The 72,089-nt window shown below is 42.7% G+C and overlaps 1 protein-coding gene across 1 annotated transcript; it reads left to right on the top strand.

The window, feature by feature from the left end:
* The first annotated feature begins 17,853 nt into the window (after nucleotides 1-17,853).
* On the top strand, nucleotides 17,854-54,553 carry LOC126474066 (cysteine sulfinic acid decarboxylase). Its single transcript, XM_050101475.1, has 8 exons — nucleotides 17,854-17,939; nucleotides 37,093-37,452; nucleotides 49,671-49,905; nucleotides 50,888-51,107; nucleotides 51,373-51,520; nucleotides 52,007-52,235; nucleotides 52,361-52,555; nucleotides 54,155-54,553. Exons 1-8 carry the CDS (start codon nucleotides 17,869-17,871, stop codon nucleotides 54,326-54,328), a joined length of 1,632 nt encoding a protein of 543 aa, XP_049957432.1. The 5' UTR covers nucleotides 17,854-17,868; the 3' UTR covers nucleotides 54,329-54,553.
* The last annotated feature ends 17,536 nt before the right edge of the window (nucleotides 54,554-72,089 follow it).

Genomic DNA, 72,089 nt, shown 5'->3' with positions numbered 1-72,089 from the left:
CATTTACAACCATTTACACGCTCCCTGCCATCGATATTTCTAAACGCTCTCCATCCTTCACAGACAGTGTTCATGGGGCAGTGATCGACGGTTTGTACTGATCTAACCGCGTAAAGATATGGATATACCAAGCATATAGTGCAATAGTCGAAAGCCAGACGACGAAATTGAAGCTCAGCAAGGATATACAGATGTTGTACAGACAGCCGATTGTGCATGCATATCGTGCAGCGTCCAGCGATGGATGTACCACATCACGAATGCTGCCGCTACGAAATCTCCAGACTACGCATCTCCCTCGATGGAAGCGAGACTATCACTCTGAAGTCACGGGGAGACACATGGCTCCGTCATGCTTCAAAGCCTGACGAACTATGGAATCTACGCACATGCCACAAAGCTATTTCGGATCAACGTAAAACAAGACTTTGTGAATGAGATTCCTTTACTTCCTCAGAATACTAATGTTGAATACTTGGCAGCATAAAAGGAACAATACTACAGCTTCAGTGTACCAGATAAATTTTATATGCCTTTCTAAGTAGGCCTACACACCGCAACCTCTTCGGCACCGAAGGTTCTAAGCAACGGACAGCAGGGTTGCTCAGAGGCTAGCCCTGATCACGTCTTCTAATTCCGTTTACCGAAAAAACTGTGTGTATTTGATATGAAGCATATGTGACCATGTGACCTTGATGGCAATGGATAGAAGAGACGCAGAAGTCCTCATCTGCTCTAATTTTCTGAGTGCAGTGCGAGGAAAATAGGAAAGGAGATCAGCGTTTCATTCCTCACTGATGGAGAGGTCATTAAACAGGAACAAAAGGCTGGGATACGAAGTAAACGGGTTCTATCCAATTTAAAGGAAACCCATGCCAGCATGGCTGCACAGTGATTTAAATTCCAGTGGAATGTGAGTCCACTGCACTCGCCACTGCAGTGGGTCGCTCATTAACCAATTCAAGACATCCACGAAATGTCCCCTATAGAGAAACCTTCGCAGTCCATGTAGAACAGCCTACATCACTTACAACATCTACCTAAGTTCTATTCTGCTGGGTGCCAGGGAATGTAGTCATCGGGGGCAGGCGGTGGCAATAAAAGAATTGAATGCAACGGCCAACGAGGCCTTACAATGTAATCGCAAATTGTAAAGCTTTCCTACCAACCCATCATGGTGCAGAGCCATGGATCAATGGCAGAAGATGTGGTTCCACATTGGACAATGCCCTATTTTGAATTGATTCCTCCTCCACTGATAGGAACCGCTAGTGTATGAACTGTGTGTCACATATTTGAAGAGCGCTCTCAGTTAACAATAAATGACAGCGCAGTCCATGATTTGTACAAATACTGTGACTTGACCTCTATTATAAGCGATGATGGTCAGAAAGTCATTCTCTAAATTATTTGGGACAGAATAATTAGACCCTCATGCTATGTTACAACAGCCAAGATACCAGGTAGTTATAATTAAAGTGCAGAAAAAAAAGAAATATAAAGGTGCTTTATTTATACGCTTTTCTTAGAGCTCGACCAACTTCTGAACATGTAATTCCATTCTCAGGTGAACGCAAGCCAATGTTTACCGTAACCAAAAGAGCACGTCAAACGGTCAATCACAAATCAGCTTGAGTTTCCGATTTCTCTTTTGGCTACAGAAACATACTATGGTGTACACTTGAAAAAGTAATTGTAGTTTTCGGAACTCGTTGTGCTCTAAGAAATTAAGAAATAAAGCAGTCTTCGAAAAGAAAGAAAATTCTAAATATTCAGAAACTTATTAACGAATTCTGTTACCTTACTGCGTGTTATGAATATTTTATTTTATTACGCTATTATTTACTAGGAAGATGAAAACTTTTGTGAGTGGACGCTAATGAGCATACTTTAGTGCCCCCTCTACCCAAAAAAAAAAAAAAAAAACAGATGTAAAATTCACACATACACAAGATAGTGCCACATCAGACGTCCTCACACTCTATCAACAACGGCTAGACTAATATCTGAAAACATTTTTAGATGTGAGGCTGTTCTCAAATGGGACAGCTGTATCCAAAAGGTCACATGTTTGAAAACTGTTGCGGCTCACAGATAATCCGCTTATAATACAAAGACTGGCAACCAAATCTCAGCGTAAACATATGCAACGATCCTAGATGCTACGTGCTCTTTGATCAGGCCCTGGAATCAGTTACAACAGTCTACAGTAGCAGAGAGTATGTACAAGCCGATTTAAGGTAGAATGAAAATGCGAATCTCGACGTGCCGAAGGGAGAGGACAGACAGAAGGTCAAACCGATGTAGTCCATTCACGAAGAACGTAACACAAAACGTTAGTTCGACCATTCTTAAGCATTCGTCTTCGCCTGTCTCGGACCCTTATCGAGATGGATCAGCAGAAGAGGTAGTGACTGAGTGATTTGTCACCAGTTTGTTTATTGTAAAATTACTCTACAAACTCCAATGGGAGACGCCTGTACCAAGGCACCATACTTTGCGACTTACTCTCAAAATTTCAACACCTCTCTTTCCTATAAACGAAACATATTATTTAATTCCAACCCTCATCCCCGTAATGATTGCGACAGTAAAATTAGATAAATTGGATATGTACAGACGGATACCGAAATCATTAGTTCTGTAAAAATCAAAGTTGTATGGCATGAATGGCTGGGAGACTGCGAAGGACAGATTCAGTTGCCTAACTGGGAAGGTTCTCCCTATCCTTTGCGCCCGCTGGCACCTACAGGTTTCCTTCGCGAAGTATTAGGGTCGTGTGGGTAAGAGTATTTGTTCAGTGCAGGTGACTTCATGTGTGTCTGTGTGTCGACAAGTGGACATCCCGTCATTTACAACGTATAAAAGCACAAACGTCCGTTACACACGGTATGATAGCTCACGGAGCGCAAATGCAGATGTTGAAACATAGAGTTTCTTTCTCCCGCGTCTTCTGTGTGAAAGGGTCGCTGTGATATACTGTTGATATACATAAACTAATGACTAGAGCGATAACGCTGTTCACGTCTCAATGCTTTTGTGATAGCAGAACGGGATCATCAGTGGGAGAAGAGGCACTGAATGTGTGATGTGACACGTGAATACCGCATGTCCTGACACTGTTATCATCTGCTCCGCCTCGTTAACAGTGTTTCCAGGATTACGTGGCTCTCCCACCAAGTTAGGTCAGCCAGGTGCCGTTACAACCAAGTTTCGGGACTTACCCCATTGTAATGAGCTCTCGTCAGACACGGAAGACTCACCCGTTTGTTATTATACCGAGGACAGTACCATCTGTGGCTTTGCTTAAGAACTGTTCTGACATTCACCCAGAATTACTTCAGAGAACTATTGAAAATTCATGTGTGGGTCGTCCTATGCTCACTCCCCGTACTAGTCTGCGCATATTCATTTTGCTGACGCGATCGACGCGTTTTGGACCACACTTCGTAAAAATGTCATTTTTACCTTTCTGAATTCTATTCACAGTCAGTAAAATATGTTCAAAATGTTCAAATGTGCGTGAAATCTTATGGGACTTAACTGCTAAGGTCATCAGTCCCTAAGCTTAAACACTACTTAACCTAAATTATCCTAAGGACAAACACACACACCCATGCCCGAGGGAGGACTCGAACCTCCGCCGGGACCAGCAGCACAGTCCATGACTGCAGCGCCCTAGACCGCTTCGCTAATCCCGTGCGGCTGACAGTAAAATAACTAGATAACAATACCTAGCAGTAGCTGCGATTGGACTGAGTGCTTTTTGTGTGGACGGGCAAGACAGGAATCAACAGATACACAACCAATCACAGGTATTACTTATTGGAAGCGCCTGTTCGTGCTGTTTATAAACGGCATATTAACTGGAATTATCTATGGAAAAAATATACGAAGCAAACTGCGAAAAGTGTGTAGTTAGATCTTGACGCGCTTTCAGTTCAGAAAAATACTGAGGGAAGAATACTTCAGATTTGTCAAAATTAGATTTCAGTCACAAACCTATGAATACTGCCTAACCTACCACATACCGTTGCCGGCAGTAGCATTTCGCGAGAAGACTGCAATGTCTCTAGTCGTCTCTCACATACCATACCGGCTAAAATTTTTGATCACAAATACAGAATTTCGTCATTGAATGTATTCGATGTTTCCAGCCTGGGGGAACTTCTTCGGGATAAGGAACGGTGGAACAGCTTTTGTCAAAGAGTCACATTACTTTCGGATATTTTATTTCCTTCGAAGATTCCCTAGAGATTATCAGAACCTGTCCTAGAAGGTGAATTTTCCCCTGCTGATTATTTTAATAACTAAGCCTATTTCCATGACTTCTCACAGAATTACATCAGATTTGTTAATGTGGTTAAGTCCAGTGCCATATCCTAGATGATCTAGCCGAATGTTGTTACGTCCTTACTCCCTTTTGTGGTTTTCATCTAGTAAGGTGTGCCGTCACTTATTTCACTAATAGTCTGAGAAGTCTAAGGATTTTCGCCTGCGTTGCTTTACCGTAAATAATAGCGTTTACAACGAGCAATCTGAGAAGGCCGCTCGCCACGTTTGACAAATCTTTCACGAGGAAGGGGACTTGGTCCATTAGTCAGTGACTTGTTGAAGTTGCTTCGCTCCTGAAGAAGACAGGCCGTGAACAATAACATTACAACAAATCTTTAATTCTTTTACGTGTATATGAAGATGGTCCATATGCTCGTACTTTGCTTTGCAGAATCGAAAAATTTTGAAAATCTCGATACAGAACATTTGCCTTCTTGGTAAGGGGAGACTTCAGTTTGCCAGCTACAGCATGGGAGAGTCACGCGATAGAAACTGATATAAGATCGTTTTGAACGTTTTACCTGAAACTTACGTATTTGGTGCGTCGACAGAGTAATCTGAGTTTCTTTCTAGAGGCGCTTCTAAATCCTAGCTAATCTTTATGTTGAAGGCATTGTGTCCCAGAGAAATTTATTGGAATAAATGACTGTTACAAATCCAGCATCTTTCCGCAGCAAGGTAGCTGGATTATATTTGAAATCGGCTGCACTCTTATCTATGCCAGTATCCGACCTCGTGTAAACATTAGATCATGTGGTTGCTTACATTTGCTCAGACACTGCCAGAATCTCCGACTGGCTGCAGTTGCTCTACCAGAAGAGAGGAAGAAAGGTAACGTGAAATGTTTCAAAAAACTAATAACTGTATCCTATTACAATGCCACAAAATTTTAGTGCCTCGTCAAAAATATCAATCAACACCACATTAGTTTTGATAGTGTTGATGATTTTCCTTATTCCGTATAAGGATGAGCGAGAAATTGCATTCTCGTTACACAGGGTGAATTAAAAGCCATAAGGTAAACCAGAACTTCATCGACAAACTTTCAAAGTTGGTAGTACGGATCAAAACAAGAAACAGCTTAGATATAGTGAAATAAATATCTTCTACTACAAGTTCTTTTCTTTCCTTATTTTGAGAGGCGGTAGTATGGACCATAAAAAGAAGACAATGTCTAATAAACATGGCTTCTAAAATGCATACCTTGCGATCCAAAAGCACTTGCTCATCTTCGCTGCTGTGAAACACATCTCATGTACTGAGCAAGTGCTCATAGCTCTTAAGCTATGCACTTTATAGCCTAAGTTTAATAAACGTTTTTTCTTTTTTGGTCCATACTACCACCTCTCAAAATACGGAACGCAACAAGTTTGTAGTAGAAGAGATCTGTTTTACGATACTGAAGTTGAAGTGTTCATAGCTCGTGAGATACACATTTCAGAAGCCATGTTTACAGACATTTTTTTTCTTGTTTTGGTCCATACTGCCACCTCTGGAACTCTGTCGGTGGAGTTTTGGTTCATCCTATGTTGTCCTATCGAGCATGACTTTTGAATCACCCTGTCTCTATCGCTCCTGCAAAGTAGTGTTTTGATTTCTCCTCCGAACTATTTAACGCCGTTTATCTCACCTAAATTCAACTAGCAGTCATCATAAAAGTCTTACATGAACGGTCTTTTTTGATGTATTCGTTTTGATGCTGTGTCAGTTTTTTATATTAATTATGATTCACCTTGCAGCACATCAAGAAGACTGGGATAGAGCGAACCTCTGGTCTCATGCTTGCAGAAAACATCGAATTTGTATGCTCTGCCTTCTTGCAAAAAGATTACTTTTGTGTGTTTTTTTTATTTTTTTTATTTATTTTTTTTATTTTTAAACTGCCGGAGTGGCCGTGCGGTTCTAGGCGCTACAGTCTGGAACCGAGCGACCGCCGCGGTCGCAGGTTCGAATCCTGCCTCGGGCATGGATGTGTGTGATGTCCTTAGGTCAGTTAGGTTTAATTAGATCTAAGTTCTAGGCGACTGATGACCTCAGAAGTTAAGTCGCATAGTGCTCAGGGCCATTTGAACCATTTGTGTTTTTTTACGCATTAAAAAATGATATTCTTGCAAGAAGGTATTCCCTGTCAATTCATTAGTTTTATATCTGCCTTAGTTATTCTACGTCACAGGAAAGGAGGGACAAAACGCAAATAGACCTGTCAACCTGCTCTACACAATATATGAGACATTCACTACAATCACTAATCGCGTAGGTAATGTTGTAGCGCCTTGTCACACAAAGGAACTGGTTGGTGTTAGAAGTGCGTATAGAACATTTGGCCATTTTCAAGTCGTAATGGAGCCATGATAACGGATTATGATTTTGAGTGGGATCCATACATTCTGAAAAAGCACCATCTCAGCGAAATCTGTACCAACTGCCCCACAGAAGCAAAGCGCTGACTAAAACTACGCGAGTATAATGAGGAATATACGCGTCACGCTGCAGCTAGCTCCCTTCACACTCCTCCGAGTTAGTTGTTGCAGTGGCGAGACACTGGGCCCCATCTCGGGATGACGCTGGTGTACCCCCGTGCAGCTATCCAGATTCAGGTTTTACGTGGTTCCCCCAAAGCGCTTAAGGCAAACGCGGGACTTGTTTCTTTACACGCCAGCGCCAGTTAGCTTACAGTCGTCATGAATGCTACAGTCGCGAAGTATTCGGGCGCCAGGGCAGGCCAGGAAGTCGCCATCGCCCTATAAAGTAAGGAAACGGCTCAGCGTGTGTCCCAGCTGTACTCAAAGTACACATTCGCACTGCCCCCAGTTTTATATTATTATTATATTAAAGGCGCAATTTTCTTAATATTGTTTCAACTATACCCTCCTCCCCCCACCTCCCTACCACCACCAACATCTCCTCATGCCCTGCAATCTCCTACTAGGTCACATTTCGTTTGTTATAGTGAGAAACAAAATGGCGGTTGCAGGTGACTTTCAGCTGTGTGCACATCATATTTCCTAATAAGGTTAATAATAAATGTCCGGCAATATTATTTGCTGCTAGTCGTACTGTTAATGTACCCCCGTCGACGCTCTCTGTTCATTAGGTCAATGAAAATACGATTGGTAAGTAACAAATAGGATGCGTATCTAATCCGAAACACAACATGTACACTACTGGCCATTAAAATTGCTACACTAAGAAGAAATACAGATGATAAACGGGTATTCATTGGACAAATATATTATACTAGAACTGACATGTGATTACATTTTCACGCAATTTCGGTGCATAGATCCTGAGTAATCAGTACCCAGAACAACCACCTCTGGCCGTAATAACGGCCTTAATACGCCTGGGCATTGAGTCAAACAGAGCTTGGATGGCGTGTACAGGTACAGCTGCCCATGCAGCTTCAACACGATACCACAGTTCATCAAGAGTAGTGACTAGCGTATTGTGACGAGCCAGTTGCTCGGCCACCATTGACCAGACGTTTTCAGTTGGAGAGAGATCTGGAGAACGTGCTGGCCAGGGCAGCAGTCGAACATTTCCTCTGTACAGAACGGCCCCTACGGGACCTGCAACATGCAGTCGTGCATTATCCTGCTGGGATCGAATGAAGGGCAGAGCCATGGGTCGTAACACATCTGAAATTTAACGTCCGCTGTTCATAGTGCCGTCAATGCGAACAAGAGGTGACCGAGACGTGTAACCAATGGCACCCCATACCATCACGCCGGGTGATACAACAGTATGGCGCCAACAAATACACGCTTCCAATGTGCGTTCACCGCGATGTCACCAAACACGGATGCGACCATCATGATGTTATAAACAGAACCTGGATTCATCCGAAAAAATGACGTTTTGCCATTCGTGCACCCAGGTTCGTCCTCGAGTATACCATCGCAGGCGCTCCTGTATGTGATGCAGCGTCAAGGGTAACCGCAGCCATGGTCTCCGAGCTGATAGTCCATGCTGCTGCAAACGTCGTCGAACTGTTCGTGCAGATGGTTGTTGTTTCGCAAACGTCCTCATCTGTTGACTCAGGGATCGAGACGTGGCTGCACGATCCTTTACAGCAATGCGGATAAGATGCCTGACATCTCGACTGCTAGTGATACGAGGCCGTTGGGATCCAGCACGGCGTTCCGTATTACCCTCCTGGACCCACTGATTCCATATTTTACTAACAGTCATTGGATCTCGACCAACGCGAGCAGCAATTTCGCGATACGATAAACCGCAATCGCGATAGGCTACAATCCGACCTTTATCAAAGTCGGAAACGTGATGGTACGCATTTCTCCTTCTTACACGAGGCATTACAACAACGTTTCACCAGGCAACGCTGGTCAACTGATATTTGTATATGAGAAATCGGTTGGAAACTTCCCTCATGTCAGCACGTTTTTGGTGTCGCCACCGGCGCCAACCTTGTGTGAATGCTCTGAAAAGCTAATCATTTGCATATCACAGCATCTTCTTCCTGTCGGTTAAATTGCGCGTCTGTAGCACGTCGTCTTCATGGTGTAGCAATTTTAATGGCCAGTAGTGTACAAACAATTAGAAGGCAGGTACATGCAAGTTAAGGGTATTGAGTAACTACACCAACAAGCCTTCGTCTTACATTTTAAGGATTCATTAGTACTCTTAAAAATGTAAAGCATGCAATCCTGTATTGTTCGTGTGTTTTTTTCACATTTGACCCTTTAATGCGCTATTTTTTGTATTAAAGAATTTTATAAATGAGCTTATGAGTCATATATGTTAGGAAGAGTGGTCAGCGTGGGCAGAATGCTGTGCAAAGGGGCCCGGGTTCGATTCCCGACTGGGTCGGAGATTTTCTCGGCTCAGGGACTGGGTGTTGTGTTGTCTTCATCATCATATCATTTGGTATTTATGATTAACAGAACAGAAGAGAACAGTTATACCAGTACACCAATTATGTTCGTAATATGATGCAAGGAAATACTTACTTGATGAGTGAAAATTTACGTAGGTTTCTGTTTGCTTTTTCTATGTATGTCCCGACTTTTGGGCTTTTGCCTCGCCGATTTTTTCAACCACTAGAGCCTGAGTCCCTACTTTCAATAAAATGGATCTGGAAACAATTTTCCTTCCTCAGTCCGAGCTTGCACTCTGTCTTTAATTAAATCTTTGCCGACGGAAATGTGAGCACTCACCTCCCTTTCTTCGTTAGACTTCATCAGTGTAGTTATATGCGTATGGCTGTAGTCAGTCACATAACAACATCATTAATTAAAATGCCCGACCGGCAGCTGCGTGGTAGTCGGCACGATAGCTCAGCGTGTTCGGTGAGAGGGTTCACCGCCTTCTGTAATAAACAGCTGAGTTCATGGAACGACGATGAACTTGAACAAGCGTCTTGGGACGTCAGCCACGAACGGACATCACGAACAAAATGAGATAAAAAACAGTGGTTATCGTGGTAGAATACCGTGCAAAGGAACCCGGGCTCGATTCCCGGCTGGATCGGAGATTTTTCTCGGCTCGAGGACTGGGTATTGTGTTGTCTTCATCATCATATTATCACCATCGACACACAAGTCACCGAAGTCCCGTGCACTAAAAAGACTTGGACCAGACGACTGGTCTGCCCGACAAGAGGCCCTAGCCCCCCGACACTTTTTTTATTGATTAAAATGATTTTACTGCTTACACTAGGTGTTCGAACGTCCGTCTATAAACTGGAGCCTTATTAGAATAAGTGTAACATAAAACACATCTACTGCATATGCTATACAAATAAAATAAAACATCTTCCAGCTTAACTCATTACAGCAGTCTGCTGTTTCTGATGCCTGACCGTGTTCAGCAGCAGCTAGCTAGATGCAGCTGATGCTGTGAATTGATTACAGCGATACTGAAGCCACGTTTTATAGAAATACCTGTAAATGCCGCCAGAAAAGATTTAAACCACCACAGATGGTGAGGAACCAGCACCTGGAGTTGTGCGGTCGCGTTGTTCCTCTTCTTGCCATACGATGATGCAACACTACACCCACTTTTTGGAATTACTCTAGCTGTTTCCACACACTTAGATACTACGTCTCGCATTTAACACAAAAACTTCTCGTTTCCGCATGTTCACACTCTCGGGCGACGTTGTTTTCGACTTGGTCCAAAGATACGTGCAGATCTAAGCTATACTTTTCAAATATTTTGATTATAAATGTTAACGGTCCTTATCGCAATATAAAGTGATAACAAGTAGATGAGACTATTTTTCAGTTTATTAACAACCATCCTCAGATCTATGGAAACAAACAGAAAAAAATGCCCATCAGTTTACCTAAAACTCTTCTAACAATTTCTTTAAAAATGCGTAAATTTTAATAGAAACATTAAAACATTACAAATAGTGGTAAAACCACCTTAGTTACACTACAGTTGGTACCTAAATAGTGTGTTAGCAACCACAACCTTTTCACCAAGCATAACTTGTGAAGATGCAAAGGCTGGCCAAAGCGTGACTGCCAGCGTGTAAAACCAGTAGGAGACTACCCTCCCCGCACGCCCGCTCGCAGTGTCCGTGGTTTGCCAATAACAATTAACAGGTGAAACACTGGCGGCACATTGAGACGTTTAACCCGCACGGTATGGAGGTTATAGTTCAGGCCTAAAGTGCTTCTGTGACGTTTTGAGGGTGTTTTTAGTACCGTGACTTGGGCCCGCTCCCCAGATTCACGTGAACATGAACCAGGATGGTTATTTCAACATTCTCCAAGTGTTGCCCTTCTCCGTCTTGGTGATGAGTATGCTTTGAAGATGAAAGCAGCCATGCTCACAGGACTGCACGAATATGTTTCCAATTGGACGAACACTTAGGCCCCTCTCATATTTCTAATAGCTCTCTAAATTAATTAATCTTAATGCCATAGAAAAGTCTGTGGCTGTCTGGAACAGAAGGTGAAACGTGGCAGTTAACATCCCCGCAGTTTGGTAGTTCTAGTTTACAGTAATAAGTTATGGTTACAAAATATTGACACAAATTATTTCGAGGAGAACGAAAAAACTGGTACAGCTGGCTTCGGGGTTCTGCAGAAATTATGGAACAAGCGAAGCAGTACGGACCCTAAATCTTATTTTAGGAAATAGGTTAAGGAAACGGAAATTGTAAAATGTGAACTTTCACGGCCGCAAGTGTCTCAATAAAATGTTCCGGGCTATTATGCCGTGGTCGAATGGATTTCATATTTAAATCTAACTTTTAGTCCCCATCTGTAGATCGTAGCTTCTTCGAGTGTCCGATTCACACCCCTGCGCTCGGATATTCAAACATATGACGTCACGCCACTGCGCGGAAACACGCGGTGACGGAATTTTGCCGCAGTCAGTAGCGAGCCAGTGCATGACTCGAAAACCCAAAGAAGCTACAATCCCTTGAAAACATCCTCGGCAGATACGGACGAAACGGTGGATTTATATGCGAAATACATTCGACCACAGCATAATAGCCCAAAAGGAAAGGCAAACCTAGGTTTATAGCATTTGTAGATTTATAGAAAGTTTTCCACAGTGTTGACTGGAACAGATTAATATTGTAAAAGTAGCAGACATTAAATACAGAGACCGAAGAGTTACTTATAACCTGTACAGAAACCAGGCTGCAGTTTTAAGAGCTGGAGGACTTGAAAGAGAAGCAGGGGTTAATAATGGTTTGAGACAGTGTTATAGCCTATCCGCCACGACATTCAGTCTGTACACCGAGCAAGCAGTAAAGAAAACCAAGAAAAAACTTGGGAAGGGAGAAGGAATAAAAACTTTGATATTTGCTGATAACACTGGAATTCTGAGACTTTGAAAGACCTGTAAGAGCAGCTGAATGCGGCAAATGTCTCGAAATGAGGTCATAACACGAACAGCTACAAAAGGAAAACACGGGTAATACAATGTAGTCGAGTGAAATCAGGTGATTGTGATAAATTAAGAAATGAGACACTTTGAAAGAATTAAGAAATTAATCAAGAAATGAGACCGTTTGAGCAGCAAAATAATCGACGGTGGCTGAAGTAGAGAGGATATAAAATACTGACTGGCAAAAGCAGGCAAACTGCTTCTGAAAAAGGGAAATATGTTAACATCACATATGCACTGAAGTAACAAAAAGTCATGGATACACATATACAGATGGCGGTAGTATAAAAGGGCAGTGCACTGGCGGAGCTATGATTTGTACTCAGCTGCTTCAAGTGAAAAGGTTTCCGATGTGACTATGGCCGCACGACGGGAATTAACAGACTTTGAACGCGGAATGCTAGTTAGAGCTAGACGCATAGGATATTCCATTTCTGAAATCGTTAGGTAATTCAGTATTCCGAGATCCACGGCGTCAGGAGTGTGCTGAGAAACCAAATTTCAAGCATTACCTGTCACCACGGACAATGCAGTGGCCGACAGCCTTCACTTAATGGCCGAAGGGAGCGGCGTTTACGTACAGTTGTCAGCGCTAACAGACAAGCAAGACTGCGTGAAATAAAGACAGAAATCAATATGAGATGTATGACGAATGTATCCGTTAGAACATTACTGTGAAATTTGGAGTTAATGGGCTATGCCAGCAGAGGACTGACGGCAGTGCGTTTGCTAACAGCACAACATCGTCCACAGCGCCTCTCCTGGGATCGTGCCCGAATAGGTTGGACGCTAGACGACTGGGAAACCGTGGCCTGGTCAGATGTGTCCCGATTTCATTTGGTAAGAATTGATGGTAGGGTTCGAGTGTGGTGCAGATCCCACAAAGCCATAGACCCATGTTGTGAAGGAGGCACTGTGAAAGCTAGTGATGGCTCCATTTTTGTGTAATGGACTGGGTCCTCTGGTCCAACTGAACCGATCATTGACAGGAAATGGTTATGTTCGACTACTTGGAGACCATTTGCAGCCATTCGTGGACTTCATGTTCCCAAACAACGATGTAACTTTTACGGATTAGTGTGCAATGTCAACCTGGCCATAATTATTCGCGATTGATTTGAAGAAAATTCTGCACAGTTTGAGCGAATGATTTTGCCACCCAAATCGCCCAGCATGAAGCCCATCGAACATTTATGGAACATAATCGGGAGGTCAGTTCGTGCACAAAATCCTGCACCGGCGACACTTCCGCAATGATGGACGGCTTTAGAGGTACCGTGGCTCGGTATCTCTGCAGGGGACTTCCAACCATCTGTTGAGTCCATGCCACATCGAGTTGCTGCACTACTCCGGGAAAAAGGAAGACCGACACGATATCAGGAGGTATCCCAAGTCTTTTGTGACCTCAGTGTGAATTTAATTGTTTGGAAGTCATTTCTGAAAGTATTTGTCTGTAGTGTAGCCTGGTACGGAAGTGAAACGTGGACGATAAACAGTTCAGCCAAGAAAAGAAAAGGAGCTATTGAAATTTGGTGCTACAGAAGACTGATGAAGATTAGATGTGTAGATCGCGTAACTAACTTGTTGGGGAAGAAAATGTATGCCACATGTTGACTGCAAGAAGAGAGCGATTGTTAGGACGCATTCTGGGACATCAAGGAATTGTTAATTTGGTAATGGGAGATAGTGTAGGGGATAAAACCTGTGGAGGGAGACTAACACTTTAGAACAGTAGGCAGGTTCAAATGGATGTTGGCTGCAGCAGTTATGTAGAGATGAAGAGGCTTGCACAGGGTAGAGTTGCGTGGAGAGCTGCGTCAAACCAGTCTTTTGACTGAAGACCACAACAACTACGCGAGATCTACTCATCAGTAGATTCAGGTTGATATGGCATAACAAAGGTCGTAGCGAAGGGGTGGCGAGAGTACGTCCCCGCCATGGGAACAGACGTAGACGGGGCGCAAGAACTGACCGGAAAATGAAGGAAAGGCTTTAAAAATTAATCGGCAGAGGTACTGAGTTCTGTGTGTGTGTATGAATTCCTAAGGGACCAAACTGCTGAGGTCGTCGGTAGACTTACACACTACTTAAACTAACTTATGCTAAGAACAACACACACATCCATGCCCGAGGGAGGACTCGAACCTCCGGTGGGAGGGGCCGCGCAATCCGTGTCACGACGCCTCAAATCACGCGGCCACTCCGAGACGCTCGTGAGTTCTCTCACCTCTCGTGTTCCTATCTTCTGCAAGAAGAAGCTTTTCCCCGGAGTGCGACTGTAAACGCACGCTCTTCTGACATTGTAGTGTTTGAACTAGGGTGCTTCAAAGTATCTGATAGAATACTAAATGAATTGGAAAACATATTTCACACATATCACGCCATTTCATCTGACTTTTATTTTTGATCAGGGAAAGCCTTAAATGTATCCTACATTGAAAAAATCCACACCTCTTTTTTGGTGCGAAATATTGCAGAAATGTTTACACGGAGTCCCAAGTTAGCCGATTTCAAGTACCAGGTGAATGAGCTGAGGAATAGCACTGACAGGAGTACTCATCTGGAATATTTTGATTTTTTTTTTCAAAGTAACGGCTAAGATGTGTTGACCCAAACGTCGAAATAGCCTTAATGATATTTATGGCCATGTAAATTACTGCAACATTTTGTGTGTCAGGTCGAGTTTGGGAGATAGCAATCTGTTAAATTCATCTCCATAGAATACTACACAGTTGGTAAACTTCAATTCAGTGGTATAATAAATGAGTTTACTTCACTCAAAGCAAGGATATGCGAAATAAAAGTATAACGAAACAAACCACAGACGTTGGAAAGGAATATTTTCTCAACTCTTCATTATAGCCTCTTTTCTTTTATTTCTAATTCACAATTTATGCACAATTAATAATTTGTGAGGAGCAAATAGAACATGTCCTTATCAAACATCACACTAATGTATAGCAGTTAATAAAAACACAGGATCATGTGGGAATAATTTTTTGTATTATTCGTTAGAATTTATTAATTGCTATTTTAGCAGATTAACGTGTTGGATTAGAATTCATTCAAGTAGATTTTTCCTGCACATAGTATTGATGCCTTAGAATTTGTTTGTATTCATTTTCGATTTTCTTCTATGTCAGAGCGATGGATTTAAACCTTTTAAGTTAAAAAGACATACACTTTGGTTTAATTTCAGTTCTTTTAGGAAATCTATACAATTTGTAATTTGTTGTGTGCGATATTTTTCACGAATGTAGTTCAACTAAGTAATATTTTTTAGTAATGCTTCATTACTATGAAACCTACTTACAGTATTATAAAATTTACTAAATCTTCGTAGCAAAAACTGCAGAAAATTAGTTTTACGGGAAGGAGAGAGAGAGAACGTGGGCGTAGCTTTAACGTTTCCGCCAGAGTCAAAGATCACCTCGATACGGTTCTGGGATTGACCGAAAATCTTTTGGACTCTCTTCGTCGCCGAATTGTGACCATTATCAAGGTTGCTGCTGGTGCTACGGGGTATTAGCATGATGTCTCCAGGGGGGGAGGGGGGGGTACCAATTTATCGACCGATCGACCAATTTCGTGGCAACCTACACACGTCGCGACTGCATTAAGCGATAACAGCACCGCCGAGTTGTGATTTGTTTATCTTAAGTTCATTGTCTGTATGTTCTACGAGGTCCCACTTAGTTTCACACAGAAACAAAAACGTGGTTTACCTTGGCTGTTTTGGAGGTAACAATGCCAAAACAAGACGAGAGAAATCTGTGGGCATAGAAGTAGCTAATTCTAGAAATAAAATTGACCCACATTCTGTAACTTAAGGAAATGGAAGCCGATGATTTTCATAATTGTCGAAGAATGGTGGAATCATACATTTCGGAGCTGCTGAACATCATCAAACCATTCTTAACGAAAAAGAATATAGTCATGAGAGAGGCTGTGAGCTGCGAGGAGCGGCTGTTAGTTACATTACGGTTTGTAGCCAGTGGCAAAAGTTAAGAAGACCTTGAATTCAGTGTTGTGATTCCTGAAATCTGCAACGTGATTAACGGTTGACTGAAGAAATACATCATTGGAAAGCAAAATAAATAAAACAAAAAACGTTCTTCTAAAATTTATTGATTTATTAATGTGTGAAGCATAAAAGATGCCCCTGTAATTTTAAGCAACTCATTTCAGAGGAGAAGAAGAAAGACTGCAAATGGTGGTAGCTGACATCATCTAATAAATACAACAAGAGATATAAAAGAAGTGAAGCGATTAACAACTGTGAGAACTGTAAAAAGACTTTTTAAAAATTATAAGTACGAAGCAAGTAAATTTTAACATTAAACGTCCATTGGCTGTCTACATTTCGGTTTTTAACTTTTATAGAGCTTCCGATACATATCGGAAATGAAATCGAAGATCTAATCTGTCTGCATTTCGGTATTTAGATTTAATTTCCGATAAGTGTCGGAAATGAAACAAAAATACAGAATGTCAATAAACTTCTAGTCATTATATATATATTTGTTTGAGTGGTGACTGTTCTGTCGGACAAGTCCGACAAAACAGACACCACACACACACACACACACACACACACACACACACACGCATACACATCTTTAAGAGCGCAACAGGTGCTTGACGTTTGTTTCAGTGCGGATGCGCTATTGCCGTCCGAACTGCTACGGAAATCAATAATTCGCGAGTAATGGGTTAATGGACGAGGGACGTAGCATTGCAACGTGCGATACGTTGGAAATTTTAGTCGGTCAGACACCGTATCCGAATGACCGAAATGATTGAGGCAGCCGGTCGTGAGTTAGCGGTAAGTCCTGGTTCGAGTATCAGTCCGGTACGAATTTTCAAGTTTCACCATTGCGTTACCACAATGCCCCGTGCGGCTGGAAGTCACGCTATCCCTCTCATCTGTTCCCTTGTTTCTCAATTCTCTATTTCATATAAAACTTTTACTCTCTTTATGTGGCAAATAAAGTGCTTCATTTCTTGCTTCTTTATTGCTATACTTTTCGCACGACGTGTCCCACAAACATCTCCAGTCTTCGAATTTCTTCAGAAACTCTGTCGAGGTTTGGTTCGCCTCGCACTCTGTAGTACAGCATTTAATCCAGCTCGCAGCGATAAAAGACGGACTTTTGGCGGGAGAGAGGCACGACGGCGTTGCGCATGGCACAATTTATAGGGTGAAAGGGGTGGGACGGTGGGGACGGGAGTCGGCTGTCGTCTGGTCCTATCGGCCCGACGTCCCAACATAGTTCGTCGGTCGGTCGGTCGGTCGGTCGGTCAGAACCCCCACACACGTCTAAAATGTCGGTCTGTCGGTTGGTACGTGTGTAGGGTGATTTAGTTGAAGACGGTAGTGCGTGGTAAGTCCAGAAGAGGGCTTTATCCAGCAGCGGTTGTAAGATGGCTTCTTCGGTGACTTTCCCCGACAGCACTTGCCCCAAACGTGGCGGGTAGATCCCAGGGGAGATGTCAGTGCGTACGAATCGGTTTCCGCCTAGGGAAAGAGGCGGGCAGGTCGTTTGCGATGACGGCGCGGGTGACGCGCGCAGACTGCGTGACGGTGGGGGCCGCGGCGTTATAAGCGCGCGTCGGCCGACTCTCGCGTCAGTCGGCAGAGTCCAGCCTCCAGCAGCAGACATGCCGGGCAGCGCGGACCGCGACCTGCCCCTCTCCACGGTGCCAGCCGTCATACAGCCAGCCAGCGCCAAGTACGTCCGCCGCCTCGCACACCCGCTCTCCTTCGACGTGCATAGCGGGGGTCAGCCGCAACCGCCGAGCCTAATTCGTTTGCACTCAACGAAATGCGCATTCTCAATTTAAATTTCATGTCGAGCGACAAGTGTCTTGCCGAACGAGAAAAAAATTCCAATCGGGCCACTTTCGCGTCATCGCAGTAATGTTCAGTGTGACGGTTTTCCGGGTTAATTGCTATACTTCCGAAAGCGAAATCTTGGTTGTGCTGAAACACTGATCTCTAGCATAGTGTGTGGTATAGGTTAAGCCGGAAGATGATTATTTGCTAGCGAATATTCGTTTTATAAATTCGATCCCCTTTTCCTTCCAACAGTGTATAATAAACGCTAAAGCTTCGTTGCACCTCTTTACACGAAAAGCATCTTCAGCGGAATTTTTTCTAGTATGTTTCTAGAAGTGATAGAGGGATTCGAACAGTTAATATGTAAAAGAACACGGTATTATTCGCTCAGAGCCTCCCCCCCCCCCCCCACACACACACACACACACTGTAGATGCGCCTGGAATGTAGATTATAAGAAAAAGCCGTCTGAATTATTTGTTTACTTGCTGCACTAAATAGCCGTACCAGCAAGCTTAATTGGTCGTGAGTTGGCGCTGTCATCAACTATGAACGGACACACAGTTTCTGCTAATGGTGATATGCAGCGTATAATTAGAGGTCCCTGTTCGTCGCTCCTAATGTTTGCACCATATTTAATGCACTTAATTATGCCACGTGAACCTTGTTTTGGTTGTTTCATCCGTTTCTGATTTTTGGCAATGTCTTATCCAACGTTCGCTTCATATTTTACATTTATCTTTGTGAACAAAAAAACACTGAGGTCTAATCTGAGATGCTACGATAGATATCAGAAATTCCGTCAATTATTTTGGTCCAAATACATCGCGCATAAACTACGAAAAATGCAGCGAGCGTCCACTACCTGTCTTAGGGGAGGTCATCAGCCTTCCTGCTGATTTGATATGGCTCTCCTGTGCCAGCTTTTTTTTCATCTCAGCGTAGCAGTTGCAAACTAAGTCTTCTATTACTTGCTGGATGCAGTCCATTCTCAGGTGAGGTACGGTAGCTTATATAAAACAATGACCACCACTGCAGGGGTTAATTCGTACCTCATGTATCATCTCGGTATCGCTCATTGCAAGTGACGTAGTGCATGGTACTTTTTTTCCTCGCGTAAATAACAAATCGTCAGTAGTTTCCTTACATATGTATAGAAGCATACTGTAAATACGTAGGAAACTTTCATTTTTTCCTTTGTGCTCATCTGGCTGTTCCAAAAATACAGCAGGAAGTACGCTTTGAGGTTTATCGTACTTATATATGCTTTGTGTCAAACTTGACTAGCAAACAATTACTTCCAGTGTTTTGTAATCGTCTATTACAGTGAATAAAATCACCATATTCTTTAGATTTTAAAGAAGTATAATATCGTCAGTGATCTCATTTTAGACTTTTCTGCTTACATTCGAAAATGCCTGCACCCTCACACATTTGTCAGGCATTCCTGCCTTTACCACTGATATTTTGGGGCAATTTATGCTTACACTAGCTAATTCCAAATGAAAGAAGCCACTATACATTTTACCAATATTGCACGTCATTTTCATTAACAGGAGCCTAGTACGCAGAGAAACAAATGAACTTAAATTTTCATTGTAAATCAACGTGCAGAATTTAGAGCAAAGAATTGACTGTATACTTTTAGACCGAAACTGATACGTGGTCGAACGAAGACTGTAACTGACGCGTGTACCTCCCTGGTCTAGTTTCACAGTACATGTCACACTACACACACGTGTATACGGCAAAAATAAGTATTTGTGGTTATCGCATCGTTCTAAAACATTTGTTTCCTCTCTGAAACAGATATTTTGTGCTAGCTGTTGCCTGAACCTTAGGGCTGTAGCCATATGAAAAGTTCGTTCTGTTATATGAACCGATAGGGTTGCTGATGTAATGTCGCATTTGTGTTGTTGCCAGACGTGAAAGCACGTAGAGGCGGGCGCCTATAATAAAACATCCCAACGATATGACGTAAGTTTTCAGTAAGTTATTCATGATAATTCTTAAAATAAAAGCTGTTTATTCAAAAAAACTGGGTATTGATGAATGCACCTCATTAAATAGAAAATGTCGCACTGAAATAAAATTCAGTAAAATCGAATTCTCGTCTGTGCCAACAGCTTTGCTGTAGTTATAAAAGTAGTTATCATCCGCTGCATCCGTCAATTATTGCAAATTTTGAAAGCTATTAACAGAAAGTTGTCTCCTTTTTTCAGAGAATAATTTTAGCTAGCAGTTTTTTCGTTACTTCTCTTTAGATGCCCGCTGCTAGACGTAATCAGAATATGTCGAAACGTTTCAGGGGTTCCCATCCTAGCACTCGTGCAACGGATTTCTCTCCAGTTAAACAATCACGTTTTATAGACTGTAGTCTAACTATGGTAAGACTAGAAAACAATTTTGCTTTAGATAAAGTAGGGGTAGTGTATTCTTTTAAGGGACACTAAGTTCATGTCGTTCGCATAAATATATCGCAATGATGGAGAAAAGAGTCAGTTCCTTTTTTTCTTCATGACAGTAAAATGACTTCAGGCAACGCGAGAACAGACCTCATTCAGAAATATTCACATTACGCACGTTGTGGCTAGTATGTACTGTACCTTCATAAGTGTACATAACGTCAGACATGTAAGACATACGATACTAACGTTCTCATTTCTAGTTGTCTGCAGATATGTGAAATTAAAATTGTAAGTTCTTGTTTTAGTGACATTTGTTAATAAAATGCCATTTATGTCGATCCAGTCATATTTCTAATGGAACAAGGCATATACAATGCAAAAGATTATTGTAACTGCGATTTTCGTCATTAACGGGTTTTAAGGTGTTTACTCTGTGCTATGACACTATGCTGCCAATAGATTTTGCAATAGCCTTAAAATTTCAGACCCTCCTTAAATTAGTTACTAGTTTACACCTAGTTTCACAACCTTGGATTCTGTATGAAATTTAGTTGGAGTGATTAATAAAAAAATTAATTTTCTAAAACCTTAAATTACGTTCTCTTGTCAGATTGAAAACTAATTCCCTAGTCTGAACGTTCAAGAAGACTAGTGCAGTGTCCTGTACTCACTGAGCACACTAATGAAGTAGGAGCGCAGTTAGATACGTTCTGCCGCGACCCTGAAGGGACTGCCGTTCGTTTTGGAAGAAGCAATGCGGATTGCTGAAATATTTGAACTTGGCTGTTTCCTAACGTCTGTCTTGTTCATTGATCCACCGGAAAGTTACCCGGGTTTCTAAGCACTATCTGAACATACGCGCGTATAGTTCTTAACGTCGCCGCATTTCGCACCAAGTGAAGGATACGCTGTGAGCTAACGTCCCGTGTGGTGCAAAACGTAAGAAGCAGTGAAAGCGAGGGGTAGGCTCTGCTCCTGCTCTTGGTTGCCACACTGTTTGTGGCAGTAAGCCTTTCCCGCTGTTCACAAACAGTGCTGCAATTTTGTGCTGTCCTCGACGATTAAGGTCGGCCGGAACTTGGCCGTGTTAATACCTGCACCATGCAGAGGCTGCGCAATAATCTACACAAATCATTGAAGTGCGTGGCAGACGGTAGGTTCCGTTGTACCAATTATTAGGGTTTTCACCTTTCCGTTCACGTAAGGATCAGGGGAAAGAGTTGTTTAACTGCCTCTGTTCGTGCTGTAATTAATCACTAGGGGTGATACGTAGGGGCTCTAGTATATTCCCATAGTCGTCACATAAAGTCGGTCCTTGAAACTTCGCAAGCAGGCTTCATCGGGGTAATTTACGTCCATTTTTAAAGAATCTGCTAGTTCAGTTTCTACAGGTTCTGTGACCCTCTCCTAGGTATCAAACATGTGATCATTTGTGCTGCCCTTCTGTTTTCGTTCAGTATCCTCCCTTAGTCCTTAGCGGGACTGATGACCTCACCGTTTGGTCCCATAGCCCGTCTCAATCTATATTAGTCGTATTTGTTACGGCTCCCACACACTGGAACAATATTCTAGGATGGGTTGCTGGAGTAATTTGTAATAAGTCTTCTTCGTAGACTTGTTGAATTCCCCAGTATTCTACCAATAAACCAGTCTAACATCTGCTTTACCCACGACCTGAACTACTTGATCATTCCACTACACAACTCTACAGTGTTACACTTGTTTGTATGATCTGACCGATTCCATTTGACTCTTTGGGACTATGTTCATTAACTATTAAGTTTCTTCCGTTTTGTGAGTACAGTTTTACATCTCTGAACATTTAAAACAAAATGCCAGCCTTGGCATCACTTTGAAACGTTATCAAGCTCTGATTAAATATTTATGCAGCTTCTTTCAGACAGTATTTCGTTGGAGGTAACTGCGTCCTCAGCAAAGAGAGTTAATTAATATTCACTGCAAGATCGTAAATGTACACAAGAACAACAGTAAGGGTATAACGTATGAACTCGGAATATGATTTTACAGCGAATGTCAAGTATACTGGATAGTAGTTTTGTGGATAACTTCTACCACTTTTCTAAGTGGCTTTCTTCAAACTACTGCGTACGGTTCTTGGTCAAAGAATCAGACAAATTGTAGTTACGAGGGGCTAACTCAGCCGGAAATTTAGTACAGAATCTGAGGGTTCCCTCGGGCACTGGAGTTTTGTTCAGTTTTAACGATCTCAGCTGTTTCTCACCACTAACGCTTCTTTCACTCAGCCTTCAGTTTTGTCATTCTAGTCCTGACGACGCTGTAAATAGCGTCGGTAGAAACGCGTCGACTGTATTTCTCACATCCGTCCTAGTACTTCATAATTTGTGGGTTTTACCATTTGGTTAGTGTCCCACATCGAAACTAGACTTAACGCTTAACTGTAGCCTACCCCATGGTTTAGGTTAGTTTGAAAAATGACGATTTGAATTAGCGAAGTAAGGGCGACAGGCTGGTATGGAGCGTAACACATTACGCAATGCGATTTTCGTGTCAAATGACTAAAACCTGAAACGTAAATTCAGAAAAGTACTATTACAAAACGGGCAGATCTGTATATAAATGCATATTATCTAGAGGGCGTACAACACTAGCAGCTCATGGGGAAGGGGAAAAATGTAACTTTCCACCCGGTTAAGAGATTTTAGCTTATGAGAAAGTTTTAATAATATTAAAGTAGTGTTTTCTGAGGGTTATTTTTAACGATAAGGGGTAGAGGATTTTATTGCTATAAGAGACGAGGCAGCTAGGACAGGCTTCTCAGTATACCCGAAACTAGTAAGTATATGGAGGTGCTGTTTTCGTTAAGTTACAGCGGACAATGCGAGGGACTTCCAGACGTACACTAATAATTTTAGCGTTTATTGCTAATTGACACAGCTTTCCTAGAAAAATTGAACTATATACTTGGTAAGGTTTTGTACAGTACGTCCTGAGAGTACTCTTACTTCGACAACGTTAGGGTGCCGTGAACAACTCTTCCTCCGTCAGAAGGTCCTGCAAACGTATAGCCTACTGTGTGAAATGTAATCAAATACGGATCTCAAATAAGGTTCGTATTTGACTCTCCAGTATCGTCGGGCATCTTCAAATTACTGCCGCAATGTGTGTTATGAACTGTACGTAATTGTGCTACTTATTCCATCAATAAAACAGGGAACAATGATACGATTTTTGGAAGCCCGCAGCACATGTTGACAGATTGCTTATCCACTTCTACCTGTACATTTTCGACTGGCCAAAAGCGTATATTGTGAACATTGATTTGTTCATGGCTTGAAAAAAGCTCAGCCTGTAAACAAAACGTTGCACAGAAGAGCGCCATCATCTTAGTTTCCGTATCCGTTATTCGGATAATAATTTGAGTAATTACCATGAAACTGTTGGTGGAGCGAAAAGTGGAAAAGATTAAATTTTTTGGAACGTACTACTAGCAGGACACTGCTTCGGCTCATCCAATTCGCCCATCCATGCCACCTCGTAGTGGCACATGGACTGCGTTGAGTTGCTAAAATTTTAACTGCATTTCTCATGAGTTCCTGATTTTTCGGTGGTGTATTTTATTCTTCACACTTCAAATTCTTGAAATTTTTAGTTACGGTTGCAGAAATGGGTCTTGAGGGTCTGGCACGAACATGACCTCTTTCAGCGTATAACCGCCCCGCTGCTCTAACATTTAAATGGATTTTCCCATAAATGAAAACTATACTCACTTCTCCGACAGTGGTATACTTAGCAAAAGTTACAGCTTCACGAGCAAGTTGCACGGTCCCTAAAACAGTAGACAGATGGGATTAAAGTGCGCGGGACAGTAGTTTTCGGTGCTGTTATCTTGTTACTGTTCGATCAGGTTTGTTTAGAGGTTAGACTATCATAAAATGGGATGTTTTGAAAGAATGTAGAGCCTAGGAAAGCTTACACAATTCATAGCGAATTAAGGTCCACAATATCTACACGGCTCTAAGACAATTGACTCCAGTTGGATTCGAACGCTCGTCCTTCATGTTTGTAAACCGCCAGCCACGACCACTGAAACAGAATTGAATTGCTAATCGTTGTAGTAATTCTACCCTTGTGTTCTTATTTCAACCGTTTCTACGTTTTCGAATAATTTTCAAAAAATGATCCGATGAGGTAAACTAAAATGAATCTCGACATATACAGGGTGCTGCAAAAAGGTACGGCCAAACTTTCAGGAAACATTCCTCACACACAAAGAAAAGATGTTATGTGGATATGTGTCCGGAAACGCTTGATTTTCATGTTAGAGCTCATTTTAGTTTCGTCAGTATGTACTGTACTTCCTCGATTCACCGCCATGATTTCATACGGGATACTCTACCTGTGCTGCTAGAACAAGTGCCTTTACGACACACGTGGTTCATGCACGATGGAGCTCCTGCACATGTCAGTCGAAGTGTTCGTACGCTTTTCAACAGATTCGGTGACCGATGGATTGGTAGAGGCGGACCAATTCCATGGCCTCCGCGCTCTCCTGACCTCAACCCTCTTGACTTTCATTTATGGGGGCATTTGAAAGCTCTTGTCTACGCAACCCCGGTACCAAATGTAGACTCTCTTCGTGCTCGTATTGTGGACAGCTGTGATACGCCATTCTCCAGGACTGCATCAGCGCATCAGGGATTCCATGCGACAGAGGGTGGATGCATGTATCCTCGCTAACGGAGGACATTTTGAACGTTTCCTGTAACACTGTTTGAAGTCACGCTGGTACGTTCTGTTGCTGTGTGTTTCCATTCCATGATTAATGTGATTTTGAAGAGAAGTAATAAAATGAGCTCTAACATGGAAAGTAAGCGTTTCCGGACACATGTCCACATATATTTTCTTTCTTTGTGTGTGAGGAATGTTTCCTGAAAGTTTGGCCGTTCCTTTTTGTAACACCCTGTACTGTCCATTATTATATTGTTCTCTTTGACGATGTCAACACCAAACTGAAGCTCCACAGACAGCTAGAGTTGTGAACACTGGCTCTTTTGAACTCGGGCGTGCGGATATCTGTTCTTAGACTCTCAAGTTATTAGGACTGGGCAATCTCTTTGCTTCTCATTGTACGTGGTTTCATTACGCAAGTGTCATTCGGCAGCTATAAATACAAGTAGGAGGAAGTGTACTTGCAAATAAAGTAAGGCAGCAAAGTGATGAGCTTATCTCTGCATTTTTTATGAGCCGTGTTTTGAAACTGAATTGTTTTCCCCGTTAAGTGCTGTTTCACCTGGTCCTGTGAACGTTTTTCAGTGGGTCCCAACACTTTTCTTCAAATTTTGAAAAAATTTCGACGGTCACTAACAAGTATATTAGGTCTTCTGACGAAATCAAGCCGTTGGACACAGGCCTTACTGAGCTTAATGTGTTCACCGACAACATTCTCATTTGTTCATTGTACAAACCTACTTGAAGACTCTAATAGGACGGAGTGGAGCTTGTCTGGGTAACAAACAATTGAGGCAAACGATGCTAGTTATTTAGAAAAACGTCCGAACAGTCTAAAACGGTTTATATCGCAACTAAAGAACATTGCTACAGTACGAGAAGAAAGGAAGTCCCTCTAATACTGAATTCCTGCTCGGTGAAAGTGGATCCCATTTTACTCAGAGGCTGACAATTTTCTGCCGACGGAAACTTTTGGTCCTACGGCCAAAATACCGAATACTGCTTGCAAATGTTGGTAGGTGTGAGCAACATCAAAAAGTGCTTGAGGTAACAACCGTATGCTATATGCATAAGAACTGATTTTTCTTAGTCGTTTAACTCAATTATCCACTGTATTGTATGGCGGAGGGTGCATGCTGTGGTAGTCCTTCCTTCTATTCCATTTGTAAATGGTGCACGAAAGGAAATGCTAATACATCGTCAGTATGAAACAGAACGTCTTTAATTCTAAGATTGTACGTGTGGCATAGTAGTGACTCCCAGAAGATGAATTCTGAGTTTGCCATAGTGATGACATTCACATCTGGAGCTAACAGTATCTCACAGGCTTTATTTTAATGAATAAGTCTAGGAAATTGATTCTTCGGATATTGTTGTTTCCTATTTAAAGGTGCAGACAGCTGAGGCATGCAAAACAGTTAGGCAGGTTTTTGTAGCAATGTTGCGAATGATTCACAAGACCACAAACCTAACTGTAGAAAAAGCATTATTTTGAGACTAACTATATAGTCATTATACAAAAAGAGATCTGATAGTTGGGGGACTGATGACCTTCGCTGTTTAGTCCCCCTTAAACATCCAACAACAACCACCACCACCACCATCTGATAGTTTATTTGTGAACATTACTTCTCCAGAAGTTGATAAGCTTCCGTCGTCACAACTTTCTAGGGAAACTAACACTTCGTATTACAAGCGAAGTCTGAGAGGTACAACTTTTACGGTGATAAATGGTGTCCGAGTATCATAGTTACTTCCTCGAAACATCCACGATGTCGCTTAAGCATGACATTTGTCGGCTGAAGTTAGTGTTGTGCATAGTAGGATGCACAGATATTAACAAATATATTAAAGTATTCTGTAACATTCTTTTCACTGAGCGAGAAGTTTGGAAAGGTCAGTGGCTATCCGAAAGTCAGGGAATGCTGATGAGCTCCATCTTGTAACCGTATAACACTGAATTTACAAGCATTGTTTTAGTAACTATTACTATTCCAAGATTAAAGTCTTAGAAACACGTCATACGAATATGATGTTCCATTATTAAATAAAATGTAGTGATATTGTTGCTCATAGCCTGTGACTAGTTTGAAGACTACCTTCACTTTCCTTTAGTTACAAGGCATGACCCGTTTTACCAACCACTTTTTATAAAAAGAAACTGCGCATCTGCGCACTGGAAAGTAATCGCAACATAATGCAACGGTTCTCCATATTGATTGCTACATCCAATGCCCTCATTTCAGGAATTCATATTCCCACACATAACTGAACCGATACCCATATGAAGAAATTAAAAACCGTTGCTCCTGAAGTCCTTACACTTCACAAATCACTGACCGCTGAAATAAGCAAATTTGGGAGGGCGAAGACTGACGTCCTGTTTCAGAATATATTGAGCTTACAGAGCTAGACTAGAATTTTCACACTTCTGATTGCTATCATTTGAGCAAAGTGTTCAGTGTTCTGATTATTTCGAATAGTAGTCTAACCTTTTTGCTGTTTGTATTAAGTTATAATGTAATGTAATATAAGACTTTTTGGGTCACCGAGCGAGGTGGCGCAGTGGTTAGACACTGGACTCGCATTCGGGAGGACGACTGTTCAATCCCGCGTCCGGCCATCCTGTTTTAGGTTTTCCGTGATTTCCCTAAATCGCTCCAGGCAAATGCCGGGATGGTTCCTTTGAAAGGGCACGGCCGACTTCCTTCCCTAATCCGATGAGACCGATGACCTCGCTGTCTGGTCTCCTTCCCCAAAACAACCCAACCCACTTTTTGGGTCAGTTTCATTTTGGCTACCACACTATAGTTCCTCTTAGAATTTGTCTCCCTAAACTTCAGGCGTGTTCTACAAAGGTTTGTTTCAGACCATTGCTTTATTCTCACCCACAAAGTGGTTCGGCATCATTGCGTCTGACTCGGTCATTTCTCTACCTTAAGTGTTGGATATGGACAGAAATAACTCACAAAAGGTTTTAAAAGTTGCAAAATCCAATCGTTTAACTGCATACATAATAGTGCGCAACGTCACCAGAACTAAAAGGGGTGGCTTTTGTTTCACCCAGCTTCTGTACGCACCTTCCTGGTGGCTCTATTCCGGAAAAGTCGCCCAAAACTGAAATCTTTCTCATACATGTGACCTTTTGAGACAGTGGACAACTAGTAAAGATGTAATCAAATGGTAGTGAACAAACCATTTGTCGTATCAGTTTGGAAAAATTAAACTGAAATTAAGATTCGGTTGAAGCTGTTTATTACGTGGTCAAATGATGGCATCACACTCGTCTAACGGGGAAAAGCGAAAAGGCTGTATGCGGCTAATACTAGGCTACGAAGAAGCCCGCCATATGCCTGCGCATGGGAAATTACCCAAAATTTCGCACGCTCTCGTGAGGATTCATAGGTCAGAATTGATCAGAACTTTATCGAACAGAAGACTGCAATGACGGACTGAAATGGTGACACCTGCTTCTGCTGTGCTCACCCCGTCAATGAGACGGGAAAAGAAACTAATAGCATCTTCTTCGGTGAACTGCTGCGATTTGCAGTGCCAGTTTTGCCCATATCTGGATTGGTAAACTATATTTTCGTTACGGAAAAACTTTGTGCTCCACCATTAGCAAATATTTTTGGTCCGAAAAACCGCGCTCATGTCACCTTAACACATGAAAGTGGTGGTACCACTTTCTTCCCCAAACGCTTTTTGGATATTAAAAGCTATTACTTGCTGATTATCGTAACTTTGCAGTAAATCAGTGTCACACTAATGGCGTTTTAAACAATTCCCGAAATTCACCATTCGATGGTATAATTGTTAAATACGTTATTTACTCTCTAAATTGTGAAATTAGTAGACAGCTTTCCGTTTGTCACCAGATTACTAGATATCACTATCACAGGTCCCTTGATGTAAAGGCGTGGTGTTCTAGATACATTGTACCAGCGTTTCGTCAGCAGCCTCGCCCGCGTACGTAAGTTTTAAACAGTCACATGCATATAATCAATTTACTTGAGATTAATCCATGAATTCCTGAGTTACTTACTCTTCTCACTCCTTTCCACACCAACCCTCGGCCATAGGAGCGCTGAGATCGCCTGGCATCACAGGAAAGTCATTTTTCCACCAGGCTTTGTAGAAATTGCTTCAGGCATCCCCCTTCCAACCCCCGCTCCCGACGCCACACCTGAGGGTGAAACGTCATCTCTCACCAATGAGCCTAGCTAGTGGTGTAGTGCCTAAAGTTTTTTTGTACAAAAATAATGTACACACAAAATTTGGTAGAAATTGCTTCAGAGGTTTGAGCTAATGTATGTATTTTAACTCCCCCCGCTCGTCCTTCTTTCCAGACAGTGATGTGTACGTAATTTGGCTTAAATCTAGCAAGTAATTTGAGAAATGAGGAACGTCCGTAAGTATATTTTTATAGAATATGGCGAGATGTCATGAAAATAGGACACAACCCGCCCCCGACATAGATTCTGAGCGCGCTGCTGTGTCCAATATCCATAACTGTTAATTGAGATGCCGTAGGTCAGGTTAAAAAAATAGACTGCATCTTGGTTCTAACACTCCAGTGTTCACACAGTGGAAAGCTGAATGACTGAAAGAAAAACCTTTGAGTCTGTAGTATGTGTTCCTACATCGCAACAGTTTTGCGAAACTGGTGTTCGAACCAGATAAGAACATAATTTGCACAATCAAGAATCCTTCGCTCTGGTACACGACTCACCTACAAAGTCTTCTGCGGCATCATCCTCGTAAGAAAAATTGTCGGAGTAGTTTCATTGTTGAATTAACATTCCACATTTCGTGGAACGTGCAGTCTTAAAAGGAACACCTAGAGTGCGAGGTCGCAAAAGACCAATGATGTTTTCGGCATTCGACGCCCCTCATTGTCCACCATGAAATTACAATATTGGCTGCTAATGGCACTGGAGGTGTGAAATGGTGAGCACAGCGGGAGGCTACGGAATGTTATTAAACTGCTCAGTTGATGAGTAACTCAGAACGGTGTCACAGTGCTAGTGGTATTGATAGAGTAATGGCAACGATAAACAGCGCAAACATTGCATTTATATCTAAAACAGTTGCCGAAGTTATTTCCTCAGAAAGCAACCCAATGAAGTTCGCAGATGATAAAGCATTGCCAGATGAAATATTAGCATTTCTGCAACATGCCAGTGGAATGTGTGGTGTCGTGTACGCTAGAATATGCCGACAATGTACGTGAGTATAATCACGATCCGTGCTTGAGTGTGACACTGAGCCGTGTAGTTCATCCTTGCCGAAAAGGGAGCCACAAATCCCGCCTTCAGCGAAAGGTAGTAAGACTTTTTTTGTCAAAGCAGACGCTACTACCCATAATCACATAAAAGGAAAATCATCCACAGCATGGTAAAGAAACTTATGGACACATTCGAATAAGCCCGCAGCAATATGGCTGTAGGGCTTAAAAAAACTACGGATATTAAAGGGAGGACACTTGTTAAAAAAACTGGTGTTTAGCGCCTTTCAAGGAAGCTCGATACAATTTACAGTGCATGACAGTAACCTATGTTATGCACATCAAACTGCGCACAACACAGATCAGTGATTTCAAAGGAAGCAGTGGATGGATGCAGAACTTCAAAGAGTGCTCCAGAACTGGAAGTAGTAAGGTACGAAATTTCAAAGCGTCAACTTGATGACGCATAGCAAATAGTGGAATCGGCCCGAAAATTTCTAGATATAAACTTATCCCATCGTTCAGTAAGGAATTTGTTTTCCGCTCCGTCCAATAGGGATTTGAAGAGTTGACAGACATGAAAGGAACCATGGAAATGAGGTACTAGGAGAGTTGTATCAAGATCAACTAACGTAAATGCTTTAACGCAATTCTACATAATTGTGCTGACTGTTAATCTGCATGGTAAATTGGCTAGAAAGTTATTTGTGCTGTGAGAAGTTGCTCTGCCCCCCCCCCACCACACACACACACACACACACACACACACACACACACACACACACACACACACACACACACTTTTCTCGTGTGCGTTATCTTGCAGGGGCGTTAAGGAATATTTGCGTCACAGCGAGCAACAATGGTAAAACGGACGTAAGAGAACTGCAGCTATGGTATTAGCACTGCTGTTGGTCAATAGCTAGCGAAAGTAACTTGCTTTTGCTTGATTCTTGGTTCACAAATAGTCATGCCATCTTAGAGCAAATTATCCCCCTGAAGTGTGATATTGCAATTCATACCATCTGGAAGCACTGGACAAACTCTGCCTCTGGATATGTTTTTCCGTGCCTATAAATCATACTATGGCACTATCTGTAGCTACGCCTTAGCTAGTTTCACAAAAAGCTGCACGACCGACTATTTCGTATTCGGTTGCGCACCATTGCATTCAGCCATTTCTAATAACCCCGTTACACCAATATCATTATATGCATTCTTGGAGTGGATATCTAGCTGAACGTCTTGCTCAGTTTGCAACGCCCAAGCCGTTCTCCTTCGGTCTTGATGGTGCGAACTGCTATCACTGTGGCACACCATTTCTCATTCGGTGTTAGTGGTGCAAGTTTATGGTTTCTTTTGAACATTTCTATGAATGTCGATAATTTCCATTTTTTGCAATGTAATACATCACATAGGTTGATCTCAGCACCTCCCGGTCACTCATTTTGTCGCTCTCCTGATGCACATGGTGAGCAACTAACACCTAATATATTACCTGTTAATAATTATTAACTTTCGAATGAGCTTCACTAAAAATTGAACCGACGACCTCGCACTCTGAGTTCCTTTTTAATCAGGATTAACTTACAACGAACCTTTACTCCTGACTGAAAACTAGTAATTCAGAAAATACTTTGGGGAGAATGTAAAACACACACATTAGAGTAACTTGCTGCTGGCACACAAGACAATATGTCCTTTCAGGTGAAGTTCAGGAAGGCCATCTGTCTGTATCCAAACTGAGCCTATTTTGGTCATGCGTGACAAAACTGTAAGAGGAAAATACTGACACCGCAATTTGGTATAGGTGATGGAGAGAATTCAGGATGCAGTAACGCTGGTTACGCCTACAATTAGTCAGATCATTAAGACTGTGTCTACAGACTCGTTTCCTTGTCTGCTCGTAATTGTTTCCTATCTGCCTGCTTTGCGCGCTAGATTTCATTGCTTTCTGTTTTCGACTTCAGGGTTTTATTTACTTCTCCCCGTCCCGTTTGTCCAACTAGGGATGTCACATCCTACGTAAAATTCTCGCCGCGTCAATTTACCATTGACGAGGGCCTTTCCTCAAAGCAAAAGGACTTCTCACAAACCAGCTAAATGCGTCGTGATCTTGCATCTGATATGCGCGTATGTATTAGGTTGGTACAAAAGTTCGTAACGTTTTTTTTCATAAGTTAAACAAGATAGACACAACACTTCAGTCATCAACAATATATCATCCATTATTTACAACATTCTGCCAAAGCTGGGGTAACATCCACATTCAGAGACTGTAGAAATCTCGTCGCTTTCAGGCGAAAAACTCAAGCCATGTTCCGAGCGCGTTTTCACCCTGCAAGGAAGTTCATTGAAGGTGGTTAGACAGATCATAAAAAGTGAAAATCTGAAGGTGCCAAGATCAGGTGAATAGTGTGCGGAATGACTTCCCAACCCAACTGTTGTATGGCGTTTCTTGTCAGTCTGAGAATGTGGGCAGGCTTTGTGGAGAAGCATAACTTCACGCAGTCTTCCTGGTTGTTGTGCTTGGACTGCGTCTGCAAGTCGCCTCAGTAGTTAACAAATATCAGCAGTGATGGTTACACCTCGGGAAGCAAGTCGTATTACACATCACCGCCGCTGTTCCACCAGACGCACAATTACTTTTTGTGGATGCGCACAGGGCGTTGTATGGGGAGTTACTGCTTTCAGCTTCTAACAATACCACCACTTGCAAAGTAGGTTAGAAATAAGATTAATAATGTATGCTCACGCAGCATATGTTCGCTTTATCGGGCAACAGCAAAGTTATTGACTGTGTATGGTATCGTCAGAATGGAAATAATGAAGTCACTGTAAAAGTCATTATTTGTGGCACTTATCTTGAATGGATTACCAAGTAGATTTCGTCGAAGTTGTTATGGCTCATCTTGTTGATTCTAGGGTGATTCCACTTTGACTGCTAGAAGGTCCAGGTAGTCTAGTAATATTTGAAGACCTAACAAATGCGTTTTTTCAGGAAATTCTTGATGATCAAACAATCCCAGATCAGAACAGTGGTATGGTAGAAACAATTTTTGACTTGGTGTTCACGATCCACATTTTTATTAAACTTCTTGTAAATTAACATACTTCTTGATTATCACATCAAGAAAACAGTTTTTTATCAATCTTCATATATTTAATTTCCACTTTAACCAAACACAAGACTTGACTGTTCTCTTACAAAGCGGAATAACAACTTAACGTCTGCAAAGTGAAATAAAGACTGCTCTGTGCGCATTCGCGCCAAAACGGTTAAGTCAGTCAAAGATTATGACGGTCCTACAGAAATGAATACACACAAGAACCATATCACTAATATATCGCTACATCGGAGTACCTACACATTAATAAAACCAAATGTGAATGTTGTCACAAAAATGTGTCTGTTACTTCGCAGAAAAGTAGTAAGATATTACTGGTATCGAGAACTGGGGTTGGAGTGCCGTAATGGTCACGTAAATAAAGAACCATTACAAGCTCAACCCTGCCTTTTCCTTCAGTTAGCATAAAGAATGGTCGTGTTAGTCAACTGATGTCTAGTGAGCAGAGTTTTTTAATTTTGGCATAGAGGATGCGGTGGTACACATACGCTCGATTTTTAATGTTCCCCACTGAATGCAAATGTCGTACGCTGGTGTAATCAGTTCAAAAAAATTGCCAGTTCTCGAGTACACAGACATGGAGCATTGTGAAGTAATGCGTTTAAAAACTAATACCGCGAAGGTCTTCCTGAACGTAGTCACTAATGTCAAAACGACCCTCCTTAATCCGAGAAAACAATTTTCTCTCCATGCTCTGTCCAGTGGCATTATCTCCATACACGGCGCAATGACTCTGGCTGCCTCCGCTGTCAACCCTCGTGAAAAATAGAAAAACGTCGGAAACGTTTGGACTTCTCCACTTCGCACACCATTTTCTAGCGTCCATGCTCCACTCACTATCTCAGAATGACCATATGTAAACACAAATGAAAAATGAGTCGCTATACAACCACACAGTAACCGAAATACCAACTTGCAAAACAAAAGCGCTATGAACTCATGCCCCAACGTAATACATATATTCTGTAAACTATGGCAGTCGTAGCGGGCTTAGCACGAGGTGCGGCTGGGGCATGGTAACCGTAATAATCTGATTCTGCTCTTCGACATTTTGGTTCGTGAGTGATGCATCGGCAGACAGCTATAGAAAATATTGACAAACGAAAGTTTTTTGCGCCCTAAAGCACAACAAAACAATTGACAAACGAAGCCAGAAATATAGATTAGGATCATAATGCCTTTGTCATCCCAGCTGAGTTGTAAAATTTCGCCACAATTAGAAATACTACTCATGCTCATAAATTAAGGATAATGCTGATACACGGTGAAACAACGCTCTGGTGGGCGGTTTGCGGCTTTAAATCACCTCGGGGTACGACCGTGCGGTCCATCTGGCCTGCGCTCGTCGCACGGTGCCGCTGTCAGCAGTCCACATACGCAGAAGTGTGTTGGTACATGTCAGAGTACGTGCAGCGAGTAAGTGTGCAGACGTTTTCAGACGTGCTAATGGTGACTGTGTTGAAAATGGCTCAATGAACACATACTGATGACGTTGTGAGGGGCACAATGCCAGCGCGACTGGAGGCTGGTCAAACACAGCAGGTCGTAGCACGGGCCCTCCGTGTGGCATAAAGTGTGATCTCAAGATTATGGCAACGATTCCAGCAGACAGGAAACGTGTGCAGGCGCTACAGTACGGGACGTCCACAGTGTAAAACACCACAAGAAGACCGATATCTGTCAGTGCCCGCAGACGGCCACGGAGTACTGTAGGTAGCCTTGCTTGGGACCTTACCGCAGCCACTTGAACAGTTGACTCCGGATACACAGTCTACAGACGACTGAACAGACATGCTTTATTCGTCCGGAGACCTGCAAGGTGCATTCCACTGACCCCTGGTCGCAGGAGAGCTCGTAAGGCCTGATGTCCAGAACACAGTATATGGTCATTGAACCAGTGGTCCCAGGTTATGTTCACGGACTAGTACAGGTATAGTCTGAACAATGATTCTCGCTGAGTCTTCATCTGGCGTGAACCAGGAACCAGATAACAACCCATTGTCCTCGAAAGGGACCTGTATGGAGGTCGTGGTTTTTATGGTGTGAGGTGTGATTATGATTGGTGCACGTACACACCTGCATGTCTTTGACAGAGGAACTGTAACAGGTCAGGTGTATCAGGACGTCTTTTTGCACCAGTATGTCAGCCTTTTCAGCGGTGCAGTGGGTCCCACCTTCCTCCAGGATGAATGGTAAGGCACGGTCCCACCGAGCTGCCATCGTGTAGGAGTACCTTGAAACAGACGATATCAGGCGAATGGAGTGGCCTACCTGTTCTCCAGATCTAAATCCCATCGAGCACGTCTGTGATGCTCTCGGTCGACGTATCGCTGCACATCTTCAAACCCTTACGACACTTTAGGAGCTCAGACAGGCACTGGTGTAAGAATGGGAGGCTATGCCCCAGCAGTGCTCGACCACCTGATCCAGAGTATGCCAACCCGTTGTGCGGCCTGCGTACGTGTGCATGGTGATCATATCCCATATTAATGTCGGGGTACAAGCGCAGGAAACAGTGGCGTTTTGTAGCATATGTGTTTCGGAACGGTTTTCTCAGCTTATCACTAAAACTGCGAACAGATCTGTGCCTACGCTGTTAGCGCCAGTTTTGTGTAGTTTTGCGTATCTGCTCGACGAGCCTTTTTGAAAACTGAAACTGTGCTCTTTCCAATCATTTGGAACCATCCGTTCCTCTAGAGACTTGTGGTACACGGCTGTTAGAAGGGGGGCAAGTTCTTTCGCGTAATCTGTGTAGAATCGAATTGGTATCCCGTCAGGTCCAGTGGACTTTGCTCTGTTGAGTGATTTCAGTTGCTTTTCTATTCCTTGGACACTTATCTCCATGTCGTTCGTGCGAGAATTTAGAGAAGGAACTGCAGTGTGCGGTCTGACTCAGTGAAACAGCTTTGGAAAAAGGCGTTTAGTATTTCAGCTTTACACGTGTCATCCTGTTTCAATGCCATTATCATCCCAGACTGTCTGGACATGCTGTTTCGATCCACTTGCTGATTTAATGTAAGACCAGAACTTCCTAGGATTTTCTGTCACGTCGGTACATAGAATTTTACTTTCGAATTGACTGAACGCTCCACGCATAGCCCTCCTTACGCTAACTTTGACATCGTTTATCTTCTGTTTGACTGAGAGGTTTTGGCTGCGTTTAAACTTGCAATGAAGCTCTTTGCTTTCGCAGTAGTTTCCTAACTTTGTTGTTGAACCAAAGTGGGTTTTTCCCGTCCTTCAGTTTTACTCGGCACGTACCTGTCTAAAACGCATTTTACGATTGCCTTGAGCTTTTTCCATAAACACTCAAACTTGTCAGTGTCGGAACAGAAATTTTCGTTTTTATTTGTTAGGTAGTCTGAAATCTGCCTCCTATTACTCTTTCTAAACAGATAAACCTTTCTCCCTTTTTTATATTCGTATTTACTTCCACATTGAGGGATGCTGCAACGGCGTTATGATCACTGATTCCCTGTTCTGCGCTTAGTCGAAAAGTATTATGTATTATCGTTACACTGGTATGTTTAGAGTTCATCTTGGAAAGTTAATGAGGTGTTGGGTGTGGAACAGGGCGATGCCGGCGACGTCGGTGCCTGCGGCGGCTCCGGTAGCAGAGCGCGAGTCGCTGGCGGCGGCGGCCGAGGCGGAGGCGGGCTCCCGGTGGTGGGCGAGCGCGCCGGACCGCCGTCGCCACGGGCGCTGGCTGCGGGAGGCCGCCGAGCTGCTGCTAGAGGGCGCAGTGCTGGGAGGCACGCGGCGCGCCAGCCCCGTCTCCACGTGGCGAGAGCCCCGCCAGCTGCGGGAGGCGCTGCCGCTGCAGCTCGCCGACGAGCCGCTGTCGCACGACCAGCTGCTGCAGCTCGTGCGCGACGTCATCCGCTACAGCGTCAAGACCGGACACCCCTACTTCGTCAACCAGCTCTACTCCGGGTAAGTCTCTCCACTAATTCGAAAGAACCACGTATTATACTAGTCTACAATATGTTTAGTTGACTTATAACTGTATCTAGTGAGGGCGTTCAATGACTAAGGCAACACATGCCCTTTTTCTTCTGAAAGCAGGTTGCATTTATTCAGGGATCCAGTACACCATTTTATTCCCCTCTGCCGGCCGGAGTGGCCGAGCGGTTCTAGGCGCTACCGTCTGGAGCCGCGCGACCGCTACGGTCGCAGGTTCGAATCCTGCCTCGGGCATGGCTCTGTGTGGTGTCCTTAGGTTAGTTAGGTTTAAGTAGTTCTAAGTTCTAGGCGACTGATAACCTCAGAAGTTAAGTCCCGTAGTGCTCAGAGCCATTTTATTCCCCTGTCTTCTGGCTACAAAACTATATTTTTCGGTGATGCAACGACCTTACACCACCTTATTAGCAGGGCCTGTATGCCCACATGGTACCACTGTACTGATACATATAATTTTAATTAATATTAAAACTTCCTGGCAGATTAAAACTGTGTGCCGGACCGAGACTCGAACTCGGGACCTTCGCCTTTTGCGGGCAAGTGCTCTACCAACTGAGCTACCCAAACACGACTCCTGCCCCGTCCTCACAGCTTTACTTCTGCCAGTATCTCGTCTCCTACATTCCAAACCTTACAGAAGCTCTCCTGCGAACCCTGCAGAACTAGCACTCCTGAGAGAACACTCCGCTGCAGAGTGAAAATCTCATTCTGGAAACATCCCCCAAGCTGTGGCTGGGCCATGTCTCCGCAATATCCTTTTTCAGGAGTGCTAGTTCTGCAGGGTTCGCAGGAGAGCTTCTGTAAGTTTGGAAGGTAGGAGACGAGATACTGGCAGAAGTAAAGCTGTGAGGACGGGGCAGGAGTCGTGTTTGGGTAGCTCAGTTGGTAGAGCACTTGCCCGCGAAAGGCAATGGTCCCGAGTTCGAGTCTCGGTCCGGTACAGTTTTAATCTGCCAGGAAGTTTCATGTCGGCGCACACTCCGCTGCAGAGTGAAAATCTCATTCTGTTAATTAATATTGTTTATACTGGTTGCTGGTGAGGAGGAAAGTTATTAGTATTTTATTAATGATCTCATTCATAAGCAGCCATATCACAGTCGCTCAAGAAAGTTATAACTAAGCTTTACTTGTTTAATCAGAATCAGACAATGACTCTCCTTGCCCGCAGTCTCGATGATTCGAAGCGATCTGCAATCCTGTGTAAATGAAATGTCTTGATTTTCTTGCGTTGCGTAGTCGGTCGGGAAACCTCAGATCAAGCGGAAAGTTTGCTTTAATTATGCGATGAAATAATGGAGCTCTTGGATCTAATAATTGCAGGTAATCTTCCAATTCATCGGAAGTTCCCTTCTGATTACCAACGAAAAGACACCTCCGTGCAAATTTCCAATTAGAGAATACATATATAATGAAATTCCTTACACACCTTTGATGTAAATGCCCAGTATATATTTTCTTGAGTAGCGTACAATATATTTTCAATCTTTCTTCCAGTAATCTCGATAGCAAAATTACAATTATTCAATGCGGCTATTCGGCACGGAGAAGATCCTAGAATTCCTCTCAACACACCAGAGAGAATATTACAAAGAGTAATTATGCGCTCATGGAATAGTACTGTACTACTTTGCGCATAGATTCTGCGAGTATATAGATGGTAAAGTAGGAAACGTAATTCACTCATAATATTGTGCAAGGATAATTAGTAGAATATAAGATAGATATTACAGACTTCGGCGCCAACGTCTTCCTGCGTCAATAATCTCTCAATCGTCTACTTACTGCTTCCCGTGGAGTGTATCCTTCATTGGGCCAAACGGGGAACTCCAAAGGTGCGAGATCCGGGCTGTGCGGTGAATTAGAGAACAGTAAAATGACGTTTTGTGAGCTTCTCTCGGGTGCATAGACTTGCGTAAAGACTTGTCAAGGAGAAAAAGTTGATTTGTACTTTCTGGTGACGAACAAGCCGAAGTAGTTTCTTTAATAGCACAATATACTTTAGTTGATCGTTGCACTGAGAGGGAAGACATCACACAATCCCAGGGAACAGTCCCCTTGATTTCACTAGCTGAGGGTACAGCTTTCAACTTTTTCTTCAGAGGAGGGATGTTGTGGCACAACTCAGTGAATTTCTATTACGTTTTCAGTTAGAACTGATGAACCCATGTTTCATCGCCTGTGACAATGTTCGACAAAAAATTGTCAAGATGAGCCTTGTAACGCACTAGCAATTCCGCACAATAGCCCTCCGTTGCTCTTTATGGTCCTCCTTCCTCTAAAGCGCCGACGAGCACAGGAGGCACGCGCACATCCAGCTACCTTAGAGTACCCCAGTTGCTGAAAGAGTGTGTTATTACTACAAACACGACTGCACTAGTGCAGCGATGTGATCGTGATCGATCAATCAATCACCTCTAATGGATGTCTACACATTCGAACATTGCACGAGTCACAGCTGTGTGCAATCGGCCGGTACATGGGAGACCGGGCAGGATTGCGTGACGTCGTTTTGAAGATGAGACCCCCTCGCCCAATGACTGTGATTTTGTTCACTGCTTGGTATCCGTATGCATTCCGCGAGCGCATATGAATATCAGCGATGCTCCGGTTTTCCTCCAAAAGAAGCTAAATGATAGCTCTCTGCCTGGATCGCAGCTCTGTTACAGATGCCATTTTGAAGTCCACGTATCGCGCCACCACCTATCAAAATTTCATGAAACTGTAGGGACTAAAACGGGGATATTCAGCACTGACCCACAACCAATTCCACATTTTTAAACCGAAACTTGCCGAGAAAAATGTTGGATTACTTATTGAACGTCCCTCGTACTATGCTTCACTCTTTACTTGCTGATGTTTCCTCTCTGATTAAATTCTGCAGCAAAGTTGCATTCGTAACACACGTAAAAACATTCAAATACCAAACGACACACGAGGAATTTTCATACTTTTAAGCAGTTCTAATAAAATTGATACGCTACAAGTTACTGACTCAAAGTAACGAGTTAAAAGTATTTTCGCCTGCGAGAATGCTCTAAATCATTCACTAAATGAGTCTCCAAACTGTGTTCGTATTTTTGGCTCTTGATTTGTACTCGTGACACTCTTTTTTTCACTTTCGCCGTCCACGTTTCTTGGTGCCCATAAATACAAGCAAATAAGTATCTGTTAATGCTCCATGTATAAAGTCAAGCAACTAAAATGTGTACAGTCCAACTGGCGTTCGGCTGACGTAAACAGATTACATACAGCGCTGACGTAACATGTCCCATGGATCAATGTCACCACAGACTTTGGCATTCACACCCGCTGACCTTGGCAGCTCAAAACCATATTCACCTTTCAACGTAACCTAGACCTTGAGCTAAGTACAGATCAGCCAGTCATGGAGAAATCGACGAATTTGTCAAACGTTAGTTGCACCATACTCACTTCAGTAAAGGCAAGCTGCATGCCCTCGGGAAAAATTACGGCTGTAGTTTCCCCTTGCTTTCAGCCGTTCGCAGCACCAGCACAGCAAGGCCGTTTTGGTTAGTGTTAAAAGGCCAGATCAATCATCCAGACTGTTGCCCCTGCAACTACTGAAAAGGCTGCTGCCCCCCTCTTCAGAACCACACGTTTGTCTGGCCTCTCAACAGATACCCCTCCGTTGTGGTTGCACCTACGGTACGGCTATCTGTGTCGCTGACGCACGCAAGCCTCCCCACCAACGGCAGGGTCAATGGTTCATGGAAGTGTCAGGAAGTCGTTTCTGAAAGTACTTGTATGGAGTGTAGCCATGTATGGAAGTGAAACATGGACGATTAACCGTTTGGACAAGAAGAGAATAGAAAATTTAGAAATGTGGTGCTACAGAACAATGCTGACGATTAGATGGGTAGATCACATAACTAATGAGGTATTGAATAGTATTGGGGAGAAGAGAAATTTGTGGCACAACTTGACTAGAAGAAAAGATCGGTTGGTAGGACATGTTTTAGAGACATCAAGGATCACCAATTTAGTACTGGAGGGCAGCGTGGAGGGTAAAAATCAGAGGGAGACCAAGAGATGAGTACACTAAACAGATTCAGAAGGATGTAGGTTGCAGTAGTTTACTGGGAGATGAAGCAGCTTGCACAGGATAGAGTAGCATGGAGAGCTGCATCAAACCAGTCTCAGGACTGAAGACCGCAACAACTACTCACTTCAGCGACTCATAGCATGAAGTCAGACTTCTGCAATCTGTCTGCTAATTTTGCCTTTCTTGACGTGCGGTATCGCTGACATACGGCCTACACTAAAATAATTGATGTCTCTTGCGAGACGAACTTGATTAAATCAATCAGCTTCTTCAAAAAGTAGAAACTAATTGGAACATCATATGAAAGAATGTACAGGTACGAGTAATGTTTTAAATTTACTCTCAATCACCGGTTTTTTCACTCGTACATAATTCTACGGCAGCGATTCATCATTTAAACGGAAAACACAGTGAACAATTACACTTTAACAGAAGCATCCAGTAACTTCTTCAGTAGTGAACATCTTAGTTACAAAATATAAATTGTTACTGCTCGCACCTGCTCTAGAAGGCATATTTTCCACTATTCTGAAGCACGACCGCCGAAGCCTCCTGCCAATGCGATTCCAATGTGCTTTGCCCACGATCTGTTTGTGCCACGCCACTCCTGTGGGTATCGCGCCTTCCATTTCCCTTGTGACCTTAGCATATGCAGCCTAAGAAGTGCTGTCGCAGTAACCTTCTAATACACTGAGGTAATAAATCCTGGGATAGTGATGTGCACATATGTACATGGCGGTAGTATAGCGTACTCAAGGTATAAAAGGGAAGTGCACTGGCGGAACTGTCATCTGCACCCACGTCATTCATGTGAAAAGATGTTCGACGTGCTTATGGGCGCACGATGGGAGTTAACATATCGAACGTGGAATGGTACGAGGGGGAACCAAAAGAAACAGGACTCAGAGGGCGCTGCCATTCGTAGACGTAGTGCAGGGTTCTCCCGCTAGATGGTGTTAGTAGACACCTTCATGAAACAGCTGCGGAGACGGCGTCAGTTGTTGTTGTTGTTGTTGTGGTCTTCAGTCCTGAGACTGGTTTGATGCAGCTCTCCATGCTACTCTATCCTGTGCAAGCTTCTTCATCTCCCAGTACCTACTGCAACCTACATCCTTCTGAATCTGCTTAGTGTATTCATCTCTTGGTCTCCCTCTGCGATTTTTACCCTCCACGCTACCCTCCAATACTAAATTGGTGATCCCTTGATGCCTCAGAACATGTCCCACCAACCGATCCCTTCTTCTGGTCAAGTTGTGCCACAAACTTCTCTTCTCCCCAATCCTATTCAATACTTCCTCATTAGTTATGTGATCTACCCATCTAATCTTCAGCATTCTTCTGTAGCACCACATTTCGAAAGCTTCTATTCTCTTCTTGTCCAAACTATTTATCGTCCATGTTTCACTTCCATACATGGCTACACTCCAAACGAATACTTTCAGAAATGATTTCCTGACACTTAAATCAATACTGGATGTTAACAAATTTCTCTTCTTCAGAAACGCTTTCCTTGCCATTGCCAGCCTACATTTTATATCCTCTCTACTTCGACCATCATCAGTTATTTTGCTCCCCAAATAGCAAAATTCCTTTACTACTTTAAGTGCCTCATTTCCTAATCTAATTCCCTCAGCATCACCCGACTTAGACTACATTCCATTATCCTTGTTTTGCTTTTGTTGATGTTCATCTTATATCCTCCTTTCAAGACACTGTCCATTCCATTCAACTGCTCTTCCAAGTCCTTTGCTGTCTCTGACAGAATTACAATGTCATCGGCGAACCTCAAAGTTTTTATTTCTTCTCCATGAATTTTAATACCTACTCCGAATTTTTCTTTTGTTTCCTTTACTGCTTGCTCAATATACAGATTGAACAACATCAGGGAGAGGCTACAACCCTGTCTTACTCCCTTCCCAACCACTGCTTCCCTTTCATGCCCCTCGACTCTTATAACTGCCATCTGGTTTCCGTACAAATTGTAAATAGCCTTTCGCTCCCTGTATTTTACCCCTGCCACCTTTAGAATTTGAAAGAGAGTATTCCAGTCAACATTGTCAAAAGCCTTCTCTAAGTCTACAAATGCTATAAACGTAGGTTTGCCTTTCCTTAATCTTTCCTCTAAGATAAGTCGTAAGGTCAGTATTGCCTCACGTGTTCCAGTGTTTTTACGGAATCCAAACTGATCTTCCCCGAGGTTGGCTTCTACTAGTTTTTCCATTCGTCTGTAAAGAATTCGTGTTAGTATTTTGCAGCTGTGACTTATTAAGCTGATAGTTCGGTAATTTTCACATCTGTCAACACCTGCTTTCTTTGGGATTGGAATTATTATATTCTTCTTGAAGTCTGAGGGTATTTCGCCTGTTTCATACATCTTGCTCACCAGATGGTAGAGTTTTGTCAGGACTGGCTCTCCCACGGCCGTCAGTAGTTCCAATGGAATATTGTCTACTCCGGGGGCCTTGTTTCGACTCAGGTCTTTCAGTGCTCTGTCAAACTCTTCACGCAGTATCATATCTCCCATTTCATCTTCATCTACATCCTGTTCCAGTTCCATAATATTGTCCTCAAGTACATCGCCCTTGTATAGACCCTCTATATACTCCTTCCACCTTTCTGCTTTCCCTTCTTTGCTTAGAACTGGGTTTCCATCTGAGCTCTTGATATTCATACAAGTCGTTCTCTTATCTCCAAAGGTCTCTTTAATTTTCCTGTAGGCGGTATCTATCTTACCCCTAGTGAAATAGGCCTCTACATCCTTACATTTGTCCTCTAGCCATCCCTGCTTAGCCATTTTGCACTTCCTGTCGATCTCATTTTTGAGACGTTTGTATTCCTTTTTGCCTGTTTCACTTACTGCATTTTTATATTCTCCTTTCATCAATTAAATTCAATATTTCTTCTGTTACCCAAGGATTTCTACCAGCCCTCGTCTTTTTACCTACTTGATCCTCTGCTGCCTTCACTATTTCATCCCTCAAAGCTACCCATTCTTCTTCTACTGTATTTATTTCCCCCATTCCTGTCAATTGCTCCCTTATGCTCTCCCTGAATCTCTGTACAACCTCTGGTTCTTTTAGTTTATCCAGGTCCCATCTCCTTAAATTCCTACCTTTTTGCAGTTTCTTCAGTTTTAATCTACAGGTCATAACCAATAGATTGTGGTCAGAGTCCACATCTGCCCCTGGAAATGTCTTACAATTTAAAACCTGGTTCCTAAATCTCTGTCTTACCATTATATAATCTATCTGATACCTTTTAGTATCTCCAGGGTTCTTCCATGTATACAACCTTCTTTCATGATTCTTAAACCAAGTGTTAGTTATGATTATGTTGTGCTCTGTGCAAAATTCGACCAGGCGGCTTCCTCTTTCATTTCTGTCCCCCAATCCATATTCACCTACTATGTTTCCTTCTCTCCCTTTTCCTACACTCGAATTCCAGTCACCCATGACTATTAAATTTTCGTCTCCCTTCACAATCTGAATAATTTCTTTTATTTCATCATACATTTCTTCAATTTCTTCATCTGCAGAGCTAGTTGGCATATAAACTTGTACTACTGTAGTAGGCGTGGGCTTCGTATCTATCTTGGCCACAATAATGCGTTCACTCTGCTGTTTGTAGTAGCTTACCCGCATTCCTATTTTCCTATTCATTATTAAACCTACTCCTGCATTACCCCTATTTGATTTTGTATTTATAACCCTGTAGTCACCTGACCAGAAGTCTTGTTCCTCCTGCCACCGAACTTCACTAATTCCCACTATATCTAACTTCAACCTATCCATTTCCCTTTTTAAATTTTCTAACCTACCTGCCCGATTAAGGGATCTGACATTCCACGCTCCGATCCGTAGAACGCCAGTTTTCTTCCTCCTGATAACGACATCCTCTTGAGTAGTCCCCGCCCGGAGATCCGAATGGGGGACTATTTTACCTCCGGAATATTTTACCCAAGAGGACGCCATCATCATTTAATCATACAGTAAAGCTGCATGCCCTCGGGAAAAATTACGGCTGTAGTTTCCCCTTGCTTTCAGCCGTTCGCAGTACCAGCACAGCAAGGCCGTTTTGGTTATTGTTACAAGGCCAGATCAGTCAATCATCCAGACTGTTGCCCTTGCAACTACTGAAAAGGCTGCTGCCCCTCTTCAGGAACCACACGTTTGTCTGGACAGCAGTCGAACATTTTATGTATCCAGAAAGGCCCGTACAGGACCTGCAACATGCGGTCGTGCATTATCCTGCTGAAATGTAGAGTTTCTCAGGGATCGAATGAAGGGTAGAGCCACGGGTCGTAACAAATCTGAAATTTAACGTCCACTGTTCAAAGTGCCGTCAATGCTAACAAGAGGTGATCGAGACGTGTAACCAAAGGCACCCCGTACCATCACGCCGGGCGATACGATAGTATGGCGATGACGAATACACGCTTCCAATGTGCGTTCACCGCGATGTCGCCAAACACGGATGCGACCATCATGATGCTATAAACAGAACCTGGATTCATCCGAAAAAATGACGTTTTGCCATTCGTGCACCCAGGTTCGTCGTTGAGTACACCATCGCAGGCGCTCATGTCTGTGATGCAGCGTGAAGGGTAAACGCAGCCATGGTCTCCGAGCTGATGGTCCATGCTGCTGCAAACGTCGTCGAACTGTTCGTGCAGATGGTTGTTGTCTTGCAAACGTCCCCATCTGTTGACTCAGGGATCGAGACGTGGCTGCACGATCCGTTACAACCATGCGGATAAGATGCCTGTCATCTCGACTGCTAGTGATACGAGGCCGTTGGGATCAAGCACGGCGTTCCGTAATACCTTCCTGAACCCACCGATTCCATATTCTTCTAACAGTCATTGGATCTCGACCAACGCGAGCAGCGAAATCGCGATACGATAAACCGCAATCGCGATAGGCTACAATCCGATCTGTATCAAAGTCGGAAACGTGATGGTACGCATTTCTCCTCCTTACACGAGGTATCACAACAACGTTTCACCAGGCAACGCCGGTCAACTGCTGTTTGTGTATGAGAAATCAGTTGGAAACTTTCCTCATGTCATCATATTGTACGTGTCGCCACCGGCGCCAACCTTGTGTGAATGCTCTGAAAAGCTAATCATTTGCATATCACAGCATCTTCTTCCTGTTGGTTAAATTTCGCGTCCGTAGCACGTCATCTCCGTGGTGTAGCAATTTTAATGGCCAGTAGTGTATATAGGAGTGCAGTGGACCGCAAAACGGTACATAAACGACTCTGTGTACTAGTAGCAATATTTAAATGGCCCCCATTGTTGTCCATATATTGTCTGTCAATTCAGAATTTAAAATTTTGATTTTTATAAATACTTAAGTTTGCTTTAGTTACTGCAAAATATTAGCTCGTCTGCATTTAAGCTTAGCCGGCTAGAATTATTAGAACGAATCAAACAGAACATGACCTCTGACGTGCCTCTTCAAGAATCCTTCTGACCATTTACAATAATTTTGAAACTTGGTACAGCTGTATTTCATGAATGAATGTGGTAGTGCTGTAATTGTAACTTTCTATTACAAATGCAAATGATAAGGACGGTACCCTTCCACATTCAAGTTTTTATAAAAAACTTGAAAACTCACAATTAGCTTATTGGTGTAACGTATTTAATGCTTAAACATAAAACTGAGGCTAAATATGAATTTTCAGCTTCAGAGTCAAACACTGAGCGGTTTCAATTTTGCGTAAAACGCAAGATTTTAACCAAAGTATTACCTACTCTGATATGGTTGAAAGGGTTAACTTTTATTTGACACACATTAGCACATTCTGACCAATTTTTAGCTTTCTAGTTATACAGGGTGTTACAAAAAGGTTCGGCCAAACTTTTAGGAAACATTCCTCACACACAAATAAAGAAAATATGTTGAGTGGACATGGGTCCGGAAACGCTTAATTTCCATGTTAGAGCTCATTTTAGTTTAGTCAGTATGTACTGCTCTTCCTCGATTCACCGCCAGTTGGCCCAATTGAAGGAAGGTAATGTTGACTTGGGTGCTTGTGTTGACATGCGACTCATTGCTCTACAGTACTAGCATCAAGCACATCAGCACGTAGCATCAACAGGTTAGTGCTCATCACGAACGTGGTTTTGCAGTCAGTGCAATGTTTACAAATGCGTAATTGGCAGATGCCCATTTGATGGATAGATTAGCACGGGGCAATAGCCGTGGCGCGGTACGTTTGTATCGAGACAGATTTCCAGAACAAAGGTGTCCCGACAGGAAGACGTTCGAAGCAATTTATCGGCGTCTTAGGGAGCACGGAACATTCCAGCCTATGACCCGCGACTGGGGAAGACCTAGAACGACGAGGACACCCGCAATGGACGAGGCAATTCTTCGTGCAGTTGACGATAACCCTAACGTCAGCGTCAGAGAAGTTGCTGCTGTACAAGATAACATTGACCACGTCACTGTATGGAGAGTGCTACGGGAGAACCAGTTGTTTCCGTACCATGTACAGCGTGTGCAGGCACTATCAGCAGCTGATTGGCCTCCACGGGTACACTTCTGCGAATCATTCATCCAACAATGTGTCAATCCTCATTTCAGTGCAAATGATCTCTTTACGGATGAGGCTTCATTCCAACGTGATCAAATTGTAAATTTTCACAATCAACATGTGTGGGCTGACGAGAATCCGCACGCAATTGTGCAATCACGTCAACAACAGATTTTCTGTGAACGTTTGGGCAGGCATTGTTGGTGATGTCTTGATTGGGCCCCATGTTCTTCCACCTACGCTCAATGTAGCAAGTTATCATGATTTCATACGGGATACTCTACCGGTGCTGCTAGAACATGTGCCTCTACTAGTACAACATGTGGTTCATGCACGATGGAGCTCCTGCACATTTCAGTCGAAGTGTTCGTACGCTTCTCAGCAACAGATTCTGTGACCGATGGATTGGTAGAGGTGGACCAATTCCATGGCCTCCACGCTCTCCTGACCTCAACCCTCTTGACTTTCATTTATGTGGGCATTTGAAAGCTCTTGTCTACGCAATCCCGGTACCAAATGTAGACTCTTCGTGCTCGTATTGTGGACGGCTGTGATACAATACGCCATTCTCCAGGGCTGCATCAGGGATTCGATGCGATGGAGGGTGGATGCTAACGGAGGACATTTTGAACATTTCCTGTAACAAAGTGTTTGAAGTCTCGCTGGTACGTTCTGTTGCTGTGTGTTTCCATTCCATGATTAATGTGATTTGAAGAGAAGTAATAAAATGAGCTCTAACATGGAAAGTAAGCGTTTCCGGACACACGTCCACATAACATATTTTCTTTCTTTGTGTTAGGGATGGTTCCTGAAAGTTTGGCCGTACCTTTTTGTAACACCCTGTATTATTCAGCGCCACTTTTTTCTTAAGATCGTACATTTTGCCTAACATTCATTTGGTCATTCTGAGAGTTTACTATGTTAACATTCTTAGGCATAAAATGACTGTCTGGAAAAGTTATTTTAATTTTTGACTCTTTAATTATGGTCCAGTCCTTTGTGTGAACTGTGGTAAGCCCCGGCATACTCGCCCGCCTTCGTACTTCCAACAGTGTCACAGTGCTTGTTTAGTCTCGTGCTACATATCGTTAAAGCTCGGTAACAGGAGACCACAGTTGAAGGTTGTTAATTTTATTAATATGCTTTCTTATCTGATCTCTAAAGATCTTTAGACATAGGTAACGCTACGTTGAAACTACAATTGTAATCTGCAAGCAACTGTCCAGAAGCATCTCATTCAGCAGCAAAATATAATTTTGTCACATATATCAAATATCCAGCCAGGAGAGGAAATTTTATATAAATTGCCACTGGCTGGTTGGTACATAATTCAGGTTTGGAAAGGTTATAATTATTTGGGAGGAAAGTGAAATTGCACCTTGCTAAAGACTGACAAATTTCTGTTACAATGGTCCATTACTACCTACAGGTAAGGTTAATTCTGTGTAGAGATCTTCTTATGACTCTTTGTTAAACATCATAGTGTATGCAGAAATGGTTGAAAGCTAGGCTATGTAATCATGCACTGTACTATTGGAAAATAGAACTGAATGCTTTCACTGATGACTTACTGTTGTTTCAGTGTGGATCCCTATGGTCTGGTGGGGCAGTGGTTGAGTGATGCACTCAATCCCAGTGTCTACACATATGAGGTAGCACCAGTGTTTACACTGATGGAGGAAACTGTCCTGCAGCAGATGCGGCAAATAGTTGGATTTCCAGGAGGCCGTGGTGATGGCATTTTCTGCCCAGGAGGATCTGTGGCCAATGGATATGCAATAAGCTGTGCACGCTACCATGCAGCGCCACATATAAAGGTAATACAAAAGATGTTTCCTGAGATGGTATAAGCAGCACTTTTCTACTTTGGATTTAGTTCTTGGTCATCTAATCTTCATTGTCTTTACTCAGTACCATTACTTCCCTCTTTCCATTTTCTCACCCCATTTGAATACACATTCACTTTTACCACTTTCTACCTTGATTTTCCACAAAATCATTTAAATATGTTTCAGTAAACTAAAAGCTGAAAGAACAGAGGTAACTTGGGTAACTTAACCTTCAAATGAAACATACAGTATGTAACCATATTTGTAACAGTCTCTTGAAATCTCAAAATACACCTCCACAGCAGATCTCAAAATTACACATCTAATACCCACATTACAGAAGATTCCTTGAAAACTTAAGTTGATATTGCACTATTTTGCTGCCTCTGAAGTTCATATACTTCACCTTTTTGTAGAACAAAAGTCCTTAATAGTGATGCACCAGATAACCTGCAAGTTTTTCCAATTTGAATCATCAGTTTCTAAGTTACGTGCTCCTTCCTCTTTGGCAATCATTACTTCCATACATACAAACAGTAATGTCCTAAGAAGCTGTGCTATACCAAAATTCAACTCGAAGGTAGACATCTTTGAACTGGATCTTATTTTATTTGAAAACTTCACTAAATTCGAATTGCTGGTTCATAATGGCAGCTTGTGACTTGTTTTTGAATGCTAGAGTATCTATCTGTTTAAAAACAGATCTAATGAAACATGGGGATTTTTCACTCATCTGTTCAGTTTGTAATTTGGCAAAATTATATTTTAAGATTGTGAAGTAAATGACACTTGAAGGTCACAACCCATGTCCTGACCTATCTATTCTAGTTCCTTCCATATTACTTTTGATACCTATTTTTTTCTGACACTCCTTCATTTTGTGCTCTGTGAAGTATTCTCAGTGTAAACTGTTGTAGACTCACAAATTATATGCTGTTTAATAATCTGTAAATTTTTCCCCCACTTTCAGAAAAAAGGTCTTCATGGTCTTCCACGGATGGTCCTATTTACATCACAGGATGCTCACTATTCTGTGAAGAAAATGGCTTCTTTCCTTGGTCTTGGTTCTGACAATGTGTATCTCATAGAATGTGATGCTAGAGGAAAAATGGATGTGAAACACCTAGAACAGGAAATCCAAAGAGCACTGAATGAAGGAGCACTGCCTTTTATGGTTTCAGCAACAGCTGGTATGTACACAACAAAAAATCCTGTTATTCATGAGTTTCCCATTTTCAAACGTATAGCTGAAATTGCTATAAATCTGAAATACCCTACAATAGTCTATAATTTCACATTTAAGGCAGTGATAAAATGATTGTAGAGCTGCATCAAACCAGTCTTTGGACTGCATACCACATTATTTGTCCATACATATTACATAATATGTAACATACAGTGTACATTTACTTCCTATAATTAAATTGCTTCATTGCAAATAATACCTATTTCCAGGTACAACAGTTCTTGGTGCATTTGATCCAATCCCAGAGATAGCTGACCTGTGTAAAAAGTACAATTTGTGGCTTCATGTTGATGCAGCATGGGGTGGTGGAGCTCTCATGTCTAAGAAGCACCGTCACTTGCTAAAGGGAATAGAATTGTAAGTTGAGGGGAAACTTACTATGAATCATACTTCAGTCTTTAATGATTTACAATATAAATGTTCCTCATAACTCATATTTTCTGTTTTGTGCTTTTGCTAACAATAAGGTTCTATGATCTTGAGTTATGAGTATTAAATAATGAAAGATATTTGGAACTGAGACTGGAAAAGCTGAGTTGTTAGTAAACCTGATGGACTGAGATGTCACAAACCTCATATTTATACTCATAGCTACACAGTCTAAAATTTGTGACCACATTTATTAAAATAATTCCCAGAAAACAGTTTTGGAAACTATAGTTTCATGTGCTTCAGATTCTCAGCTCTTAATTTTTTACATTTTATGGAACAGCTACAAAGTGGTTCTATTGCATAAAATATTTGCTCCTTCATTGAAATTCTCAACAGTAATGAAGGGTTGCAGCTCACTTTGAAATTTACTTTAGTTTCTATGTATCAGTATATTTATAAACATTCTTTCAGAGCTGATTCTGTGACATGGAATCCACACAAACTGCTAACAGCACCACAGCAGTGCTCAACATTCTTGTTGAGACATGAAAATATTTTAGCTGACTGCCACTCAGAAAGTGCTCAGTATCTATTTCAAAAGGATAAATTTTATGACACTAAATATGACACTGGAGATAAGCATGTGCAGTGTGGCAGGAGAGCAGATGTCATAAAATTCTGGATGATGTGGAAAGCAAAGGTAGAATATTTATGTGCATTAATTTCATTTAAATTCAAGGAATTTCTTCTAAAAGTGTTTCCTGTATTAATATACCTTGAATTCTGATAATAAACATGAAATGTAAGTGAATATTTTCCATGCAGGGCACTAATGGTTTGGAAAAACATATTGACACAGTGTTTGATAATGCTGAATATTTCACAAGACAAATTAAACAGAGAGAAGACTTCAGAATGGTTTTAAATGAACCAGAGTGCACAAATATATGTTTCTGGTACATTCCACCATCTCTCCATGGCAAAGAAAATGAAGCAGATTTTAAAGACAAATTACACAAGGTAAGTTCTTCCACTACAAACTACACTCTTGTAAATAATTTGTTCAGTTCAGCGCGCACACGCGCACGCGCACGCGCACACGCGCACGCGCACACGCGCACGCGCACACGCGCACACGCGCACACGCGCACGCGCACACGCGCACACGCGCACACGCGCACGCGCACACGCGCACACGCGCACACGCGCACACGCGCACGCGCACACGCGCACACGCGCACACGCGCACACGCGCACACGCGCACACGCGCACACGCGCACACGCGCACACGCGCACACGCGCACACGCGCACACGCGCACACGCGCACACGCGCACACGCGCACACGCGCACACGCGCACACGCGCACACGCGCACACGCGCACACGCGCACACGCGCACACGCGCACACGCGCACACGCGCACACGCGCACACGCGCACACGCGCACACGCGCACACGCGCGCACGCGCGCACGCGCGCACGCGCACACGCACTTAGTTACTTAATGCCTCTAAACTGAAATTAGTTCATAAGTCTTCAAAAAGATATCTTTTCATCAATCTTACTCTCCCATGTTAACCAATTACTATCTTCTGATTATCAGATGGTTTGTTTTCCAAAGAGTTGATGAGCCTATATGCCTGGGAAATGAGTTCTTTTTATTCCTACACTCTCTCTAAAGGAATAATGGATTTCATTCCTGCAGGAGCTTGTGGAAACAAATATTTTACACCACAGATTGTCCACTGTTCAAAATTGTTACCTTGCTTGAAAAATTGTAAATTACTCCCCTTTGCCATCCTTTGTTGCATTTAGCTGTTGCCACTGCTCCTTTCCCTTCAATTTTTCTTGTTTCTGGCTCTTATCAACTCTAATTTTATTCTTTCCCCCCTGCCACTGGGAAGACATATGCATGTGTACATAATAGGACACTAGACTGTAGCCACCCACCTACTGAACTTCCTTTCACCTCTATAATACTGGTGATTCTACTAAAGCTCATTACCTTGTTAGCCTTATCACTTTCACTATTATAGATCTTTCACTGAGAAAGCATAACTTGTGTTACTGCCTTAGTCTTTTGTCTGGTCAGCATGGGTGAATGATTTGGGGAAGGGGGAGATGTGGGTGAGGTATCTTGCCATAGATGAGCTGTGAGAAGTACTCATCTGCTCTGATCTGCATACTGGCCTGTTCTACATAATTTCTCTCTCCACATTGCTCCTCATAGCTGACATCAATATTGCTTTCAATGCCTAGATTTTACCTGTTTCTTACTGTGAAAATTTCGTTACATTTCTGGCTGACATCACTGACTCAAGAGGGACTACCTATTGAATGAGGGACTGATAATCTTGCTGCTCAGTCCCTTAACTCTTCCACCCCTATCCAGCTCTTAAGTTACACCACTCTAGAAATAAACTGAAATGCGCAACATATGCCAATTACATCTAACTTGTATGTCTGGACAGGTTATGATGTATATTGAAATAGTATTTACAAAATCTTGCTTTAGGTGTCCTGCATCACTATGAATTATTTGCTAATTCGATATAAAATAAACAGAAATAAATAGAATTAATGTTTCATGTTACATACCTTTTTAATTTGATTTCAGGTGGCTCCCAAAATTAAGGAAAGAATGATGAAGGAAGGTACAATGATGATTACATATCAACCACTGAATGATCATCCAAACTTCTTCCGTTTAGTCCTCCAGAATTCTGCCTTAACTCACACTGATATGGATTACTTTGTGGAAGAAATTGAGAGACTTGGAAAAGACTTGTGAAACTTTCCTGCTGTCATACATTTGTTTGTGAAATGACTGCGATGACACATGATATGCATGCCTGATGAGTGTTTGTATCAAATGCATGGTATACAGTCTGCAAAGACTAAATTGCATCCTAGAGGTCTTACCTCACAATGTATAAACATTTTAACATTATTTATTTATGGAGACTGACAAATGTTAAGAACTGTAGGATGAACATTAAAAGTAATTTTAGTGAAACAGTTTCTTCTTTTAAGTATAACTGATAACCAACAAGCATCTCATCTACTAAATAGTTTAAAATAAAATTTTAATGAGATCTTGACCTATCTCACCTAGTCTTTAATACAGTGTCTGCCTCCACAGCTGAGTAGTAACTTCATCACTAACTTGCAGACACAATATGAACATATTTGAAACATAGGCATAAACAATTAAAATAACACAAAATTGAAACCTTTTACAAACTGTCAAAATATTCTGCTGTCAAAATATTCTACTGTCCAGATGACTGTTACTACACAAATACATTAACCAGAACTCGTATGGTAATTAATCCTAATAGATTCTTAAAACAATTTATTAAAACACTAAAACAGTTTATTACTGTTCGTGTAAGAGCCCTCTTAGGAATGTGTCAAGCTAACAGCCCAAAAGAATTAAAACTTCCTGTCCACCTCTTAGTTCTGCTAGACAAATTTATCATATCTAGATCGCATACCCTATATCTTATAGAGAACGATGTTCATATACTTAGTGTTGTATAGTTGCAGCAAACAGATTACATCTCTTCTGTGTGTTTATAGAACACTAGTAGTAAGTCAGAGTTCCTAGTTTATTAGCAACAAATCTAATTTTCATAACAGCAACATCATATGGAAAATCTGTAATTTGCTTGTTGGTCACTGCAACTGAAAAGTCTTGCCTAAGTTTCCCTCAATGCCTGTAGAAATATTCCTGAGATGGACATATCCTACTCAAATCTATTTGCAGACACTATATGCTACTGCAAAATAACACTATCTCATAAACTGTTTATACGCTTGATTAAATTTAAAGCATGCTATTAGGAAGTTATTAATTTGCCAGTTGGCCATCTATGAACCACAAATACAAATCAGAATACGGAATTGGGTTATAGGTAGGATAAAATTGAACATTGATATCCAAGTACAAAATACACCTTATTTCCAACTTTTTTACAGATTAGTGGTAGAACATGGAGGATACTGAAATTAGCAAAGTGTGTTTTTGGCCTGTCATTTACAGCAAGTTTTTAGGTGAAGTGCTTCAAAATGTTGCACACTTTAATAAGGTAAATCCACTTGCTCCAATAAAATTCCAGCGAGTGTGTTTTCTGTGAGATTCTGAAAAATCTATAAAATCTGTTTTCATAAGGTCAGCGACGTAGCAATCTCTACCTTTTCTGATTTTTGCCTTCATTGATGAGCAGTATTGCTGATATAGGGCCTACATTACAATAATTGACGCTCTTGTGAGACAAACCAGCTTGAATCAATCAGCTTTTCTGTAAAGTTTAAACAAATTCGGAGCATTAAAGGGAGAAACTTAAAGGTACGAGTAATACAGGGTGTACATTAAGTCCAGGAACACTTGTCACACTTGTACAAACTTGGATACAAGACCAACCCATTGTACAGGTATCATACAGGTCATTTTGAAGAGAAACCCTGAAAGTTTTTAATGTATACTGCCACAGCGTAGTTTGGTAGTATGCCGATAGCCAGCGCTAGTCGTAAACATAAAGCTACCGAATCGATGGGTCAGCCGCGCTGCAGAAGGGGACAGCTATTCCATGAAATGGCCTCCCTGATCATCAGATCTGAGTCTTAAATGTTTCCCCACAGAAAAAAAGATCTGGTGTATGTGCCGCCTCTACCACGTCATGTAGCAGAGCTCTGGGAGAGAATATGGAAAGCGACTTCCACAGTCGATGATGCCATGCTGGGACAGGTAGGGCAAGTTTCCGATTAATGAATTGACGTCTGCCGGGTCACTCATGGTTTGCATATCGAATATATAAAAAACATTTGAATTTTTATTTAAAATGCAATATGTATGCTATCTGTGCAATGTTTAGTTATTGCACAATAAATGTGTTCCCGAACTTTATGTGCACCCTGTATTTTAAATTCATTCTTAATTTCCGAGTTTTCACACGTACTTATCCCTCTTCCATTAAGTGGACCAAGATCCATTCCCCAATTTCCGGCCGACTATATCTACCGTCGTAGTGGACCCTATTGCTATCTCAAGCACCTTGGGCCGCTATTTTGCGGAGATTTCTAGCTCCAGCCTCTATCACCTTGCCTTCCTCCATTGGAAACGAGTGGAGGCGGCTCGGGCGATACTCTTCTCTCAGAAGTGTGCTACAACGCTGCTTTTATTGACGGAGCTATATGCCCTCGCTTCATCCTTATTCTCTGATCCGTGGGTAGACGATGTTCATTCAGATGCTTGTGGGCCTTCATATGTAAAATTGCATCTGGGCAGAGGTTACCCTCCCCAGAGGCTCGCGTGAAGCCAGTCACATCCATACCTAGGCCCAGTAAGGACAAACGCCTTACTTCTAGCTACTACCCAATTTCTCTCATCAGCTGTGTTTATAAGGTGATGGAATGATGATTCATGCCAGGCTGGTATGGTGGGTCAAATCTCGCACTTTACTAACCACCGCACAACGTGGATTTCGAGCTATCTGTTCTGCAGTTGACCACCTCGTTACATTGTCCACCAATGTCATGAATGATTTTCTGCGAAAATACCAAACTGAGGTCATGGTTTATTTGGAGAAAAACCTAAGACACCTGCTGGAGGACTGGTATCATCCATACTATCTACATGTGGGGCTTCAGAGGCCGCCTGCCTAATTGTCTTGAGTTTTTAAAACTCGAGTTGTCGAGATACACGTGGGTTCTGTCTTGTTGGACACCTTTATCCAGGAAAACGGGGTGCTTCAGGGTGCCGCGCTGAGTGTCGTCCTCTTTGCTATCAACATTAAACCTATTATGGCGTGTCTCCCACTGGGCACCTCCGGCTTTTTGCGATTTTGCGAGCTATTGCAGTTCTCCCCGAACTTCTCCTTGAGCGATGTCTCGATCGTCGTCGTTCGTGGAGCAACAGCAATGGCTTTAGCTTTCACTTACAAAATCGTCTGTAAAAATTTCTGGTGGCGCAATAGGTTTCTTCCATTGTCTTTACATCTTGGACTTGCTGCTCCTTCCGTTCGCTGCAATTACGAAATTCCTGGGGTCATGCTCGACAGGAAACTCCCTTCGTCCTCCCACGTGTCTTACTTGCACGTCCATCGTACCTGGTCCCTCAGTGTCTGCTTGTCTTACAGTGCAGTCATCTTCCATTTGCACCATCTTACGCCATCTCAATACAATCCACCATAATGACATCTGTTTGGCCACTGGCGCCTTTTACACTAGCCCAGTCGGGAGTCTGTATGCAGAAGCTGCCAAACTATTGCTGTCACTATCAGCAGATACGCGTTTGTCTGCCATGCCCTGCTACCCCTCCTATGCCTCCTTCGATGGCTTCTTTCACCACCAGTATGGGGAGCGTCCCTCTCGTTACCTCCTGGAATTCTCTTTTGGCTATCGCTCCAGCAGCTTAACTTTACGCTACCTGCCACTTTCCTGACGGGTGTGAACCCTTCATTACCTAGACTTCGTGCGACGGCCTGTGTTAATCTTCGACTCCATTAGCTTCCTAAGGACACTACTCCAGACTCGCTTTATCGCTGTAAGTTTCTCTACCTTGACACGAAACTTCGCGATAGTATCTTTGTATACACTGAATGCTCTGGGGCTGACCGTGGTGTCTGGCGTGCACCGACGATATTCGTTATCGGTTTTCGAAACACTGCTCCATTTTTACAGCGGAGCTCTTTGTCCTGTCAGGCCACGTTGTACATCTGGCGACACACTTTTCAATGGACCTTTGCTCAGATTCTGCGCCCTTAAGTCTTTGCATGCTGTACACAGGCCAACCTTTAGTGAAAAGGGTCCAAGAAGGCTCCACTTAGTCGCTCTTGGAGACACTGTGATGTGAATGTGGGTCCCTGGTCCCGTCGGTTTGACGGGAAACGAGGCTGCTGACGCTGCTGCCAAAGCTGTAGTCTCTCTGCCCGCTAGTTCTCCCATTCCTTCCGATGACCTGTGTTGCCTCTTCAGCAGGTGATATCACTCTGGCGTCACCACTGGTGCTTCCTTCATGGGAACAAGCTCTGAGGAATTAAACCTCTCTCTACGGCTTGGTTGACCACCTCGGCCCTCTCGCCGCGAGATGATCATTTCAGCTAGGTTGTGTATTGGGCGCAGTCGTTTCAGCCATTCGCCATTTAAGTGGTTATCCCCCACCACTTTGTGCTGATTATCAACCTTTGACGGTTCGCCATTTCCTGACGAAATGCCCTTTCTTATCCACTTACGTTCTAATTTGTTTGCCGTCTGAGTTATCGGCCGTTTTAGCGAACGACGCGCGGGCTGTCGACCGCCTTTACTTTTATCCGTCGTAACAATATGATGGACACAGTCTTTAGTTCAGGACTTCGGTTCTCTCTATGGCGTATTTTACTCATATTGCTTAAAGAGGAATTCCCTGTTACTAGCTGTCCTTCTGTCAATTGGGCTTAACGTGTAGTCGCTTTTAACTCCTTTCTCGTCTTAGTGCTCTATTGTTCTGACATGGGCGCGTATGACCTTATTTGTATAATAATAAAATGATCATTAAATAATTATGGTGCAAAATAAGTATTAAATTGCATTGGAATACAGCGAATCAACCACATCCATGTATTCTCGTGGTCACGATCTGCTGCGCACTGCTACAATAACTTGTTGATACTCGTATTATCATAGTGATGGCCCAATACTTTGCTGCACTTGCGCGTGCTGAACAGGCTGAACATTCACAAGCGTTTACCTCAGATTACGACTGGGGGAAACAAGCTTGTTACAGCTAAGGCAGAGTATAAGTTAATGTATAAAATTGTAGCCAGAGTGTCAGAAAGTGTTAAACACCGAGTACGATACTAAGATATTTAGACTGGAAATTGTGTAATCCTCTAGCAGAAGCTCAATATGAACTGTTGGTTTGCATTTCTGTTGTTTAAGTGGAATCTGCAGATTTATCTTGACCGCATTTGGCTAGTCTCAGAGCTTTGTAACATGTTGAGACTAAGTCTCTAGAAAATGTTTCCTCCTTCCTCGCGTGTGATGGTTTGTATGGCTATGGTACAGTCATAGGTACTGCAAAACTTTCTTGCAGTGGTATTTCAAAAGTCTTGATGCGCAGGTTGACGAGCAAGGGTGTTGGAACGGATCATTGGGAGGCCCATTTTTTATGGTGAAAGACTATTTTTGTCCAATGCTAACCTTGAAATAACGGTTAACGTATTTCCCACAAGTATCGTCAGTCTTTCTAGGGATATGCTTTTTCAGCTTCAGTAATAGTCCATTTAGCCACACAGTATCATATGCTGCTGAAAGACTACCGACGTCTTCAGCTTCCTCGAGAATCCAGTGTCAGTATAGACGTTAGCAGCAGCTGCGCTGGCTTCTGAACCCAGCCTGGTATGTTAGTTATTTATTGTTCTTTGAATTCTGCCAAGGATAAATCGTTCCAGTAAGTTGAAGCACACGCTCAAACAGCCCAAGAAAACAAACTGCAACTAATGCTCTTCTCGGAACCAATCATAGATGACGAAGAATTTTGGACAAAGTATCAACATTTTACAGAAATTTTCATTTTACCCCCAGGTTGGGACCACTGCCATAATTTTCCCGAATCGGTAAGGCCCCTCACTGTCATTGAGCTTTTGCATAACTTACCATGAAACAAAATAACTTTCAATATGGCATTGTACTCGTAACTGTCTTCCCAATATGGGTGCATAAAAAAATTCCATAAACTTTTCTAAATTCCTAGATAACATTTCATAAACCAAAAAGTTTATCAGTAATTACAGTCCATTTTGAGTAGCAAAATTTAACCTAGTAGTTTTTCAAGTGACTATGTAGTTTCTGAAATAATTTGTTCATATGCCACTCAAACTCAGTAGTGTCCAGTCGCAGTCAAGCGAAAAACCGTGTAACACCTATCTCGAATATGTTTCCTGTATACGATCACCCAACAGCTTTGCGCAACTTTTTTACGAAAATGTGTAACGTCATCCGTGAAAACTCAAATGTCCATGTCTAAAAACTTAAGTGACTTCAGTTATTCAAATTAATCGATATTTTGTCTGAATTGTTGGACTGTCATTGCCATCTGAACGAGCTGTTAAGACTTTGATTGACTAAACTAAGTGAAATGCTACAGTGTACTTTTGTCGTGGATGAAGCATGCCAACTGATGTATCGTGTGAATATGGACACTGTTTTGTGCAACACTTAAATATGTTGTTAGTGACTTGTTAGGACCACCAATTATTAGATAGTGCTTCATTAATTTGAGCTTTAATAACTTCACAATCTAAGAGTATTTCTACCAGTGGACTTAGTTACTTGTGAGCACTAATAACTTAAGCGCTGGATTTAGTTATTTGTGAGCACCAACACGACTTAAGCGCTAAATAATTCTACGAAACTCCAAAATTGGAATTCATTCAAACAATACAAACGCTGAGCTAATAAATGTTTGAAAAGGTGCAAACTAAATTATGGTGTTGTACACATATCTTGAGGAAATATCACCAAATACTCAATAAGATTTTAAATTTAAAGACAAGACTGATGTACTACTGAGGAGCTGACGAAGAGTACAGAAATTCAGGTTGCTAGCTGGTTGTTTAACACTCAGCGTGTCATTTCTTTATTCCGTTAAATAACGCTGTAGACAGTGTCGCTCCGCACAAGGAAAAATGCATGTCTCGCCATAAGGATGTAACAAGATTATCACTACTGGGAGATTTCAATAATGTTGCCTCACTTCGATATTTTCCGAACACTTTGAAATGCTAATGACAGTGACGGAAACAGTACTCCTCAAACAGAAGGTAAAGTATCTGATGGCTATGAACTTTCACCAGAAAAGGAATCTAATACAGCTAGTATTTTAACAATTTCTGGGAGAACGTCTTGAACGTATATCATGCATACCCACGTAAAATTGCGAGCTATAGGTCGTTATCGAAGACAGCTACAGAAAACACGTCGAACATGCATGTGATATTTGGTTATGTGGTGAAAAGAAAGACGTAATGAACATTAATTTCGAGAAAACAAGGCACGCCAAGAACTCGAGATAAAATTCATTTGAAATAGCAAATGAGGGGAAAATGTGTCCATTACTGGCACCGGAACTTTTTCGCAATGCAAAAGCAGGAGACTTACGACACACAAAGCTTAAATATTCTGAAACATTTACAGCACATTTCAAGAAAAAATGTGCAGTATACATGTCAGTGCATTCATGACAGCCATAGGTTAAAGAAAGACCAAGATAGTCTCCAGTCGCTGGCACGTTTCGTCGAAGTAAATAAAAACTGTTTCCCGATACTCACACTACATCTGGAACATTGATAGAAATACACTACTGGCCATTAAAATTACTACACAACGAAGATGACGTGCTACAGACGCGAAATTTAACCGACAGGAAGATGATGCTGTGATATGCAAATTATTGGGTTTTCAGTGTGTACACACAAGGTTGGCGCCGGTGGCGACACCTACAACGTGCTGACATGAGTAGAGTTTCCAACTTCTCATACACAAACAGCAGCTGACCGGCATTGCCTCGTGAAAAGTTGTGATACCTCTGGTAAGGAGGAGAAATGCGTACAATCACGTTCCCGACTTTGCGGTTTATAGTATCGAGACATTGCTGCTCGCGTTGGTCGAGATCCAATGACTGTTAGCAGAATATGGAATCGGTGGGTTCAGGAAGGTAATACGGAACGCCGTGCTGGATCCCAACGGCCTCGTATCACTAGCAGTCGAGATGACAGGCATCTTATCCGCATGGTTGTAACGGATCGTGCAGCCACGTCTCGATCCCTGAGTCAACAGATGGAAACGTTTGCAAGACGACAACCATCTTCACGAACAGTTCGACGACGTTTGCAGCAGCATGGACTATAAGCTCGGAGACCATGGCTGCGGTTACCCTTGACGCTGCATCACAGACAGGAGCGCCTGCGATGGTGTACTCGAGGACGAACCTGGGTGCACGAATGGCAAAACGTCATTTTTTCGGATGAATCCAGGTTCTGTTTACAGCATCATGATGGTTGCATCCGTGTTTTGCGACATCGCGGTGAACGCACATTGGAAGCATGTATTCGTCATCGCCATACTGGCGTATCACTCGGCGTGATGGTATGGGATGCCATTGGTTGCACGTCTCGGTCATCTCTTGTTCGCACTGACGGCACTATGAACAGTGGACGTTACGTTTCAGATGTGTTACGACCAGTGGCTCTACTCTTCATTCGATCCCTGCGAAACCCTACGTTTCAGCAGGATAATGCACGACCGCGTGTTGCAGGTCCTGTACAAGCGTTTGTGGATACAGAAAATGTTCGACCGCTGCCCTGGCCAGCACATTCTCCAGATCTCTCACCAACTGAAAACGTCTGGTCAATGGTGGCCGAGCAACTGGCTCGTCACAATACACCAGTCACTACTCTTGATGAGCTGTGGTATCGTGTTGGAGCTGCATGGGCAGCTGTACCTGTACACGCCATCCAAGTTCTGTTTGACTCAATGCCCACGCGTATCAAGGCCGTTATTACGGCCAGAGGTGGTTGTTGTGGGTACTGGTTTCTCAGGATCTATTCACTCAAATTGCGTGAAAATGTAATCACATGTCAGTTCTAGTATATTTGTCCAATGGATACCCGTTTATCATCTGCATTTCATCTTGGTGTAGCAATTTTCATGGCCAGTAGTGTAGTTTCAATTATGAACTAATTTCTGGTGCGAAACCATCTAAAAAAAGGGGAAGAAAAATCAACAATTGCATTGGTCCAGTTTGCTCACCATACGTAACTCAATAGATGTTGGACTTTCAATGCGTGTACACCAAACCAAAAGATATCAGGGAGATAACTTTCGCCCCATAGTTAAAAAGCCTGTTGGAGACAATCTCCCGCCAAATATACGTTTGGAGGTTAGCACAAGTAGGAAAATGTCAAGACCATTTAAAATCCTTTCCCATAAACGTTGTTAATGACAATGTCGCGAATAAAGAGAATGTATACAATTTCGTAATTCTCGAAGTTCACACAAGGACACAATAGTAAAAAATTCATTTGTTAAAAAATATTGATTGCGTCATCATTCGGTCAAATACAACCAAATATGTACAGCCTTTATATGTATATTTTTCAGCAATATAAAATGTATGCGAGAAAGATAAGACTCTAAGGATTCTATGCTGTGATTTTGACACACAGAAAGAGAATATTCGTAATGAAAATGAATTCTATTATGAATAATCACGTCTGCTCCAGTGTATCAGCCTATGTTTCAGTATTCCTGGGAAGCGGCTGGGTACAACTCACATGTTGCTGAATTTAAGCATGTAAGAGTAATGCAAGCGGAGTTTCATTTTGCAGCTCAAGAATGCGGGGACTGTCCGGATATTACTTTCGCCGTATGTGACTACTGTGATTGTGCATAGTGTTTCGCGCGTTTTGTTGAGGAATTTCCTGCCTATTTTTAAAGTGCGATAGTGGAAAAACTAAGAAGTTGCAATTTTTTTTTTAATATCCTACTCAGTGGTACGTAAAGCTTCTACATAAATTGGAACACGGAATTCCCGTTTGAGCCGAGACACTTCCCTTGTTGCCGGCCGGTGTGGCCGTGCGGTTCTAGACGCTTCAGTCTGGAACCGCGTGACCCCTACGGTCGCAGGTTCGAATCCTGCCTCGGGCATGGATGTGTGTGATGTCCTTAGGTTAGTTAGGTTTAATTAGTTCTAAGTTCTAGGCGACTGATGACCTCAGAAGTTAAGTCGCATAGTGCTCAGAGCCATTTTGAACTTCCCTTGTTAGTGGCCTTAGTCAAGTCAATGACTGCCAACCTCTCTGTTAGCACGTCGCTTTTGATTATGTAATCGGGTGACACTGCGCGGATTACAAACACATTAGCTTGGAAGCAGCGTATTCTATCATTAAGCCTTGTGGACCCTTGTTGTTCTCATCTTTGCTTTGTGAGATACGGTCTACACAGCCTCCATCCTTCGATGCCAGACGCCGCCTGGGACACTAGACATCATTTGTCCTTAGCAGTTTCGATACTATTCTCGTTCATTATTTTTGTCCACGTCTTTATCCATATACGGTACTTATGGCTTCAAAATATTAATATGAATTACCTGTAGGAGAATGGAACTACCAGCAGAAGCGCACCTGCAAATGATCAATATTTAGATTTGAAGAAACATTGCCATTCTTCACTCTCTCATTTACGGCATCTGTAAATTTAGAAATTGTTGACTTGAACACATTCGAATTACGTTACCGCCAATTCATTAAGGGGAGCGAGAGGTTACCTGTAGCTTGAATAGGAAATAGGGAGCAGGTATAACAATCGAAACACGTGAAAGTAGGTGAAGGGACTGAGACAGTCTATACTGAATGATGATCTGTGCATTAAGCGAACTATGAAGTAAATTTAGAAAGGGAATTTTAGGGAGAAGAAATTAAAACTTAGGTTCGAAGATGGCGAAACCTGTCGGGCAGCAAAGGACTTCGAAGAGCAGTTGAGCGGAATAGTCGATAATCTTGAAGAGACTAGAGGATGAACGGCAACAAATGTAGAACGACGGTAACTGAATGTAGTCGAAATAAATCAGACGATAAAGAGGGAACACGATCAAGAAACGACACTAAAAGTAGTAGAAGAGTTTTCGTGTTTGAGCAGCAAAATAACTTAGGATTGCAGAAGTAGAGGGGATGTAAAACGCAGACACCACCGAAAGCTTTTCTAAAACGGAAATTTAAAATGTACAATAAATTTAAATGTTAGGAAACTTTTATTGAATGTATGTATCTGGAGTATAAACTTGTACGGAAGTAAAATGTTGACAATAAACAGTTCAGACAGGAAGAAAAGTCTGTGAAACGTTCCACTACAGTATAATACTGAAGATCAGATGAGTAAATTGCATAACTAATTAGGGATGCTACTGAATCAAAATGGGGTGGGACTAACTGTATTGATTAAAAGAAGGTACTGACTGATGCACACATCCTGATGCCTCAAGGAATCAAGTTAAATAGCTGTACACTACGGTAGTTAAGGAGTTTGTGCTGTGAATTTCTTGAATCACACAAGCATTTTTATCAGTCATACTTGTATACGTATATTATTTCTCAGGTCAACACTCCTTTTACTCAACACATACTAATCATACACAGATGAGTGAGGTATAGCAAGAAAGATTTTTCTAACTGGTTTCTGACATTGCATACCGATTTTGCACTAAAACCTACTATTCGTGGAAAATTTTAACATAAACTCTTACCTATTGAAGGCAAAAGCGCATCGTGGGTGCCCAGCTTCATACCTATATTTTACGAAGCTAACTTCTTAATCACGAATAAGACTCCCTTTTCATATTGTCTTATTACAAATACCATTCTATCTGTTTTAAAGTGCTTATGAACAGGATACTTTCTATACAGCATTGTCATAGATAATAACTGTGACCACTCGGAAAGTTCATTGTCTCTGCCTGTCGTACACTTAACTGTTCTACACGAATATGCTTTCCGAAACGACTAACATCTTTGTCACTATTGCCTTGAACTGTAATTTATCTATTGCTGCTTCGGTCTAACGTGGCGACATAAAGTATGAAGTGCAATTAAGATATCAAAATACAGTTAGAGGTTTCTGTGACCTTCGCGATACACCAAACAAGAAGCGAAAACTACGTTCTAACCTACACATTTCGCATTTTATTTCCTTCTTTGTAATTTATATTTCTCATTAAACATCTCTTAAATGACAAATAAATGTAAATATTATGGTCGAAAATTAGAAATTAAAGCAACACCAGTACGTCACAATTTAAGTGTTTCGCACGGGTGCTCTGATATTCTATTATCAGCCTTAGATCGACATACTCTGCAAGCCACCGTATGGTGTATGGCGAAGGGCAGATGTGTCATTATGTCACATCCTTCCCAATTCCATTCACGAATGGAGCGAGAGGGAAAAAAACGAGTGTGTCTATACCTCTGTACGAGTCCTTGTCTTTGCGGTCCTTACGCGAAATGGCGAATGGCGGCAGTAGAATCGTTTTGCAGTCGGATGCCAATGCCTGTTCCCTAAATTTTCTCAATAGCTTTTCGCGAAAGAGACGTTGACTTTACACCAGGGATTCCCGATTGAGTTCACGAAGCATCTAAACTCGCGTGTGATTGAATCTACCACTAACAAATATAGTAGGACTCCTCTGAATTTCTTCAGCGTCTTCCTTTTATCCGACCTGTTGGCGATCCAAAACATTGGAGCAGTTCTCAAGAATGGGCCAATCGAGAGTTCCATACGTTGCCTTCTTTGTAGATGAGCTATGCTTTCCTAAAACTTTACCAATAGACCGCGCTCGACCACTCGTCTTTTTTATTACTGTGCTTAGGTGCTCGTTCCATTTCATATCGTCTTGAACGTTACACCTAGATATTTAATCGAAGTGACAGTGTCAAGGTGCACACCAATAACACTGTATTCGATCATTACAGAATTGTTTTTCCTACTCATCTGTATTAATTAAATACTTTTGCTACATTTAGAACAAACTGCTATTCATCACACCAATTATAAATTCTGTTTAAATCATCCCTTATTCTTCTACAGTCACTGAACGACTATACCTTCTCGTAGACCACTGCAGCACCACCAGCAGTCAGTCTCAGATTGCTACTCAACCTGCTCGTCAGATCATTTATGTATACAGAGAACAAGAGTATTCCGATCACACTTCTCTTAGGCAGCGTTGATAGTACCCTTGTTTCTTAACACTGGCTGTCGAGGACAATATACCGGATTCTGTTACTTACAAAGTCTTCGAGCTACACGCATATCTGAGAACCTGCTCCATATGCTCGTCGTACAGTCTGCAGTGGTGAACCGCTTGAAGTGCTTTCCGGAAATCCAGAAATGTGGAATCGGCCTGTTGCCCTTCTTCCGTTGTTCGCAGGATATCATGTGAGGAAAAGACAATCTGAGTTTCGCACGAGCCGTGCTTTCTAATTCCATGCTGACATGTGGACAGAAGCTTTCGTCTCAACAGAATTATGTTCAGACCTGGAATATGTTCAAGAATTTTTCAGCATATCGATGTTAAGGATATGTGTAATTTTGCAGGTCCATTGTTTTACCCCACCTACATACAGCAGTCATCTGTTGTATGTGTTGCGCCGCTGAAGGTGCAATCAGGACACACACCAGGTGAGATATAGAGGAGGAGGAGATTAGTGTTTAACGTCCCATCGACAACGAGCTCATTAGAGACGGAGCGCAAGCTCGGGTGAGGGAAGGATGGGGAAGGAAATCGGCCGTGCCCTTTGAAAGGAACCATCCCGGCGGCATTTGCCTGAAGCGATTTAGGGAAATCACGGAAAACCTAAATCAGGATGGCCGGCGACGGGAGGTGAGATATGCTGAATAAGTTTATTAATAAACAAACAAACAAACTTGATCTCCTCCTTGGAGTAAATTTGTACATGGACTGTACGTAGATAAGTTGAGTCAGCACTTGGGCTACAAAATAAGACTATATGGGCAGAAGAATCCAAGAAAATGTCAAAGGTAATTTCTGGATTCACTTCAGAATGAAAAGTTAATAACACGAAGCATTACGACTACCAATACCAAAGTCCACACAAATCCTTGCTGCGGAGGCCATGTCTTGGCGATGCCAGGTGACGGTGCTGGCGGCTACACATGGCGGACTTTGCTGGATGGAGTACGGCGTCGAAAATCCTGGTGATTCCTTAAGCCGTCGACACACAGCTGACGTTGACGTGGCGCTCTAAGAGTTTTGTGACGTCACTTCCTGCTGTTTCTCGCTGAGAAGCCATTTCGTCAAGTAAATCACAGAATAAGTTCTGCGGTATTTTGGCAACGTGCCATGTACAGTAAAACAAATAGGTAGTAAGAAAGGCCCCAACGTCACAAGCAGAAAGCAAGACGCCATACTGTATTTATAGTGTTCAGCAGAAGACCATACCCGATGGTTTTATGTTATACGTTACACCCAATGAACATATACTGTTTCTAAGCACCAGCATGTTGAATGTATCGAGAACAAATTGTTAATGATACGATTTGTTATGATAAAACGACAGCAGACGTCATATTGGTGGTTAAAGAATTTTATTATTTAGTTATTTTCATGTTGTTGATCGCCTGTAATGAGAGTAAGCAGTTTTAAAGCAACAGTCCTTTTAAAATTCATGAAAATGTGTCGGACTTATTAGGATTAGTTATGTAATTAACTGTCAATAACATTTCGGCGATTAAAGTTGAGGAAACGAGGACGGTAGCAGCTGAGTGTCAGTATAGGGAGACCGCGTGGTCTCAGGCGCCTTGCCACGGTTCGCGCGGCTCACCCCATCGGAGGTTCGAGTCCTCCCTCGGGCATGGATGTGTGTTTTGCCTTCAGCGTAAGTTAAAGTTATATTAAGTAGTGTGTAACCCTAGGGACCGATGACCTCAGCAGTTCGGTCTCGTAGGAACTTACCACAAATTTCCAAAAAAATCAGTATAGCGTAGTTGAGTGGGGTACCTTCATACAGCACCTAAAATAGATCGGATTAGGGTTCGCGTTCCACTGTTTCCGATTTTTGTCCCCTTCATATTTTCTGAAAAGTTATGGGACTTCATATGAAATTAATAGAAATAATTTCTGTAATATTTAATGTTATCTAAATATGCTCTCTGTCAGGAGTGAATTTGTTTGATTTGGTGAACTTCTATAAGCTGATGTCTCTCCTGAGTAGACGTGTGTATTTCATATTTATTATCCCATGTTCACAGACATTAAAGTTTTTATTTATGTGAACTACAGATACAGTAATGTGACTAGCATATGGTGAGAAAAGGAAATGTTTGTTTTAACAGAGCTAAAAGCAGGAATTCTACGTACGTCGATTTTTGTGAAAAAAATGTATGGTTTGTGAGCCAAATAAAGCCGACAACCGCCACTGAAGAGCGTAGAATCACGTCAACCAGTTTGTGCCGTGTGCCGACGGCGCTGGGTCTCGTGCCGTGGGATATCCCGTCTGCATGCTCGTCAATGTCAGCTGCGTCGTCCCGTGTGCCGACGGCCTTAGCGAACACTCTATTGATGAACGGCTACTGTGGCCAGTTCTGGTTCAGAGAACTTGAACGAATGAACTCGACTAGCACTGCTGCTGCCGAGAGAATTTGCTAGGGAACTGTCGCCCAGAGTGAGGCTCAACTGGTAGGTTGTTCCTCCAGTTGTCGGATGCGAGTGTATTACCATTACGTATGACTGTCTATCTTCATTAAAATCTCGAGGAAAGTGCTAATCTATTATCATAGTAGGTACATAGCAAGTTCGACCAGAGAGAACTGTGTCTTCAGCATATCACTCATGAAGAGGACGTACAACATGGGCCCAAGAAGAGAATCTTGCCGGACTCCAACACAGAAAAGGCAACGAGACGATTCATGTGAGTCAGCAAGGACGTGAAACATCCGATTGTGCAGGTAGCAGTGAAGAAGCTGGACGTGTGGCACAGGGAACCAAAACACCAACAACCTGAAGAGGAGGCGAGCTTGTCACATGAACTTGGGCACTCTCGAAACAAGGAGGACGACCACGAAGTATTCCTGTCGTTTCACTGCTTCCTTGGCATTCTCCGTCAACCGCATCAGTAGTTAGTTATTGAATGGCTGCACCAGAATCCAAACTGTTCATCAATAAGGCGTCATTCATCACGGATGTGGACTTGCAGCCTCTTCAGATACAATATCTCCAAAATCTTAGAGAGTGATGGAAGATTGGTGATTACCAAGGGTATTACCAAAGCAGAAGATCGAGAACCTTGTGTGGTTTGTAGATAGCCAATATCTCTGTCTGCTTACATGCTCCAGGGTGATCACCTGTTCACAAGATAGTATTGAAGATAGCAGCAATCTTGACACAGTCGAGCGATGGCAGATGCCAAAACTCTTTGGTCTGTGATAAAACCGGCGCCTCTAGCCTTTTTCACTTTGAGCCTCCTTAAACGGCCATGAACCCCTCCGCTGTTAGGGGTGGGATGTGGACACAACTTTCCTGATGTAATGGAACCCTCTCAGTAATAATAGCGATATGGGTGGGATCAACAGGACGCTCCAGTGGAGTGAAACTGGCGGCGAAGACATCAACCAGAGTGCTGATGGCGATGTCGCCGGATTGTTCTGGTGGAATGCGATGTTTCTTGCAGAGAAAGCGCCAGGTCTTCCTCCATGCAGTACAATCTTTTACATAAAGTACAGCAACGTGGTCAGCCCATGTTTGCTTATATTTCTCCACAGCAGCCTTTATTTCGCGCCGGAGATAGCTAAGTGAGTGTTTCGTCTCAGCCTGTCCTCCCATTCGTTTGAGGATGGAATGGGCTGATATGTAACTTCTTAATTTTCAGTAGGCGACATAAGTGTTTCATTAGTTCGGATACAAAGTTAGTTTCTTGATCCATAATAATGGTTTCTGGCACGCCAAATTTCAGTAACCAACGGTGTGCCTCTGCCTAACTTGCTCAACACGTGGGGCGTGAGGTCTCCACAGTACATCGATGTTGTCGCCAGTGGTCGGCGGAAGGTGCACGTGCCCGTCGACCTGGGACCGGACCGCAGCGACGCACGGACGCACGCCAAGACCGTAGGATCCTACGCAGTGCCGTAGGGGACCGCACCGCCACTTCCCAGCAAATTAGGGACACTGTTGCTCCTGGGGTATCGGCGAGGACCATTCGCAACCGTCTCCATGAAGCTGGGCTACGGTCCCGCACACCGTTAGGCCGTCTTCCGCTCACGCCCCAACATCGTGCAGCCCGCCTCCAGTGGTGTCGCGACAGGCGTGAATGGAGGGACGAATGGAGACGTGTCGTCTTCAGCGATGAGAGTCGCTTCTGCCTTGGTGCCAATGATGGTCGTATGCGTGTTTGGCGCCGTGCAGGTGAGCGCCACAATCAGGACTGCATACGACCGAGGCACACAGGGCCAACACCCGGCATCATGGTGTGGGGAGCGATCTCCTACACTGGCCGTACACCACTGGTGATCGTCGAGGGGACACTGAATAGTGCACGGTACATCCAAACCGTCATCGAACCCATCGTTCTACCATTCCTAGACCGACAAGGGAACTTGCTGTTCCAACAGGACAATGCACGTCCGCATGTATCCCGTGCCACCCAACGTGCTCTAGAAGGTGTAAGTCAACTACCCTGGCCAGCAAGATCTCCGGATCTGTCCCCCATTGAGCATGTTTGGGACTGGATGAAGCGTCGTCTCACGCGGTCTGCACGTCCAGCACGAACGCTGGTCCAACTGAGGCGCCAGGTGGAAATGGCATGGCAAGCCGTTCCACAGGACTACATCCAGCATCTCTACGATCGTCTCCATGGGAGGATAGCAGCCAGCATTGCTGCGAAAGGTGGATATACACTGTACTAGTGCCGACATTGTGCATGCTCTGTTGCCTGTGTCTATGTGCCTGTGGTTCTGTCAGTGTGATCATGTGATGTATCTGACCCCAGGAATGCGTCAATAAAGTT

Source organism: Schistocerca serialis, chromosome 4 (assembly GCF_023864345.2).
Source record: "Schistocerca serialis cubense isolate TAMUIC-IGC-003099 chromosome 4, iqSchSeri2.2, whole genome shotgun sequence".
NCBI classification, from domain to species: domain Eukaryota; kingdom Metazoa; phylum Arthropoda; class Insecta; order Orthoptera; family Acrididae; genus Schistocerca; species Schistocerca serialis.
The sequence above is the reverse complement of the archived record's forward strand: the minus strand, read 5'-3'. Positions and strand labels throughout refer to the sequence as shown.

Coding starts and splice junctions, on each gene's coding strand:
- LOC126474066 (XM_050101475.1), top strand. CDS start 17,869: ATGCCGGGCAGCGCGGACCGCGACCTGCCCCTCTCCACGGTGCCAGCC. Junction 37,453..49,670: donor GTCAACCAGCTCTACTCCGG/GTAAGTCTCTCC, acceptor CTGTTGTTTCAG/TGTGGATCCCTATGGTCTGG. Junction 52,236..52,360: donor GGATGATGTGGAAAGCAAAG/GTAGAATATTTA, acceptor TTTTCCATGCAG/GGCACTAATGGTTTGGAAAA.